We start from the raw sequence: 72,089 nt of genomic DNA, 5'->3' as shown, positions 1-72,089 counted from the left end.
GTTTTTTGTCGATATTTTCTTTAAATATTATCAAAAATAAACATTGTTTTTGATAATATTGAAAAATTATCACATGAATACTGAGCTGTTGGCATATCGGTCATGTCCGGTTATAAATTGTTCGCTATTGTATCCTTGATGCGCAGTTGCTGTATCATCTAGCGCAGAGTTCCCCAAACTTTTTTGTGTCGTAGACCCCATGCCATGTTTTTCCGTGTTGGGTAGACCCCCTACTTACCTGATATTGATTTCCTGTAAATTTCTAACTGTAGTGAAGTTTAGTGTTAAAAACTTAAAGTAAATACACATATTAATTTATACATTTATTGATTGAATTTAAATTAAAACTACTCAAAATAAAATTTTGTGTCTACTATACCAACTAAACCAATTTATTATACCAGCATCCTACAACTTACACAATTTTATAAACATATATAATAATTTTTTTACTTCATAGGTAGATTTATAAATAATGTAAATGTTTTGATATTATAAGATAGTATGATGTAAGTAAATAGGTACTATCAGTGTATGTGCTGAGATCCACTATCGTGGATCCCCATTTTCATTTCATGGATCCCCAAATTTTTATTCGCTGACGTAGACCCCTTGCAGGTTTCATAGACCCCTAAGGGTCGATATAAACCACTTTGGGAATCACTGATCTAGCGAATCTTGTCGACTCCAGCCGTGCGTTCGTGATAACAATGAGTGTATAAAATAGATTTGGCGGAGCGTGAAGTGTGACATTTAAAAAAAATATATTTTAATTGACTCTGACTTTGCATTTACGCTTTTCATTGAAGGTTGGCAACACTTAATGTTATATCAACGAAGATAGAAAATTAATTTAGATTTGGATGAGGGTAAATCTGCCATATATTCGTGTTTTATATGTGTGTATGTGTATATAATAAAGTTCCAAAACATATCTAAGACATTCCTTTTCTTAGTTTTAAAACTAAAATTAATACTATTATTTTATAAATCTTTTTATAAAATTCAAGAGTTTTTACTTAGTCTAAATGCGTGGAATTTGTTTTATTGACTCATTTACATTGTTGATATTTTAATGTATACGTAAAACATTGTTAAATTTAATTTAAAAAGAGCAACTATTGAGTTATTGGCCGGCTTTTCTTAGGAGTTTTACTTTACTACCTTACTATTTATAAGGTTTAAATAATTGACGATTAAAGTGCGTGCATATGCCTACTTGAATATTTTGAATTTGAAGTTGGACGTGACTTTGGAGGTGGACAGGATTATGTGAGATTACCTATCTATGGCTACCTATATATGGCTGCCCTTTGCCCGTTTGAGGGATTCCAGTCTCTCGCGCTGTGTAGTTCAGGGTTCTCCTCCCGTGATATGAGTTGTTACCTATGAAACCGTAGTGGCGCTATCACGATGGTGTGAGACCAAGTCGTTCCATCGTCCGCCTCAAACTTGGAATCAGGTTCATTAGAATAGGTGTCGTTAGAGGTGGTGGACATCGGGTTGCGAACCCGGGAAGGGCGACAACGCGAAGTAGTCTCGTGTTGCTGTAGTACAGTGGTATCGGGCATCTCGACATCCCACTGGGATGTCTCGTGGTACAATACTCAGGGGCACCTGAGAGTTTCGTAGAGGATTCAGCGGCGCCTTCAAAGGTACCAAGAGGGTTTGAGTGGGTTAAAATTCCACCAAGGCCGTGGAGCAATATTTCTCTATATCTATTTCTGCAAAGCAGTGAGGTTGCAAACTTTGATTTCGGTTTTCAAATTATTGAGTTAGTGATTAACGCTTCCATATTTATAACAAAACAAGTTCACGTTCAAAAGTTATCAGAAATTGACGGGCGCCCATTGTTAAAAGCAATCGCTAAGGGCATTTACCTCTAAGTCTTTTGACATCGGTGTTTTTCAATGTAGATCACGACCTCTAGGCGTGTCGCGAAAACTTGAGAGGCGGTTAGCCAAAAGGCAAGGTTCTTAAATTAGTTTAAGTTTAAAAAAATTACAATTTGCGCTATGCAGTCTACGTTTTACACCTGTGAACTACTAATAAAAGTTACTAAAATAATTCATTTTTTTTTCTTCAGAAAACCGATGAGCAGAAAATTATTTACTCTGGTCAACTATTGGACGACAACACCATATTAAAAGATGTACTGCGCACATACGACACAGAAATCACACATACTATGCACTTAGTGTGCAAACCGAGCCGAACTATGCCGACCAAAGAGGAAAAAACTCCAACGGAGACGGCAACAAGCGGTCTCCGGCAGCGAAACGTCACACAGACGGATCCACAGCGTCCTGTGGAGACCGCGAGACCGGAGACCAGGCAAAACGATCAGAATCACACTGTAGAAATGCAGAATTATATGAATTCATTCGTTAATAATTACGGCAGAGTACCCCCGTACCCGAATTACAACTTTGGTGAGGGATATCTTCAAGCGCCTAACGACCCAGCGATGTATGCGAACCACATGATGATGATACAGCAAGCCTATTTACAGTATATGCAGCAATACGCCAACATGTAAGTAGAATAAACATAATATCGATTATCTTGTATTAAAATCGATAACTAAAACAACGACAAACACTTGAGGCACATCCCTTTTTATATTTGACAGATCAATTTTGGCGCGCTTTCTGTCATGTGTCAAATAATTGTAATCAATATTTAATAGGCCAATCTGTAATTAACAAGTTTTAAACAGATAACACTTGTTTGAAATAAAAATTTAATGCTCACGCTCTTACAAGAATGACGTTATATTTACGAAAATAAGTCAAAGTAAGTTCAAAGTAAGTGATAACCGTAGATAAAATATTTGTTTACTTATACTGAATTCTGGCAACGCAAGACCTGTCATTGTGACAGTCTAACCAAGTGTTTATCTTTTTTTGCCAGCCACCTACCTTAAATTTCTTATGCCCCCCTATATAACATGTATAATTTTTACATTAAAGCGAAATGGTTAAACTTGTACCGAGTCCATTTTCGAATTGCCTCCTTACAGGAGTGAGAGTTGAGAAACACTGGTCTAAACCCAAGTTTGATTGGCTAATAAATTATGGAGGCGGCTTCTTTGAATTACTAATAGAAAAATCGAAACCAACTATTTTGAGACCTGTAAAATTGACTAACGGATTACCCAGAAGAGATGGCCGTTGGGGTCTTAAACTTTTCATTGTAAAACACAAACCGACAAGAGTAGTGTAAGATGTTCACCAACAAGTTGGATATGATACCTTGTCAAGATCGTTGTTATATGCTACATGCAGGCAGTTGCTTCCAACCAGTTGTATTTATTTATTTATTCTCAGGTCCTTTCACAACAGAATATTAATATTAATAAAAAACCTACATCAAATAGGAATAACACATTATTATCAATTCAAATTAAATTAAGATATAAGAATTAGGAGTTAAAAAAATAAATGGATTTGACGGAGTCTATTAAAAATCTTAAAGGCCGGTATAAGTCCAGTCGTGAAAGTCCTAGGTCTGAAATGACAGTGTTTATTATTTGCACAAGTAGATATATTTATGTAGATAAACACACACTCACATGATAGCACCTATCAAAAGTGTTTTCCATAATAGCGAACACTTGAACATTAGGTTAATAGTTGAGTTTTTAATAGTAAAATAAATGAATGTACTACAAAGTATGATGCAATTGATGAGTAATATTTGTTTTATATCATGTAGGTAACCAATTCATAGTATGTACAGATTAAAATGAAGACATTTGTCACTTCCATTTGAATAAATACACGAACACATTTTACAATCAATTGTATAGTTTTATTTTGTTCTTTAAACAATAACATGTAATATATTACAATAATTAAATCATCCATGTGTTTTCTTTATTCATATAAGGAAATACAGTTTATACACTATATTAAACAGTTTTAAATTGATATATTATACTTGTCTTTTATGGAAAAGGTTTACATGTTAAATCATACAATGATTTTAGTAATCTCATATAAGCAAAAATTCTGCAACAATAATTTAAACAAGAAAATGTTTTAAACAATAAATACCTTGCATGGTTGTGTATAATAGGAATTATTCCCTTGTTTAGGCAGGATTAACTAGTTATATTCATATTAGAAATAATTTGAGCTTAAACTTTGTCATATGGAAATAAATAAATATATACTACATGAAACCTTTGGTATAGACTACATGGTAATGTAAAGGTATATTTGTTTGAGTACACAAAAGTACCAGTAGTGTAGGCCTTTACATGATTACATAAAGAGATATTTATTCGAATACACAAAAGAACCAGTAGTATTGGCCTTTAAATATTAATTTAAAAGTTTATTTTTTCAAGTACACAAAAGTACCAGTACTGTTGTAGGCCTTTACATGATAATGTAAAGGTATGTTTGTTTGAATACATAAAAGAACCTTGAGTGTAGGCTTTTAAATGATAATGTAAGGGTATATTTATCCGAGTACACAAATATACCTGTGATGAAGGACTTTAGATGATAATGTAAAGGTATATTAGTTCTAGTGCATAAAAATAAGTCAGGAAAAGTTTAACATAAGATTATGAGAACTAAATTATACAATGTGGACAGGCGGCGAGCTGCCCCCGAGCAAACCACTGAGACGGAACAGCGGGAGGCACAAGCGCCGCCCCAACAACCAGCTGAGGCCCGGCCTCCACCTGTCGAGGAACCTGCACCACGGGACTGGTTGGACCAGGTGTATGCAGCCTCACGCCTCGCCATACTGTTATCACTTGTGTGTCTGTACGGTAGTCCAGCTCGTTTACTTCTGGTAGTACTGTTGGCTGCGGCTGCGTATTTGTAAGTACCACATTATACATATTTTATTATTCTAATAAGTAATGTTTGTCTGTTTATAATTGCAACTAGTATAGTCAAAACCAACTCCGTGCTCCCCAGTCTCTATGGAGAGTCTCAAGATTTGACCGACTAATCTTCAATGCATTTTTATAGGGGATTATAATCTGTGAATAATGACCATGTGGAATGTGGTGTAGTGCTCGTTTGCCAATAGGAAAAGGTCAACACTAAAAATAAATAACATTACAAAGGTTATTTAGTGGAATATAATATTCAAACAGCAAAAATTTTTAGAGACCAATATGGCAACTCTTTCTTTGTGCTGTCGGTGCATTATATATATTTATCTATCATCAATATTTACTTTTCAATAAATAATTTATAAAATTACAACAGTCTATGCGTAAAAAGTCCAATTATAGTTAAAATAACTTCTCGCTTGGAAGGCCAAAGCCACAAGCTTAACTGATAAAAGAGCACTATTAATGTATAAAGCAAACTTATCATTGTTAATTCGAAAAGTAATTTCACAGTTGAAGGGCATAGTTTCGAAAGCAAAGGCTAATTACGTAAGATTTGATTGGTCACGGAGTGTTGACAATTAATCACTGCATTCTTAAATCTTAACGAACTATAGCTGATATAGTTCTACCGGAACTGCTGTACCGTGCAGAATAGCGAGATGAGGTGGGAGCCGAATAAAAAAGGCACGACTATCGACACACCATTTCCACACGAGCATATCTAAGGCATGGTACAGCAGTTTCGGTAATACTAAAGGAGATGATAAAATATAGATAGATTCGCTTTCCGCTTATGCCTTGCGAACGAGTCGATACTCGACAAACTCTACACTCTTCCGTAACTGCATTCAAATATGTGAAAGAAAGTATACAGGATGATTAGTTATTTGTGTAAAATTTTTGAAAATTTGTTTCAATTTTCAGCTTTAAACTTTTGCACGTATTTTCATGATGATTATATTTATATTTTTTTTATCGCAATGTGACAGGCAAATAACTTATGGCAGTAAAAAGTGTACAGGGACTGATAGTAAATATAATTATAATATTTAGTGATTATACGTTAATTTTAAAAACTAACTATTGGAGAGTGTACCGTACATTACTTGACTGCAAATGTGAAATGTATTCAACCATTTAAAGCTTTTTCTTAACTTAATCTTTCCCAGGCATCAAATCGGTTTCTTCCGCGTTCTGAACGTTCCACAGAACAACGCACCGCCCCAAACGCAGGCATCGGCGCAGGAAAACGAACCCACACGCCAACAGTCTCTGCTCGCGTCCACGTGGATCATTGTGACGTCATTCTTCGCATCTCTCATACCCGACACCAATTAGTGTTGTACCCACACATCTAACATCGATTTTACCGATTGAACACATCGTAATAAATGTCGATTTTAATAAAAAAATATAAGTATTATTAATCTTTGCTAGATTAATGGTCTAATGTATAAAATTTTCAGTCGAATTATATTTTTGATTAATAGAATAAAAATTCTGTGACATTATCGATTCGTCTCGATGTATCTGTAACAGTTAAAACCGGTTATTTTAGTTTAAACGCCTTTTCCCTAGTTAAAGCTAAATATCTATGTTAAAACTAGACCACCACTGATCAAAATTTTCAGATAAAGCACCGAACTTTAGCTAAAACTAGCAAATGAAAATATTATAAATATCCAGGAAAAGCAGGTGTGTCGAACTCAAAAGCTTACTTGGGACAAATAAATAATACTTGACTTTAGATGACACGCAAAAAAAATTCGTCCTAATATTTTTCTATTATATTTCGAAAGGAATTTCATTGCCCTGGACTACTTTCAAAATTGATCCAATATATTGACTTGACCGCAAAAATGTTCATTTAGGGTTAACATACATCAAGAATTATTAAACAACGTTAATATAAAAAATGTTCAGTATATACTTGTTAGTAAATTCGGTCGAAACAATTTTAGACTCGCTTTAGAAAGATGCCTTTTCAGTATAAACTATTTAACAGATGTTCAATTTTGAGCAAAATAAATTTGCTTTTAACATAGATATTTAGTTCTAATTACGGTAAACGTTCCAACGAAGAACCGATTTTAACTGTAACATGTCGATATTAAGCTTTATTTTTACAAAGTTCCTCATACATCGATACATCAAGAAAAATCGATAATCTAAAATCGATTATTTTTAAACTAACCTTAGGGTGTGAACGCATTAGCGTGTAAAATAATTGTTTTTAAAATGGGACAAAATTAATTTTAAAAAATCCTCTTTTTTTCTTACCGATATTCAATTTATGGTGATATTAAATAATTTTACATAATTCATTTTTTGTCTAACGTTTATTTTTTGTAAATGTCAAATGTCATTTATATGTAATTGCAATAGCTAAGAATATAACGGTATGTACGCGACATTTGATTTGGCAGATCTACAGTATAATAAGACTAACGGTAAATATTGGTTGTTTTCTGTTTTTGTTCTGCTCATGAGGCACGCATCGTATAGTGTGATTGTGATAGAAAATGATGATCTACATATATTACATATATATATAAGGTTTGTCTGTCTGTATTGGATAGATTCAAAAACCATACATCGTGAAAATTTGGTAATATATTAGGTATATATACCCCGGGGAATATTGTTAATTTTTTTTGTATAGGAAGTAATATGTTTGGGATATCAAAACTAACTACCTGTTCAGATTTTTTATTTAAATTGTCGACGTGCCAAATCATTTACCGTGTAATATATCTTTCAGAAAATAATCCCTTTTTTTTCTTTCAAAAAGTTATGTATGCGTTGTATTTTAAGTCCTATCATTATTTACTACAATTTATATGAAGATTTCAGCTTAGTATTTTATCTGTTACTGAAGATACGTGATTTTTTAAAATATAGTGTTTAGACAATTCCGATATTTTCAGTGTTGCAAGATGTTCTTTTTAAAGTTGTATTTGTGACCAGTGCTATAAATTATTTCTAATTCATTTCTTTTAGTTCTTTAAACCTTAGGTCGTTATTTGGTCAATGTTATTAAGATATTTAAAAATATATCTATACGGAGATAAAAACTGAACGTTGTTTTTAAATGTATTTGTTCATCATAAAACATATAAATATTCAGTGTACTGATAGAAAACCAAATATTAAATGTAAATAGCATTGTAATGTATCTATTAGTTTAAGTCATTTGAAAATTGTGAACAATATGAAAATAAAAACTGATTTCATAAACGTAAATAAGATTCAAATGTTACTTGTATTAAGGGGTACAGAACATTTTTTTTGATAAAATTATAATTCAAAATATAGCTATGCACTTATGAAAGAAATATTTCATATCTAAGTTCAGATTGTGATATTAGGGTAGGCATATATAACCTTTTTATTAAAAACCAATCATTTTGAAATGTAAATGGCGTTGGTGAACAACAATTATAAAAAAAATCGAATCCCTGAATGAACGAAGAATTTGGCGGAAATAAATACACAGTTGATACAATGAATCTTGTACCCATTGCCGTTTGAGGTATTTGAAGTTATGCTGCTAGTCGATCTAGGCTTTGTGCAGCTTCATCGAAATTGAGCCCGTGGAAACAGAGGTCCACAAACTAAAAAATTGAATTGAATCTTGTGTTCACTACCACCTCATATTTATACATTTTACATTATATCTAGTTGTAGCATTTTGCCGCTAGAGCTGCTGTCAGTCCCTTGCTCGGAGCAATACCTTAGTGAGAGCCGCCGCGGTGCCAGTAGGTATATGGTCAAAGCAATACCTTAAAGAGAGCCGCGGTGCTATTTATGACCATCGGCCAGGGCGACTTTTGACGTCGCTTTTGCGACTGTAACCTATGCGGACGCGTGACATCGTCTTCACAGTCGTCATGGGCGACAGGCCTTACTCGTCGAAATATAAAAAACACTTGTCGACCTGGATTCTCCGCTGTATTATCGTGCCAGGCTTGTTCTTGGGAATTGTTTATATTACACCAAATTTAACATTTGAATCTTGTTTATATTAAGTTTTGTATAAATCTTTGAAGTGTTCTAGGCTACATCAGGGGACGGAAAATGTTGGCAATCATCAGATTTTAACATGTTTTTGGAGTTCTCAAAAAATTATAAACATACTCTCAAAATTAAATTTATGAAGATTTGATTTCAAACTACCCTCAGTTTTGAAAACTGGTAGTTTCACATCAGGACGTATTTATAACCCGTATTACCTTTTAAAATATTTTTCCGATGTATTATTTTTTAATATGGATTAGGTTTACCGTCCCCTGAGTTACACCATAGTGATATATCAATATTCAATGTGTTATTACCAGGCTTATTAAATTTAAAAGTAATTTTATTAGTTGGTAATATTTGTAGGAATAGAAACTGGTATATTTTTTCTTTACGATGTATGTACGTAAGTACGGGGCTATAGTATTTCTTGAAGTCTTTCTATGACTGTTTTGCCTTTGACATTTTAAAAAACCCCTGCCTTCTTGAATTCTTTTACACAGAGAGATTTATATATCTCTGAATTGTAGTGTATTGTCTTCTGTTTACCGTTAGTTGGATGCCATTTTAAAAACAAAAACTTTCAATGTAAGGAAAGTTAAATCCAAAATGTTTAGTGTCAAGTTTTCATTGTAATATATATAATAAACTGTACATATGTGGTTATTAGAGTCATATTTAAGATAATTTCAACGACCTGATAAAAAATATAAATCTGGTTTCAAATAAATTAAAACTTTAAAATGTCGTTGTCAATGTATTTGCATAAATCGGTGCATATTAATGAATATTTCTTTTCTATATTCGATTGCGCTGAAAATTAAGCTATTTTGCATTTAAAATTTTAAAAAAAATTGTTTAGAAAAATAATTATTTTGTAAAATAAACTTTATGTAATTTTAGAAATCATCTACTTTACTATCTGTGGTATAATGGATAAATAAATACAAAGATCATCTGCATTTCGTAACACATAAGCTATTTAATTGTTAACGTCATCGGAGCATGCTATGAAATTATTTATGTACTGTGATAGGGTCGGTTTTCATTTGCACCCTCATAAATGAACTTTAAAATATTTTCACTGTTTTATTTTGTAACCTGTTTTAACCATTTTAATAGTATACTAGGACCTTTATTAAAATTAAATGATTCTGTACAATTGACAATGAAGTACTCTTTTTTTAAAAATTCTTATTGTTACGTACTGTTGGTTCTGACTCGGAATGAAACATCACTGGTTAATAAGGAGTCTTTTATTCACAAGTTTATTTGCAAGTCATTTGGGGAGCAGTGAGTCCGGTCAGAAAAGTATCGTAGAACTCCGAAAATATTATCTTTGATCTTACATCTGTCGTCGAAATATAATTTCGGCATTGTTTGTCGTCCAAATGTGACTTGGGTTTTATGTTCATCCTTGAATTTCTAATACGACTTTACATCCGTCGTTCAAATGTAAATAAAAACCATGTCCGTAGCCTGCGCCGTGTTTTTCTGTACGAGGTTGTATATTTGAGCATGTCTCCATATTCTGGGATATGAGAATCTTCCAGACGGCGAGATGGGACGGTTTGATTTTCGAGATAGTGTTATTTCATCTCTCGTTCCGAACTTGGGCGATGTGCTCTGAAGCTTCACACTAAATTTGACGCATGTACCAGCGGATCGGTTCAGACAGGAAACGACCGTGAGCGCGCATGGCCGCATACTTGCATTCCAGAAGGAATCTTACATCGTTTGGCAGTCTCCTCCGCCAATTATCTTCCGCTGAGATCCGTTATGAGCAATCCTGGACAACAGATTGTACGTCTTATAAACGAATCGATGGCGGTAATGGCGTGAAGTTTGCACGTAATAGATTCGAAATGGCGTCGGTTGGAATAGACATAGACGCTTCAGGGGATCCGACAGCACATGCGTGCGCTGGCAGGGGGAGTCGGTCGTGGACTTAACATGGGCGACTTCCGTTGCAATGCGTATGCTATCGGGCTGGCGGGTTGCAGAGGAGGTGGTCACTCTTTCTGACCATCGCCACATTGTCCTCGATGTTGCGATCCGCAGACCAGACGCTGACTCCGGCAGCCGTGAAAGCAGCACTACGCGACGCTGGTGTTTGAAGCGACTAGACAAAGACCGGCTAGAGGCCGCCGCCTGCGTCGCCGATTGGCCGAACAGGTTCTGTCCGAACCGGTGAGGGGAGCGAACTGGTTCCGAGAGACACTGACGCAAATTTGCGACGTGTCGATGCCCCGGGCCGGTCGTCCCAAGCGCGGGGCGGTGCACTGGTGGCCGGCGGAAATTGCGGAACTCCGCAAGGTCTGCTTGCTGAGCCGCCGCCAGTACATCCGAACCCGAAGGAGGCGAAGGCGAGCTCCGGAGGACGAGATGGCCAGACTGTACAGGGAGTACCGGGCGGCTACATAGGCGCTGCAGAAGGCGGTAGCGAGCGCCAAGGCTCGGTCCTGGGTCGAGCTCGACAGGGATCCGTGGGGGCGTCCATACCGAATGGTGCTGGGAAAACTCCGGCCGTGGATGCCCCCGACTACGGATACCTTAGAACCGGTCTTTCTGAGGATGGTAGTAGATACTTTCTTTCCGGAAGATCAGTCAAGTCCCTCCGCGCGCCCCCCGGCACAGCCGTGGGAGTGGACGGATGAGACGGAGATAACGGCGCAGGAGCTGGATCGAGCCGTGAGCCGCCTGAGAGCGCGAAACATCGCGCCGGGGCCCGACGGAATACCGGGTCGGGTCTGGGTATTCAGTCTGGCGTCTTTGGGGGGCAAGTTGGCGGAGCTTTTCACGAGCTGTCTCTGCCGAGCCACGTTTCCCACGCCTTGGAAGGAGGCACGATTGGTCCTTTTGAGGAAAGAAGGCAGGGCCGCAGAATCTCCCTCTGCGTACCGTCCCATATGCCTGCTGGACGAGTGCGGCAAGCTGTTCGAAAGGATACTTGCCGCCCGTATCGGCGGGCATCTGTCTCGCGTCGGTCCCGATCTCGCCGATTGCCAGTTTGGCTTCCGTCGGGGGCGTTCGACCGTCGACGCGATCATGAGCTTCCAGTCCTTGTCGGAGCAGGCCGTGTCTCGGAGTGGTGTAGCGTTGGCGATAAGCCTCGACATCGTCAACGCTTTCAACGACGTGAAAGTCGTCACCTAAAGTGTGGATGTATATACATCCACACTTTAGGTGGACGTTGACGGGTGTCACCTGGGAACGCCGGGGAGTCTGTGAATTTCTTGGGGAAAATGGGTCCGGCGATACGCTCGCCCCATATATTGGGGTAACGAGCCGGAAAGTCCAACAACTGCTAGTGCGACATCTTGTGTGATTGTGTGTAGTGAGTAGTGTACTTACTGCGATTGTCTGGCTAGTGCGGAGCTACACTCGCGACCTCCCTGCCAGGTGACATGGAATAAAACGTATGTGCTCAAAATAGCCGATGCAACGCGAACGGTCACTGCCTATCAGCTACCGACTAAAATAACAATGTAATTATGAAAATGTAAAAAGAAAAGAGGAATGAATGAAAGGTGATACAGAGCAAAAGGGAAAGACAGCAGAATTGTGGCATGAAAGAATAGACCGAAAGACAATGTGAAGTATGAAAGAAGAGAAAGTAAATAATAAAAAAATAATGTGAATTAAATTTGCCCGTAAAGTCCCTGTCCCACAAAAGATAGGGGGTACGAAACCCCAATAGCGGGGGCCAATAAAATAAAAAAAATCAGCTACCGACTGCTAAGCCGATATGAGTACTCCTGTGCTGAAAAACGGTGCTCGACAAGGTATTAGCCCCCGTTACCAAGCATCATAATGCCCAACAAATCAAACGTTATGTTAAAAACAGGAATTTGTTGTTAAGGCGTTCCCTATTTAACTACACTAACAGTAGTACACGGGAAGACCCACGCGGGGGCCGGGAGGACGAGCTAAACTGTGTGAGACGCGGTCCCCGCACCGAAGCTAGGAAACGACACGCTACAGTTTGTAAACAAAAAACCTGCTCCACGTGATAAAAATTACGTTTTGAGCACCTAACAGTAAAAAAAGCGTCCACAGCCACGGAACGCAGGCGGTTGCCTAATTGCGGTCAAAATTAAGAGAGGCGGATAAGCCGCAAGATACGTCCGAACGCTCCAAGCGTTCAGTTCACAATGATTCCGACGACGGATGACAGTCGAAGTAATATTTTCACGATGACCATGGGGTCAAAATTACGTTTAGACAATATAAGACCGAAGTTACATTTCTACGATGGGTATAAAACCGAAGGGATGTTGGGAATATTAGTAAATGATTATCCTTGGTCCAATTATATGTCCCTTTAAAAGAGAAAACAGAAACTACATTGGTCCTGGGATAAGAGAAATGTAAACAATCATGAACCTTAAAATACAGAATAAATATTATTAAAAATCCCATATATTAAAAATCATCAGTCAAATCCACATCCATCAAGTCATCTAGATTATCATTTAATGCAGTAGATTTATTTTCATGGTTATTATCATTGACTTGTTCTTTAACCAAAGAATTATTTGCGTCTGCATTAAGTTCTTCTATATTTTCATCTGGCTCTATATTTTTATTTATTTGAATTTCACTTTCAATTACTTCTATTACTTCATCACTATTTATTTTGTTAACCAGTGTTGTTGTTTCTTCAATCTTATTATTATCATCTACAATTTTCAATTCATTTTCAGTTGGTTTCACTGTTTCTTTATAATTATTACTTATATCATCTGACTGTATATCTGTACTATGTTCTATGTCACTATTATTACTGTTATTATCAACAGTTTCATTAATAACTTCCATTTGTTGATATGTGTTAATTTTATTTTGAGATTTCGTAACTTTAATGTCATTGCTTAATTCATTTGTATCACTGAGGTCTTCATCACTTATTTCCTTATGAGTTTCTTTAAGTTTATCACGTTCCTTATTACCGGATGTATGAATGTCTACTGTTATTGATTCAACAGCTGCACTTTCTTCATCAGAGCTGTCTATAATATTTGATCTATTATGCTTCCTCATTGTAGTTACATCATCTTGAACCTCGGAAATTTCTTCAATAATTTTGTCTAATTGACTGCCAGAGCTTGCTTCTTCGTGTAAAACAGTTTTTGTATTATTATAATTTTTCAATCTAGCAAGGCGCCTCTCTTCAGCAAGCTTACGACTTTTTATCATTCGTTCCCGTTGTTCATCACTGATTGATGGTGAAGATGTCGCTTTTGGTGCAGAAAAAGTTAACCTGAAACTACTACATGTTAACCAAAAAAAAAGTAATAAATTATTTTATCACCTGCAAAGTGTCTGTTATGTTCATATGTAACCTATTATACCAATAGGCATTTACATGTACTTTCGAAATGTCAAAAATTTTAACATTATAAGCAATAAGCTTCCACAAGCAAGCTATACAAAAAATCCTTATTGAATTTTTTAGGAATAAAAATGATGTAATTTTTGATAAATTCATCATTATTTCATGAATGGGACTTCCACTGCTGGATATGGGCCTTCCCCACAGATCTCCAATAGGACAGGTTAGAAGCGGCCTACATCCAGCATCTTCCCAATATAATTCCTCAATATTTTCCAAAACATTTTTTAATATTGATAAAAATATAGTAGTTACGGAATAAAACTTTACCTATCAAAAGCTGATTCTTCCGGCATCACTTTTTTAGCAGATGAGGGTTCAATTGTCGATCTTGCCAATTCAATTTGCTGCTGCAAGAGTTTATCAAATTCATCCTCCTCCCTTTCAACTGGGACTTCATCATCGCTGGAGTCTTTCTGAACCACAGTCTCCTCCGAACTGTACTGATCTGATCTTATTTTGTGCAAATGTACCTGTGAAATGTATAATACTGTCATTAATAATTTGTTAAATAAATGATAATAACCAAACACCACACAGGTGGATTTTGCTTAAACCATAAGCCAAAACTTTAGCATAAATGCATTATAAGCATAATGCATAATCATCTAATGAATCTTTTACAATACTCTGGTAATATACAATAAATAAATAATTACCATAACAGGTCGCTTTTTGCCCAATGTCTCAATCTTCTTTAAGCAATCTTCAAATTGGAATTTAGGGTATAATCTATAAGCCCAGTGTTCCAATTTCTTTAGAACTAAATCAAGATCCTCTTTTTCATGTCCCTTACCTAAAATGTTATCATAAAGTTAAATCTATAACATTCACAATAAAAAAAGAAATAAATAAATCAATTGAAAGATGTTAACATTAAAATAAAATCTCTTTGTATTTCCAGCTTTAGGGGAACAGCTCGCAATAGCAATACCGTAAAAGCTCCTTATTCACACTTTAAATTTCTTTTATATGGATCTAATAAGTACATATATAATAATTAAAGGATTCCATTAGGCATACAACCCAATATACTATATAAGCCGGCAAATGGACTAATGAAGAGAGTAAAATAGATCTTATTACACCTATGCCTAAAGTTTGTTATTAAATGATATTGCAGAGAACTTTAACATAAGCCACCTTAGTTGCTATTGGTGTTTTTGAAAATGTAAACAAATAGAATGAAAGCAACTTTATTATTGAACAAATAAATTATATTTTTAGATGTCACTGTTCCATTCTATAGTAAAAGCCACTTTGTCTTAGAGATGGGCAAAATGTATCCATAACAAGAAAAAAGTGATTTATATGTTTTCAATCTTGAGATATACATCACTCATTTATATCTTTAACTCATTTAGGCCGCAAAGAATATATTTACACTGCTGCTATGGTTCTAATGCATCTAGAGATTATGTCATTAAACCACCAATGATATACAGACCATTTAATCCTAAGGGTTTAAAAATCAAAACAAAGACAACCTGCCAGTGTTTTGGTGTTAATAAAAAAGTGTGTGTTACAAGCACTATTTTTTGTAACTGATTCCAGAACTGTTTTATCTGAAGTTGAAACTTATTTAAAGTACAGTACAGAATATAGACTAAAGCTAATAATTTCTAATTTTGGACAGTGCACCAGGTCATTCTCATAAATTTGAAACTATGCATCCAAATATAAGTGACATTTTTAAATCAGAACAAAGGGTATTAAGTTCTATTACATTAAAGGAATCATCAATCATATTGGATAATATATATGTATTGTAATCCTGAGAAATTTGACATAGCAAAGTGCATCGTAAATATACCTAAGAATTATTGGAAGAATTGAAGTAAAAAACACATTAAAGTCATGCTGAAAAAAACTGTGGCCTGCTCTGACTATGGAAAATGATGAAGAATCTGTGCGAGTTCAAACTTTTACTGCAAACATAGTTGAAATCGCCAATGGAATAAGACAAGATGGTTATGAAGAAATAGAATCAAGTGACACTCAGAAATTGCTTGAATCTTAACATAAAGATTTGACTGGAACCGACTTGGAGGTAATGTTGAATTCACAGCCCATTGAGGCAGAGGCTTCAACAAGTACTGGACACGAAAAATTTAATTTGAAAAATCTGAGTAAAAGTTGAAGAATGGCAAATGAGCTTTGCAATTTCTTTATGGAATTTGATCTGTCTATGAAACAGTCTTATTTTTAGAGGATACGAATTGCTAATGTGACTTCTGCATGTCAGTCTGATGAAGCTTTTTTTTTGTTGAAAAACATTGTCTTAATTAAACAAATGTTCAAACACTTCAATCAAATAGAATTTTTTATATATATTTGTTTCTTTTATTTGTATTGTGTGTCTCCTAGGAATATATCCCCTATAAACCTATATCAATTACCATTCACAATTACTGCATTAGCAGCATATTAGTGGACATATACCATGCAAATAACAAGCTTTTACTGTATTAAAATACTGGAGAGATTTTAGGCTAAAACACTATGAGTCCTGAAGTAACTGGAGATCACAAGACAAGAAATTACCAGACAAGAATGCCAGCCATGAATAACACACTTTAATGAACTGACATCTTAGCTGGAGGACACAGGAAGGGACAAACACATGTTTCAGACTAAAATAGCATAGTGTGACTAGACTGGGCATAAAGTGTGATAGCAAATGACATGAATACACATAGATTCTTTCTGATACCTTAAATTTAAAATAGCTTGTGTATTAAAAAAAAAACTTCTTTGTACTGAAACTTCAAACATTATTTTAGTCTGCAAAAAGTGGTGCAGCAAACCATTGCTTGGAACGAGAGCAAAAATTTAAATATCAATGAGAAAAACATTTACAACCACTTTGTAACCTCCCTGCACCAAACAAAGCAGGAGAACAAGTATTATAATAAAAAAATATATTATTATAGTATTTGTTATTCATTTAGGCTAAAAGAATTACTAGTATGTAGGAATAAAGCAATTTTTTCATCTCTTAGGCTAATTTAAAACTTGTAGCTGGCACTTGAACCTTCAATTCAAGATTAGTATTCTCTAGCCAAGCTTTAAGTCTCAACTGATGGCAAAATAATTCTTACTGACAGATGGACTTTGTGCAACAGAACCATAAGTTACTTACAAATACATGTAGCATTCCATCTGGAGCAGCCATTCGGTTTACTTCAGACAACAAACTTTTGCCTCAATTAGAACTTGTTTACTCCTAAATTACTCTACCTCTAAAGTGGTGACCCCAACATACCTCTAAAGTTAAAATCTTTGAAATGTTCGGGTATCACTTGAATGCCCCTTGGACCAGTTAACCTGGCCGGATTTAATAGAACTCTTGGATTTTTTACGGCACGTTTTGTTTTTGTGCTTGTAGGATCAACACGCCTTTTCTCCTCTTCTGCAATAAATGTTTTTTTTATTATAATTTATAAGGTACAATTTATTTGTAGTTTGACTCCCTATTTAGAAAAAAAAACTTACTTTCTTGTTTGACATGATGATGATGATTTCCAACTTCACCGGTCTGAAGTCGCTACTCTTTTTAAATAAAAAATAATACATACCGGCTTCGTCTTCCTTAACACTGTCATTATCACTGTCTGATCGAGGTTTGTCGTCGTATTCGTCGCCTTCGATAATACGTTCCAGTTCCCTCGCCTCGTCGGCTTCATCTCTTAGAAATATATCTTCTAAAAGGGACATATTTTATTTATAATCTCTCTCTCTTTCAAATATCTTTGCCGTGTTTCTTAATAATAAATAAGTAGTAGTCTTTGACATTGACGTTTTGTTGAAATTTGGCGGAAGAAAATTTTAACTGAAAGTAAAAAAGTTGCCAATCCTATTATTAAACTATAAATATTAAATCATAGAGAATTCTTGACATTTTTAAGTTTTTTGTAAAATCAGTTTCAAACAATTTTTGTTAAAAATAATGTTAAGACAAATAGTTTAAATGTAACTTTTGGGAACAATAACATTTTAATGATACAAATTTGTGATTCACGATTAGAGCAAATTAAAAAAATTATAAATACAATTTCACTGTTAAAATTTGTATATTTGAACCAAAAATTAAGTTCACATAACCACGTCGGTGTTATTGAAAGTCTATCGGCAGGCCTTTAAATAGTGTTGTAAGACACTCTAAATTAAAATAAAACTTAGTTTTGTTATAAAAATCTATACTGAATTGCTATTAAATATGCAAAAAATGTCATACTTTACATGGTACTATTTTTTACACATAAAATAGGAGTTGAGGTCACTTTTTAAAAACTTGAAAGGAAAGAAATGTTTTTTTTAATTTTTATACAATGATATTTATACAATACACGATACTTTTTTTCCAAATAATTAAAAAAGTAAGTATTGATTTACTCGATTATTAAAAATTTATTTTTATATTTAGTGGATTTTATATTTTTGGATTTAATACCATAATGAAATATGCGTAGGTTGATACTCTGAGTAATCGGAATTATGCAACCAGAAAAATTGGCAATAAAACTGGCCATTTTTTAAATCGCGACTTCGGTCATGGTACATCACTAGGAAGTCACGTGACCAGCTTGCGTTTGAGAGCGCATTCACAGGTATGGAAATAATAAATTTTATTAGAAATCGCGCTGTATTTCGGATAATACATTAGTATTAAGGTAAAAATCCAAGTTAAGGTTCTAATGTGTGATGATGTGCTGTTAAATGCGATGTGAATTTGTGCCGTTTTCCGTTATTTCATCAACAAAGACTGTCATTTTGATACCAAGAAAGGTGCTTCAAGAATGGCGTCCCCCACATGTGCTGCTCGCCTATTGAATTTCGTCTCCGTAGGACGTTTGAGAAATTGATGACGTGAGCCCCCGTTACTTTGCAGATGTGCATATAAATCGGGTTTTCTGATGTTTTCGTGGAAGATTTCGCATCATAGGCCATCATACTGGTTTAGCCTCGCGGTCCATTCAGTTATGAATCATTGTCCCGAATCCTGCTTAAAGTAACGTAAATCTTCCATAATTATATTTTTCGATTGCGTGTGACTTGATAAGTTAAGTTTTTGGCGCTATAAAATTACGACTAATTTTCGTTCCGTTGGTTTTGTTTTGTTTACTAATTTGCCGCTGCCACAACGCCTAGCGGTGTTCTACACGAAATGTTATCACACATGTATTTTGTTCTCTTTGGTGATTAATATACGTATGTGTTTCTATCAATATTGGACTATTTGTTGCTTCTTATGAGGTTTGTATATCTTTTTTCAAGCCACTAGATCAATATCGTCTACTGTAACACTAAAATTCGTCAAATATCCACGTCGCTAATTATGTTATTCCATAAAATCAATGAACCTTGATGTTGACATATGTTAGTTAGACATTTACTGTCTGTTTTGATGTTTTTAACTTATTCATTATAAGTGTTTTCACCCATATTCGATTATCTATTCACAGAAATTATATAAATTCGAGTGAAACAGTATTATTGTGTTATGGTTAACTAAAACTTTTAAGTGTTTGTGTATATCAAAAACAAAGTAAACCTTGTTTGTTTTTGCAAATGTCCAACAGAGCTAATGATATTATCCATGTAAAGTAACTACTCCTTATTAGTATAGTAAAACATTTATTTGTTTTACTACCTGATAGTATATCTTCTGTCTTTCAAGGACATTTACATCCCTTGAATGCTTCTATGGTAAATTTTAGATAGTTTTATGAAGAATTTAGTTTTGTATTAAGTTTATCTGTCATGAATTTGAAAACATCTTTGCCATATATAGACCTACTCATAAAAATTTAATTGACTAAAATGTAGCCAGACATATATAGTCAACTATTTTTAAAGGTTTATATACTTAATTAAATGTTAACAATATTCAAATGTAATACTTGATATATTCTCAAGAATCTAATTTGCAAGGTATAATAAATTTAAGAAAACCAATGGAGAATGTTATGTGACCAAATTAGATTTAGGCCTCAGTCAGGATTATAAAACATACTTCATCTTACCTCAATACCTGAACTTGATATTAGAGATGGAGTTTCTCTCATGAACAATGTTGCTAAATCTTGAACTAAATAAACATTTTATTACTTCTGAATGTATAAAGTTTGATGTTTCAATCTTGTATACATTTAAGTATTATTACATACAGTATAAAGAATTCATTTGGACAAGTTTATATGTCTATATTTATTATTTTAATTATTGATTATAACTTATGAAGGTGTCATTAACTAGTTTATGTGAAAATTAATAAAACACTGATCATTTTGGGTCTTTGTACTTCACATGCATGCAGATGATATATATTATCTCATTCATACCTTCAGAATAGAATTTTTTCAACACAAAAGTGTCTTCCATAATAACATCACAAGATCTCTTAGGGAGAATGAGCATATGTCTGAAAAAATTAAAATAGTTTTTATTTTAAATTTACTTATATAATTAACAAGAAATACATTTTGTTTACTAACATTTTCACAGTGTGTATGTCTATCACTGCTGGAGTGAACTATACATAATTATAAGAGGGACCAGGAAATAATGTACCTTAAGTTAAATTCACATAACTAAATTTTTAACAAGTTTAAAATTCTAATCAACAATATATTCACCTTTGTTATCAACAATCTTTTGCCATCTAGTATACAAATTTTCAATGCTGGAGTGGTAAAAATAAATTGGTTTTTCTGTGAATTTGTCAACAGAAATGATTTTAATTTCTGGTCACCTTAATATTTTACATCGTTCAATACAATTCTTGTGTACTTTTTAAAATATTTAAATCATTTTTGACTAATAGCTTTTTTCCTATGCTTTTAGCTATAATAAGGAGTTCTTAATTTTTGTTACATAATAGAAAAAATAGTATAAAAAATTATATTCATTATAATTACATTCTGTAATTTTTAATTATAATTTGGTACATGTAAAATGTGGTTGATATTATGAACTTATAAAATCATATATAATAATTAAATAGCCACAAACATACATCCTATATTGTTCAAATAAGTTATGCTTAGAAAATGAACCCAATTCATTATATTATATAAATTTGTATAATGCCAGAATCATTTAATCATTGATGAATCATAAATTTAACACTCAATAAAACCTACTAAATATTCCTTTACACCACTTTATAAGACAGGAATAGTAGAACATTGTAATAGGTAAAATTTAACAAAATAATATAAAGTTTAATTTAAATCATTAACTGTAAGGCGGAATGGCATGTGCCATGTCAGCTTGTTGAAAATTAAAGCAAAGAATCATGTCACTTGCTAACAATTTGCTAAATATTCAAGTCTCATGTAACATTATATTGCAACAATGTTATTCAACCTTATATGGTTCTCTGTATGGTGTGCCTATATAAGTCTTGTTTATATTATTCTTTCTGTTTCGCCTCATATGAAGAAAACTCTGTAGTTTCTCTACTTATCACTACAAATAATAGGCCACACTTCAATGAGAATTCTGTGAAGATTTAGTGTTAAGTACTCTATTTCTTATTTAAGTAACCTAACACTGCCTTTTCAACAAGATTCAAGCAATTCCTTGTCTTGAACTACAAGAGAAGTCTACAATCATCAATCTTATATTACTTTGTTCTTTGCATATATCTGACTTCATTTATTCTTCTTTTCCTGTCTAGTGTTCTTCTTTTGAACAAACTTATTCTGAAAATTAGAGTTTGCAAACAGTTATATGTTTAAAAAGGGGTTTCAAGGGCCATTGTCAGAAAACTATGACTTTTCTTGAATTTAGGATTACATATGAATATATTATATCCTCCTATTTAGGTATGTGTTAATTAGTAATTAGATGTAATGTATAGCTATATAATTTTTCTATAACATTTGCCTTGTTACCTCTACACCACCCTGGGTTGACTGGTAGATATGCCTACAAGGTATTAAGACTGCCATTACATAACGTGCAATAAGAGTAACATTTACATTTGTAAACTATAATTTTCATCTACATAAAATAAACTTTTAACAATTATCTTCATTTTTCACTTAACTATTAGTTGTCGTTTAAAAACTTAATACAGAGGTAGGCTGTTATTTTAAATTATTACATTTATGAGATTTTGCTAAAATATTGTAAGAGGTAATATTTGTCTTAACCTTGAAACAATAAAGAATTGTATGACATAAGGTCACTCGGGTTAGGAGTTGGAATTTGCAATCTCCCTTTGTCTGAAAGATAACTGGCTACAATGGCATGAGTAATCAATAAGGACATTCTATATTTGGAATATCTGCATATAATGTCACCAACATAGTAATAAGATGCTGTTACAAGTCAGACTATTTCCATTGTATTTGATTGTAGTGATGCATTAAGATATTTCATACTATATACCAGTGATGGCCAAACTGCACCTCGTGAGCCACATGACTCTTTGGACAATTATGTTTGGTTCAGATTGATTGTTGAATTATTTCAATATTTAAATTTATATAACCTATGTCAGCTCCTGGAAAATTATATTATTATAATAATTGTTATTATTCCACCATAAAATTAGGGAAATAAAAACACCAATCATAAATAACTAACTAGCATCTTAAGTATTATTGTGTGCCCTTATATCTATCTTCAATATTCTTATTTTGTACTACTGTTTGATTAATTTTAATAAATGTTATATTTATTAAAAAAATCTTTAGGTGTTTTAAATGTGTGTTCAATTGCGGCTCGCAAAAAATTTCAAATTTAGGAAAAAAGGCTAGGACTTTTAAAGAGTTTGGCTTCCCCTGGTATATACTATACAGTTTAGGAAGAGTACCAAGAGGCTACATGACCTCATGACTCTGAGAAAATGTAGATGCAATATAGCAAACTATAGTTAGTTGAAGTACATTTAATTTATACAGGTTGTTCATAAATTGAAGTCGAGCCAAAATCAGGTCATAGGGAAAATTAAAAAAAAAATGATCAAAACTATTATTTAAAGATGATGAATGTAAAAAATTATTAGTTCTTTGCAGTAATTATTTAAATATGTAGTACATAAAAATTTCAAATAGGTTGAGATATTTTCTTTAATTTCCTAAGGGCTACATTAGTAAGTCTTATCAAATATTTTTGGCTTGATGATACATCCTGTATATTGATTTTATCTTGGCTCCTCACCAACAAGACATTTTTCTATTCAGTCTATGAGTAGACTGGGTGAGAAAGCACAGTTATTACACTTTTTGTATAATTTATTGCTGTTTCATGTACATTAAAAGTTTCAAATAATTAAAGCCTGAATATTTTATTCAAATTATTATTTTTTTTTAAATTGTGTCAAGGTTTTAAATGTAGAAGTTATTTTACTGAATATTAGATCCAAAAGTCATGTGTTGCAGCTGATCAAAAGTTTTTGTTTTTAAATTTGATTTAAATTCTGCTACACAGGTGGATGAAAGTTCATTTGGAATACTGGTGAATAACTTCATGCAGTAGAAAGTGTGCAGGGACAGATATTAAACAATAATTGATTTCAGTACTGTCTTAATTTTGACAATGATTTTTCATACTATATTATCAATATACTATTATTTGTAAAACCATAGATAGTTTTTAAAGTAAATAATTTTTTTCTACACTTACAGTAGGATTGTTCACTTATTCTACATTTGAATTGGCTTGTATGAAGTATTTTATAAATACAATCAAATGTATTATTATACAACAATTATACAACTAGTGAACTAAACAAGGTACAGGATGGTGGCAATTTCAAATAAGCAATTTTGAATAGTTCAGCTGATATTTTATAATTTGAGATTTATTTGAACTTTTTAAGGGAATTTATTGGTACATTATATCCATTAGGCTAGCACTCTTGACTCATTTCCTCAATCCAGTCAGATACTTGGCTTTCTGTATCATATAATCACAGTTATAAATTACTGTGTAAAATTTAAAATAACATTGAGATGAATATTTTTTTAACTAAACAAAAAACTTATTAAAATAATTGTTAAGTTTTACAGTTAATATATATATATATATATATATATATATATATATATATATTTATAATATATATATATATATATATATATATATATATATATTTATAATATATATATATATATATATATTAATATTAAAGTTATGTTTGCGAAAATTCACAACAAAATAATTGTCATTATTATTAAATTAATCTTTCTGCTTCTGTTTTGTATACAGAGTTCTTTGAACTGATAAAAATAGCCAGTAATCTGCTGGTTTTGATTACGGGCGCATTAAATGTTTACATTATTATGCGCGTCGTAAATTATTATCTATAACCCGTTTGAAACGTTTAGTGGTCAATGTTATTCTTTTGAATTTAGAATGTGACTTATTCATTATTTAAATTTTGCGATTATAAATTACTTTAGGGTACCTAATATTTTTTTTCTTTTTTGCGCAAACGATTCGTTTTATAAAATACTGTTTTATTAGGTAACTTATGAATATATACAGGGTGTATACAAGCTGTCTGTCGTTTCTGGGATCGTCGAATAGGGTTTAATAACCCCATATTGCGCGGTAACGCCTTGCCTCCATATTGGGAGTTAGGCGACCAGTGGTACTAAACCTTTTTTTTTTTTAAATAAACGATGATTTCTATGAATCGCCACGATGATCGGTCTTGTGTTACACGCATCCAGCGGATACTGCGACCTTGATGTCGTCCAACCTAGTGGTTGGCACATCACTTAAATAGTTATAATCGAAAATAATTTGAATTGTAGATTCTTGCACTATTAGTAAGTTTCAACCATTGTTATTAGTTTGGCTTATCTAAACATCAGATGGGAAATGTGGGTATCATCGTCATCGTTATTAATTCAAGCCTAAAGACGTCCACAGCTGGACATAGGCATCTTCTAGAAATTTCTACTAGGACTGGATGGAAGTAATCTATCTAGAGTTTTCCGACGTTATGAGTGGACGTTCCTGACAGCGTTTGCCGGTCCGTGGTTTCTACTCCAGAACCTCAAAGCTCCAGCGTCCATCTTCTACGCGATATGTGACCTTCTCAATGCAAATTCAACTTGACAATCCGCTAGGCCAGTGTTTCTCAACATTTATGCCATGTCCCACCTAAACTTTTCTATAATTCTTCCGCCCCCTATACAGAATCTATCATTTTTATATAACATAGAAATGGTTACACTTTAGTCGAGTCCATTTTCGGATTGCCTCTCTGTAGGATGCGTAGGCCCCACGTTGGGGAAACACTGGTAGGTTATGTCATATACTTTATTTCTTTGATATCCTCATTTCTGTAGTCTTATATGCATTGACTAGACAACTCATAGTATAATCATTTAGTTTTGAATCCGATGTCCAATGCATAATTTTAAGAAGCGTTTTAGTTGTTCATTTTTTTTTTCAACTGCCTTTTCCAGGTTAAACCAAATAAATAGTATATTGCCATAACATTAATTGACTGGTTCTCTTGAACCTAGTAAGTATAGGTCCCTCGACGACTTTTTAATTCAGTGATCTATGTTAAGTTATTAGTTCGCATCGACGCACCTGTGGTAGCCTATGAAATTAAGTTCTTATATATAGGGTGATTGGAAATAGATGTAAAGGCTTCAATAGGCGAGTATATAGCTCATTTGTTGGTAAAAAGCTTTAGAGCTTTTATACATTTTCCGATTGGTCTGTATAAAGCTATCACTGTAAAATGTTATATTGTTTCTATTGTTATACGACAGACCAATTTCTTCTGGCAGTACTATATCATGGGTATTTTATATACAGTAAATAAGCTGTTTGTTCCACCTTCAACCCTTTTGAGCAGTGGCAGCCCAGGGGTTGGAGGATTGAGACTTGCGATAATAAGGTTAGGGTGTCGATTACTGGAATAGTCTTGTATAATTCATACTTGTGCATTAATTATGTGGGATTACCTGATTAAACAAGTTTCTGCAGGATAGGCAGCAGTGTTCTCTGTGTACAATAATGTAATACTGTTGAGCGTGGCGATTATGGTATATCCCTTCATAGATATACCTTTGGGGGCCTATGCCTTGTGGTAGGCGTCTGAGCTGCAACGACCTTTTTAAAGATTTTAAATCTATAACCGCAAAAAAATTGTAAAAAAAATTATAAAACGCTGTCGTGCCTCGCAGCTGGGAGAAGAAAGATCCGTATCAAATAGCGGCAACCCTCTCCCAACTGTCTGCGTTTAGTTAAAGCGAAAGATAAATATTGTAAAAAAAAAACCACTAGCGATACAAATTAGAATTAATAAAAAAAAAATCTATAACCGAACGGTGTACGAAATGTATTTTTAATAACTGAACATTGTTAGGGCTTCGTTAAAAACAAACAAATAAGACCAATGATTTAAAAAAATAATCGTAATAATTAATTGTTTTTATCTTTCGTTTTAATCACAATTAAAGTTAGTAAATGGTTTAAGAGGCTTAAACCCAGCTGTCTTTAAAATATGGACCCTTATAATAATAAAAAACAACCAGTGTATAAATCCTAGAGGCAAGTTCAGATGCAACTGTCTTTCAAGTCGATACAAACTTCATCTAGTGTCAATGTCAGGCATACCAAGCTGATACAGTAGTAAATTATCTAAACGTTTATTTACATAAACCATTACGCCTCTAACAGTAACGAGTGTTGGCAGGAGTTCAAAGTACGTTCAAAATTAATTATTATAATGTTCATGTTTAATAGTCTCTAATTGCAGACCATTAATCATATTATTTATTTAACACAACAATTCAGTAGATATTTAAAAATATATATAATCAAGTTTGCTGCATGTAGGTACATTGATTTCGGATTCGCTCAGCGACGGTTAACTTAAAATTCAGCCTTTTAAAAAACACTTGCGGGTTATTTGCGAAGCTATTTTGTAATTCAACAGTCCGCAGACAACCTTTTTTACAGTTACAGTCGACGTTTTTCTTAAACGATTCTCCATTTTGTATATTTTCGACTTAATCGTTGTAATATTTTCATTGCTAGGATGAAACACCTCTTGGGTCATTTTTATATATCTTAATACAGCCTAGGGGCAGTGTTTCCCAACGTGGGGCCCTTGTCCCACAATGGGGCTTTTCGAAAATGGAATCTACATGAGTTTTAGCCTTTCGCTTTGGGCCATTTAATGCAACGCTGGATTTCGGTGCCAAATAATGTTAAAAGCAAATTCTTAAAAAATTGCAGTAAATAATTATTAGGTATAATATTGCTTTACCGCATGGCTTATGAGGAAACTGAAATACCTAAATCCGACTAATTGTACAAGACATATTGACATCGTGTTTATTTTCGTTTTTAAGTAAATTTGGATTTAGTGCTGTAAATAATTTATTGATAAATCTGCTAACGAAATAGGAACTTAGTATAAAACCTGTGTAGCAAGCATCAAACGCAAGTATATCACTGCATAAAATAATAAATTAACATGGAAAAAAATTTATTGAAATTATTTGGGAATTGAATTTCGTTTTTTCGTTATTTTTTGAAGAATTATTTAAATAGTTAAAAATTTAGTTTTTTTTTAAAAAAAAATCCAATAATTTAAGTGTTAAAATAACAATATAAATTTTAATTTAAACGTATAAGTATATTACAAAGAGTGGCATAAATATTTTAGAAACGCTAAGGTGGGACATTGCACGAATAGTTTGAGAAACACTGGTCTAGGGTTACTAACGTTCAGCTAATACAGTAATACCCCGCTTTACGCGACCCCGTTATACACGGTTTCACTATAACGCGAATTGCAAATTTCGCGCTCAAATGCCTCGAATTACGCGAAAGAGTCCGTATAAATATAATGTAGTCATCAACTTCTCTATGGTGTCTTGACCATCTGTCAAACAATTAAAAACAGTGTTGGGTGTTATGAACGTATTTTACAAGAACGTAAACAAAACGTTACCCAAAAGAGAATAGATGTATTTTTCCGTAAAAAATAAGAGTATGTGTTGTATAGTGTTCCTAGAATTAGTGATTGATTAAAATGATTTGTATTTTTTTGTAATTATTTTTTACTATGTTTAATCATAAACCTCGTTATACGCGAATTTCAATTAACGCGATTTTTTTTGGAACGTATCCCCCGCGTAAAGCGGGGTATTACTGTACTAAATATTCAGATATGGTTGTCTGTCCTTTTGGGTGGACGTACACGACCATATCATTAAAACCTCAGCGGCAGTATGTTCTGCATAATATGTAACCTATTCACTGCCACTACAACCTGCCAATCAGCTGAGCTGTTTCGGTTACTTTTGTCTACGGATTTCTTCATTCTTGAAATCCTACCATAGACGTCTTCGTGGCTGGTTGAGAGTTTGTTAAACAGTTCTATAGTACGTACGTACCACGTGCGTACTAGTTTGAAATGAAAATGATAAATTATTCGTCAACTTTCGAGAAACAAATAAATATTACTAATGATCGTCGACATAAATGATCTAAGCAGATTTATTTATATTCCTCTGAATATAAACAATAAAAATGACCTTTATTTCTATTAAATATTAGGGGGACCGGGAAGTAATGTCGTTTCTGTCGACATGTTTTACAGAAAAACTGATTTTTACCGCTCTAGCATTGAATATTTGTATACTAGATAGCAAAAGGTTGTTGATAGCGAAGGTGAACGAAATGTGATGTCGTTTCTGTCTGACATGTTTTACAGAAAAACTGATTTTTACCGCTAGGGCATTGAAATTTTTTATACTAGGTGAAAAAAGGTTGTTGATAACGAAGGCGAATGAATATATTGTTGATTAGAAATAAAAACTTGTAAAAAAATTGTGTGAATTTAACTTAAAAACGACATTACTTTTCGGTTTCCCTAATAATAGTAGCCTCTGTGGTAGCCACACCCATCTATAAGGGTTAGGTTAGGTTAGAGGTTTTGTTGCACCTTTTACTTGGTCGTCCTCTTTTCGTCCCTCTTTGACCATAGATATGTAAAAACTCTCCCATGTTCAAATAGGTATATAATGTCATCGAAACGCGCAGAGCATAGGTTATTTCCAACCGGTCCTATTAGGAACCTATGGACGATGCATTTGCCCAGCAGTGAACATCCTTTGGCTTATAAATATTGGAGAAACGACTAGCTATCTTTTACCGTGTCGTAACTTTTCCATAGAGGTCGGTTCAGCCAATTCTATTACTGAAGCTAATCTACAAACAGATCAACAGCGGGCGTTCTAAATCGGATTTTTGGTTCACCGAATTTCCAGAACCTTCTTGTCTTATGACAGTCTTTCGGTGACATGGAATAACAAGTGTAAACGGTTTTTTGTAACTATTTAGCCTGGGCTTATTAGAATAGACTAAATGGGGTATCGAAGGTGGGTACCTTTATCGTTCACCTTCATCGAGGAGGGCTGAAAAGCGAGGATACGGAATGGGTTCAGCATGCGTCCGGGTTGTGCCTTGGTACAGTACTGAGATTCATGCGAGTTCCATAAGAGATCCAACGGCTCTTTTTTAAATGTATTGAGAACGATCATTTACGTGGTTTTAGTGGATGGGAACCCATAATCTTATACTACCTCCATGGGGATGGGTTACTTGTATCTTTCTAGATTGTTCCCTCGAAACGAAAACGGGCAATTTACCAATGGATATATAAAATCGTAAGTTATAATGACTGATTGGTTGTTTTCGTTGTTTCCAGCTGCTTGTAAATAGAGGCTGTAAATATAACTATAGTGAATAAAGATGAGTTTGGGTGCGCGCGCCACCAAGGGTGGTGCGAAGGCGGGCGGCAAGGATGGCAAGCATGCACAGGACAAAGGCAAGCCCACAGACAAGCCGCAGCCGAAAGAGAAGGTCAAGTTACAGGTATGTAAATTATTTTTTGTAGCATCAGATACTCGTACCTCTGGACTAATATTTTCCAACATTTCTACCATAGCTCACCAAAGCCTTTCTAAAATGCTTACGCCCCCCTATGTATCATATGTAATTTTTATATTTAAGCGAAAGGTTAAACTTGTGTCGATTGCCCATCTTAACAATCAAATTGCCCCCCTGTGGGGCGTTGGGAAACACTGCTTTAGAAGCTTGATATTATAATGTATTAACAAAACATTGTTAAATTTCATTCCAAAAGAGCAACTGTTGAGTTTCTAGCCGGCTCTTATCAGCAGATCTGCATTCCGAATCAGTGGTAGATCATTAATGTTGAGTAGAAAATTGATGGAGACCATTTCATCATGTCATGATAGACGGTTACTAAGTCATGGTTGCCCCAAAGGCCGTCAAGATGACTGGATCCAGCCACATAGGACCTTGACTATAGTGGGGGGCCTCCTGACTTGTGGTCGCCAATCGAGATTCTTTCGGCTCCAACGGCCGCTGACTCTTCACACGAGCAATTCTTCGAGCCATATGTCGGTGACCTTGGTTCTTCTGCGCATCTCAATCTCGTATCGAAGCTCCAATCATACTCCTCTTCGTTCTCACAGAGAATTTGAGATTTATAAAGTCTATCGTAAACCATATATAAAATAAAACGAAACTTCTAAAATAAGGCATAAAAATTAAAAAAGGAACAATAATTTCGACTTCGATTAACTTATAAATATTTACAGAGCTATATTTGGCTTGTGAAATAAACAAACAACTATGGCTTCGGTAGAGTGACGTTGATTTTCAAGTACAAACAATTTTGTTTCACTTGCAGGCCACCACAGAACAGCTTCGCATAGCGAATATGATGGACCCTAAAAGTGATGACGCCACCGAGGTTCGCAGAATGGTGAGTTACACTACACCCGTATCACTTACTATCGTGAGAAAGTTATTTACAATAGCTTCATGTCTGTGCTATGTTGGTCAGTGAAATTGAAAATAAATTGACAGAATTACAATAAAAGAATACGCCAATACCTCACTTTGATTAGTGATTACATTCCAATAAAATATAACTCAAATTGAAACGATGCAAAGTGAATAAAAATTTTCCATAGCAAACCATGTAATGATCACAAAGATAGGTTACATAGTTACGAATATTCCAAATTTCAAAAAGAAAATTGAACAAAGTAAACATTCAAAATAATAAATGTCCATAAATAAATTGGAAAATTACTTACCTTTTTGTAACCAGAAACAACACGTAAAAACTTATAAAAATTTATTATAACGTTTTAAAAAAAGTATAACACATTATGTCTTGGAAACTGAACTCTAAAATTAGCCAAATGATATGAAAATAAATCTGTATTAAAATTGCGTTGATTTTTAGTTACAAAGGGAATCCCCGAGTTTCGATGGCATGACGAAATTAGACACAAAAGTGTTGCCATCTTTTATAAAAAAAACGAAGTTAAAACTTGAACCCTAAACAATACAACTTCGAAAATCTAACAATGCACATTAAAATTTAGTATTAAATAAGCAGCGATACATACTGGTGTATTTAAATGAATCAAGAATCTTTAATAATGATCTTGCTTGATTATTTTGATTTCATCCAGGCTGTATCTGATAAAGTGTACATGTATAAATCTGTGTTAAATTTTATTAGATGTGTTGTGGAGTTTCTTCCTTCTCTGCAACCATAACACTGCCAAGCAGAGTCATAAGTACCAAATGTTGAATAAATTAATTTAATCTTAACTTTAGTATGTGGGGTTTTGAGCGAAATGTGTTTATTGTATTTGTAGTTAGATGTCCAATTAAACTGAATATACTAGTAGGTGATGGGTTACATGTCCAAAAGATGTTAAGTGCTGAAAACAATAGCTCATTTGACAGCAAAATTTTTAAAACTTTTACATATATTTCTAATCAATCCATATAAAGTTACCACCCGATATATTACATATAGTTTTTGAATTGGAGTCTGTAGAGAGAGAAAGAAAAAAAATATTTCAATATGTTATAATCCTAATTTTAAAAAGTATTTTTCTTCTTATATTATCATTACGCTATTATTTATTTATTATTATTATTTTATGACTTAAAGGGTGTATTATTAACAGTAAATGAGCTATATATATATATATATATATATTCAATCTTAAAACTTTTACTCCAATAATGAAACATCCTGTCCTGTATATAGTACTAAAAAATTCTCCTGTAATCACGTGATCATCCATGTAGTGGTTTGAATCTGATTTTATATGCAGACACTACTATATGCCTTTCGGTTATACGGTAGCAACATAGATAAATAAGGTTGTGTCATTTAATAGTAATGGAACAGAATATCGCAAATAGACTGAAATATAGAGATATATAATCTGTTATAGTTAGATAAGATATATTAACTTATTAAGGTTATATGTAAGTAATCAAAATTTACATAAACAATTGTGTACATAGTGATAGTTTATTTGATTATAATCAAAAGGTGGATATTTGCCGGAATACAACAGGTTTACAACTTCTGGCAGTATAAATTCTGTACGGTTATATAGTAACAGTAATTTATTTTTAATATGTAGTAATTTGAAGTTTAATGACGGTATTTCTTGCAATGTATTACCTTTTTAAATTATTACTGCAACCATTGATTTTTGAATAGGGTGTACCATAGGCATATGAGTAGGGCTTACAATACCCAACTAAAATTTGAATACCGGTATTTGAAATTTTAAATATCGGTATACCTGTATTAAAACCGATTTTATTGATAAAAAAATTACTAGTTATATTTTGACTTACCTCAGTTGTTATATTGACTTGTTAACAAATTATATTTGAAATCCAATAAATATTGTTCTGAAATGAGTAGATATTATTAATATTATTATATAGAGAGTAGTAGTAGATAGATACAAAAAATGCAAGTAAAAAAGTACATATTAAATTCTTTTTGTTACATTTTACATATAATAGGCTTGTATTGGCATTATATAATTAAAGAAGCAAAAAATATATACAAAATGAAAGTATTTATGAAATAATATTAGTAACTTAAGTTTTGTCTATTAAAGTATGCTCTTAAAAACTTAAAAAATCTCTTGTTTCGGTTCTCGGTATGTGTAATATATAATAAAATATAAATGTGCTTTATATAGATTTAATATAATGTAATTGTTTGTATATCTTAAAAAAATTGTTTTTAAATATTATTTTAAATTAGATTTATAATGTGCAAAATAAAGGTATTTTTACACAAATACTGGTTTTGAATACCGGACAAAAATCGTCCGGGATTCCCGTATTTGGGATCCCGGAATCTCGGTATTGCAAGCCTATATGAACTAAACGTTTACCTCTTTAAAACTTTTACACCTATTACCAACCTCTCTGTATATAACATCTAGTATACATACAATTTATCAAGACACTGATTTGATAAGCAGTCGTTACCCTGCGATAGAGGATTGAGACTTGCGATCATAGTTCGCGGGTTCGATTCCTGAGATAAAATTTTATGTAATTCACACTTTGTGCATTAATTATATAGGATTGCGACAGCTCACAAACTAGTTTCCAGGTGTTGGTCAACAGCGTCTTCTGCGTACCATAATACCAAACTGTCAAGCCTGTATTTTATTTTACCCCAACCTAAAGCCACCACTTCTAGAAAAATTGGTGTATTTTAAACAAAGAATAATAATAAATAGGAGCTGTTAAAACAAATATCATTTGTCTTAACAGCTCCTAATAGATACCGGACTGTTTGTATTTCGTGCGACAGAGATAACGCTCTACGAAGCTGAAATTAGCCGATTATCTCTTTCCAAAGGTCGATGTGCAATATTTATCTCCGGGTACTGTACTTTATGCGCCTATTTCATATTAATTAATTTCCTTATTTATATCATATACAATAGAGTTAAATAAGTGTAGTGTTATTAACATGTACTTTATGATCAAAGGTGACGGAACTGATGGAGATGACGTGCCGTACAGAAGAAGAGGTGTGTTCGGCGCTGCACGACTCTGACAATGACCTGGTGGCCGCTTGCAACCTGCTTCTGGAAGAGAGTCAGTGGATACAGGTATAGGATAAGTGGTTATTTATACTACACATATAGAATATACAGATCGTACAAGTGCAAGCTTTATGATTTTTAATGAATTCTGGTAACATCAATCTTTTTTATGACATGGGGATTGACTCAGTGTTGCAATGTTAATAAATGTAAATAATAACTATTACATATGTTTTTACAATACAAAAATAAATGTGGAAACATAATTTAAAAGTAATTAAATAGGTAATTTGAACCAGAAACGAATTGATCTGCAGAAGAGTGTAGCTGTAAGAATTTATCATCGGTAGTGACAGTGAGTGAGGCATGAATTCACTTTTGCAACTGCAGCTGTTTGGACAAAAGTTTCTCGAAAGGAGACCACAGACCGATGGGTAAGGGTGGCAGACCACCCTGTCCATCTCTGAAGAAGCTGGATGTAGACTACTATCAACCTGTCTTATTGTAAATCTATAAGTGATGTGTATAGCCAGCAGTGGACATAATGTCTGTAATAATGATAATGATTATTTGATTTCACAGGGCGAGTGGCAAACCAATGAGAAGAAAAAGAAAAAACCTCCTGCTTCAGCCGGCAACGGGGAGCTAGATCCGCCTCGAGACGGTCGAGAGAGGGACGCTCGCAGCCGTTCCGGGCCACGTCCACGTAAGTAATAACGATAATGTTGCTTATGGAGGCTGGTAAACTATGGTACAGTTCGCTACAAATTTTTAGACTTATTTTGCGTGTACAGTCAGAGAAACTATGTTTATAATAATTTCAATATCCAATTAAAAATATATGACCTATCATAAAACTTTAAAAGTACAAATACAGATCAGACTGGAGGGATTGGTATATAGCAAATACATGCTTACTTGTAAAATTTTTTAATTTAGGTGTGGAAAGAGCTTCTTTGTGGCATTCTATAAGTGTCTTAATAATGAATAACCTTCTAATGCTAAGGACCCTGATATTCTTTAAAAAAGAAGTGTATAGGAAACTAAAATTTTCTATTTATAATGGCCTCTTTGATATATTCGGTTTAGCACGCGCCAATTTTCATTTCCCGGTCATAGGTTGTTTCGCATGTACAGTCAGTAAGATAATGTTTCAAAATCTAAGCGAAAATGTGTAATATTTGTTGTGAGGAATAAGAAGTGTTTTGATATTTTAATATTACTATTACATCAGGTGGGATATTATAAAGAAAATAATTACCAAGTAATTAACATTATTTCCTTATATATACCTCAGTTTAGGATAGAGGCGAAAAAACTGGATACTAGCATTGAATGTCCACCCAAAAGGTGACAGATGATTTCAAAGATTATCGGAAGAAACTGAATTCAGGTTAATTCGTAACGGTCTTCTTGGGAATCCATAGGATGGCCAGAACTATGTCTACTAGTGGAGATACTACATATGAAATGATAATAATGATTTAAAGTACATTAATTTCTACAAATTGTTTTTTCATTAGAAAATGGCATCATAATAATACTAGAGATTTCAATAAGACTAATGTATTTGGAGATCTATGGTTGAGGGATGTCTACCAGTGTGGACATTCTATGGTTAAATTGATGATGATGAAGAAAGATGACCAGAAAGGTAGTCTTCTACTGTGTCGTAACTTATTGTCTCACTTGGAGCTGGCTCAGTTAAGTCTGTCAATATGACATTCATATCAGAAATTTCATCTTTCCTAATAGCTCATGTCATCAGCTTTTCAGAACCTTATTACCAGTCTTAACGACATAACAAGCGTATCGTGCTGGACGGCAGTGGACATCGTGCAACTGAAGTGGAGTTGATGATCTCTAATATAATTTTAATAGTAGTTTTTGGTCCCAGGTCGCGGCGAAAGCGAAGGCGGCGGCCGTGGACGCGGCTCGGGCCGTGGCCGGGGGGCTGCGCGCGGCGGCAGGGGCGCGGGACGTGGCGGACGACGCGGAGGCACGCGCACACGACCGCCGCGCGACTCTCACTGGCCAGACCCTAGCGACGCAGGTGCTTATATACATTGTTTTTTTTTTTAATTTAGACAAAGACACCTATTATCATTAACAAATACCTACGCGGGGAGTTTGTGCTTGTTGCCAGAGATAGAATGCAATGTATATAGGTTTAGCGGATGTGACTGAGGTAGTGTATATATCAAATATAAAGTGGATTTACCATCTAGCATTATTTAGAATTTTAACCCGTACATGATGGCAAATAGTACATGATAGTGTGTGTCAATTTAAATTTGCGAAGGAATTTGAATTTGCACACGAGAATAATTTAAGACTAAAAAGTATTGTGAAGGTCACCTAGAGCAATGGAAAGAACTGTGTTCGTAGTTTCGCTGCGAGAATCAGAAATAAGAGAGATTCGCAGATCAAAGTCTGAAGTGGCAGTTTGGCGGGGCATATTGCTTGTGTTACCAATGGCCGCTAGATGGACTGACAACACAATGGTCGCGGGAAGTTGCTGGATGCAGGCAGCGTAAAATTGGCCATCATTCAGGAAGGCTTATGCCTTACAGTGCTAGTCTATCTGTTGAAAATAAGAAAAATTATTGTAACCATAGTGGCCAGTAATATGGAGCATTCTCAAATGAACACTACAAATGATATTATATTATTGGTGTATTTAAAGTAGTGAACAAAGTGTACTTGGAGATATTTATATTATATTAGTACTGTCTTATCTATGGATAATCAAATCAAACCTCAAGGTGAAAATATGAAGTTTATAGTAACTGTCAATAAGGAAAGTTTCAATTGACAATTTTTGAAAATATTTATGTTTCAAAATTTCAGTCATAAGATGAATGAAATCTGTAAATTCGTTCTTTAGTTATGGTATAAGTAGAATATATTTTTTAAAATGTCTTCAATGATAGTTAATAAGTTAAATTGTGGGATTCTTACACGGGCCGATAGATCTTAGAGCTAATGACAACACACAGTCCAACATAGAAGTGTGTATATTGATCAAACTTAGCCCATATTCATATAAATCCTTAAAACTATTAAAACAATGCTAAACCAATAAAATAACAGAAATATGTCAGCCAATCACAAGGCGAGAAATATTGTAGAGCGCTGTCTCTCTCGCACAACGTAAATTTAGAGTGCTCTGTCGTTGGACGACGTATTGTAGGTTTAACAAATTCATATAACATGTGTAAAAAAATTATGTTATGTTATTGACGTAAGTTGAAAAAATAGACAATTAAGTTATGATTATTGTTGGAGAATCTAATTATCTTTTATGGAAGGGCATCTTAGTTTCCAAGTTCCATAACGATGCCTTGCGTTCTCGCGCCACATACCTTGAAAACGAATTGCTATTTAATATTTAATAAAATATGACAATAAAAAATCATTACAAACCCAAAAAAAATGCGAAAATTAAAATAATGTACGTTATGTTTTTTTAGGTGGCAACATGGGAGACTCATTTCCTACCACAGAAGACTGGGACAACGAGGAGTGGTCTGGATCTCTTTCAGATACCAAAGTAAGATAAACTTTATATAGTTTTATACATTAGTATAGCGTAAATGTTCTGAACAGAAGTCTGTGAAGAGTTAGATGTGAGGGTATTCTTGAAAGAAATTGTTGTAAATGGGGAGGTAATGGAACTGTGACATGTACAATATAAATTTTGAGTATAAACATATTACATGTTACGAACTACAAGTATTAATATTAATAGGCAATGTCATATACATTATGTTATACAATAGAATCTCAGAAAGCGAAGAAAGCTCATAGTGCTTGATTTAAAAAAAAAAGTCTATGTTTGTACGCCAAGGGCTGTACACAGGCTTTATAGAAAATAGCACATTTTGAAAATAATTCATTCACCACTACCATCAACTCATCCTTGACAATGAAATAGCCTGGACGAACATGTTAGTTGCTTTCGCCTGTACTTCTCAAGTCTGAAGCATTTCATTTGAACAGAATACATCTTATATTAAATGAGTAAAATTTGAATTAGAACCTGATGAGAAGTAGTTAGACATTGTTTTTTAATTAGCCATGAGGTGTGTATTGCTATGTAGAGAAGCAATAATTAAAAGTGACAAATAGTTTATGCACTGTCTTAAAGGTATCATTTCAGTCTGTGGCATATTGATTAGATGTTAATTACGAAATAGATTGTTACAGACTGTCCATATAATAAAAAAAAACTACTTTATATTTAAGAAAGAATAAATTTTGGGCCTGTTATACCTACAATGAATCGCCAATTGAATGCAGATATATTACCAATGAGAAATTTACACTATTAGTTCGTTTTCGTCCAACACATCTACTTAGTCTGTCGACTGGGTTCATAGGGCAGAGGAGAAAAAATAACGTTATACTAGTAGATGTTTTGAGCATAATGACTACTATAAGATTCAGAAACCTTTTTTGACTGCACTTGTTGTGAAAAGTATAAAGGTTGCTGATATTTTCATATTTGTAATACCCGTTGTGCTATAAATCAACATTTGGTATGGGAGACAGAAGCTGATTTTGGGAGACAAATCAGAAAAATATTTGATACATATTTTTTAAACCACAAGTAGGCGTTATATTATGATCAAAAAGTAGGGTGAATTTGTTTATAAAATGTAAATTTTTTATTTATTCTTTGAAATCAATTTCAGCCCCCTCAATATAACACACTTTTTCCAATGCACTTTTCAGTCTTCAACTAGATAGATAGATAGATTAGTACTATAATTTTGACAAATTATGTCGGATTAAATAAAAAAATTATATGCACATTAGACAACGCCCTAAAATTTTGCATCTACACCAATACCTCACTTTGCGTCGTGGTTACGTTCCAAAAAAACACGACGCAAATTGAAACGCCGCAAAGTGAATTAAGATTTTCCATAGCAAACCATGTAATAATCGAAGATAGGATACCCTGGAGGTCACGAAAAAACAACTTTTTAAAAAGAAAATTGAACAAAGTAAACATTTAAAAAACAAAAATAATATAACTCTTATTTTAGTTACCAGAAACAACAAGTTAAAATTTATATAAATTTATTATTCTCTTTTAAATAAAGCACAATACACTACATTACCACACACTACGTAATTGTGACTGAACTCCAAAATTAGCAAAACAAAGTGAAAATAAAACTGTATTAAAATTGCGTTGATTTTTAGTTAGAAAGGGAATTCCCGAGCTTTGATGTCATGGCGCAATTAGAAACAAAAGTTTGCCATCTTCTGGAAAAAAAAATTAAAGACTCGAACCCAAAACAACGCAACCTTGACAATCTAATGAAGCAAAGTGAAAATTAGAACTAATTAAGCGGCGACGCAACGAAAAAAAAGCAAAACGAAACCACGCAAAGCGAGGTATTGGTGTATGTATATCCAATATAAGCTTTGAGATGATACTTTGGTGAAGTTGCATATTTGACTGATTGAATAAAATACAAGAGTAAATAGGTTTCTTCTAGGCAGGTATATACCATCGTAGATCTCGTCATCGCTTATCATCTGGCGAAACAGGGTTTAAATCCTTCGCCTATATATAAAACTGATATTTTTGTGCCATATTGACAGATGTAAAGCCGGTATTAGATTTACAGCTGATTTTTTTATTATTTGTTAATGTTCACATAGTCTGCTTGTGCGCATTGCCATCTCTAATATTGATATATATCTTATAAAATGTAAGTGTATTATATCATATATTGTATATTATAAAATGTTTCTTTACCCCTTTTGTTTTCTTATATATGCTGAGGCGCATTTTAATTATATTTTCTCGATCGATTAACGAGCTCTCTGCTTCAACATTTACAAAGAACTATGACAAACTATAACTATTCTATTCGTCGCATAAAGCAAATGTCGAGGGGTCTTTCAGATCTCCTAACACAATCAATGAGTCCTTATAATAGTTAGACCTTTGTAGGCGACTTTGTAAGCTGTGCTTTTAAATTATTATGCAATCATTTTAAAAAGTTTATATATATACTTATTATTCATGTATTACAAAATTAATCATTTTTAAATGATATATTGGCGTTAGTATATTTAAAAAAGTAATTACAAAATATCAGCGTTTGTTATGAGCTCTTTGCAGTTCTGGTCGTTTGGGGCCACTGATTTCATTTCCAAGATTACCATAAATGATTCAAAAAGATTAAATAGTATATTGATAGTCCGTCTTAAACTCTTCGAAGTACATCTTATATAATTTGAAATAAATCAAGTCGCGAACAAACTGATATATATTATATTTTACAATTAACATTATAAAATATAGTTTGTGTCATTGTTTGAATTTAAAAAAAAACAATCTGTCATTTGCAGGTGTTCACTCCGAGTGTGAACGCTCAGAACGCGGCGCCCGATGTCGACGCTCCCGCGCAGAACGCCACGGTATGACAGTCATTTTCATTTTCATATGATTTAAGTTATTACCACCAACTAAAGTCATATGTTTGTACTATATTTACTATGTAGGCTCCCCACTAGTTAAACTAACGACATTGTAAAGGTCCTGAGTCCCCCTGAGAGAAAAGGGTCATTGTGGCGATCATGGAGGCCTAGGCCTTGCGGGCTTCTATGTCTGTTATTATTCCTTGATAAAATATACAAAGGAGGTTATAATTTTTGTAACGTTTTTCCTAGCCGTATAGATATCATTTAGAAATTTCTTTTTTTTTAGTAAAATACCTGCCCTTATACTTGTCTCGCTATTAAAACATTAATTTTCTAATTACTATACTATCTATGACACTAAATATAATCTGTATTTCCCTTAGTCATATCAAACAATCTACTAAAAATCGAGAATGTTTCTATTCATACATTTTTTTAAGTTTCTTTTCGACATAAATGATTATAAAATTGAATCATAAATAAAAATGTCAAATTAATTGACAGTTCGCTCTGAACCTCGCGCATTTGACAAATTATGCACGTTAATTATATTATTATTGTTAATTATTGATCTTATATTGATTAATATTTACCGAATAATAACAATGTTTTTGTATTTCACATTAAATAAAGTATCCACATTAACATATATTATTATGTTAATTGTAATGAATACGATCGGCGAATAACTTCTGTTGGTATAGTCTTGAAAAAAATAATTAAACTTAACTTTATTTGTTGCTAACAAATAAAAAAGTAGCTTGTTCGCATGTCGCTCAAACAATTGCAACTAAGTAAAGATATACCTTATATTTTTCAAAATGTATCTTACTCGCAAAATTTAATAATTCAATCAATCGAATACGAGTATGTCGTGAGATATGTTAATATTTTGTTTTTTAAATTACACAATAACTTTTTACAATTTTATATGCACATTATTATTATTTGGATTTTCTATGTAACTATTAAGCTATTTTACGACAAGATCACGCCAATATATACGATTAAAAAAAATTGCTCGAAAAATTGGTTATCTGAAGTGACAGATGCGGGGCGTATCGTTCGTGCAATCGATGACTGTTTGGGGTCAAAGTTTCTCAAGTGGCGACCACGTGCTAGTGGTAAGACCACTTAGTGGGGGTGACTCGGCGATGGGGGCAGCGCAAGATCAATCATCTTGGTGATCTTTGGGGGAAGCCTGTTTCTTGCAATGTGCCTCTGTCGGCTGAAAAGAAGAAGTTTAAAATAATTTGTCCCGTGTATATTTAATTTTGCAATTCTCTCTTTTGGTAACAATTTAAAACATTCCAATAACACGTACATATATATGTCTTCATTAACGGTAGGATACAAGTACATATTACACGTTTAAATAAAAACATTTATATACACATAGTATAACATAGCAAGCTTGTGGCCCAGTAAGAATATACAACTTCTCAACTAGTACTGCAATGCAAAAATACAAGATATATTGTTATATCCATGAATTTTAAGTAGCATGTAATGATGCATTGTATAGGAATTTACCTATGAATTTTGAAATTTATTTTAAATATAAATTACTTTTTGTTTGAAATTACAAAGCATTTTCTACATATGAATTTACCCATATGCTGTCTTTTTATTATATTGTAAACAATCACATAGATTTATCCCCTTTTATTAAACTAATTTACTCGCTGCTTGTAATTACTTCAACTAATTTTTTAGTCAAGTAAACATTTTTTTTTAATTATTTGACTAATCTATGAAAACATGTAAAATAAATAGTGGTAAAGCAAGGCTTCTAGTTCCTAAAAGGTACTGACCCTATTTATGAGACATCTGAACCTCGCAAAGACTCTATGAGACAGAATGCGCGTAGTCGAGTCTCTCTTTCGCACAGTTATCTGTCACAGTCGCACGACTATCCGAGTGCTGATTGGCTGACTCGGTGTTGTGTTCCTCTTTTGTGCATATGGTACTTATAGAACGTTAAAAGGGATTCTAATCATAATTGGAGAAGTGATAATCGTAAATTAAATTCTAAAACATGGATATTTGGCAAAAAATTTAAAAGTGATGACATAAAGTGATGAAATAACAGTGGTTTTGGTTTATTGGTTGGTGATTAAAATTCCGCAATATAGTAGTTTAAGAATTTTAATAGTAGATGCCTTTCGTGGACCTTTTTAAATAAATAAATAAATCTATTTGTGAACAGATGTGTTGCAATCAGAATGTCGGGTAAAAAGTTTAACAGATATATTACCATTTGTCCTCTTTCCTCCTTCAGAGTATCTTTCATACTCTTTCTTTCGTCCATCAAAAAATCTTTCACTCTAGAAGAATTGTTGTCATTCAACCATCGCCTTAAAGAAGGATGACTTCTCCATTCCTAAAATATCACATTATTGATTCTTACTTTTGCGTTTTGACTTTTGTATCTTACATTATATTATATTCTATAAGTAACGTATTATTTCATATGTTTTATAATTATTAAACTGTTCTTAAATATTTTTAAATTTTAGTCTTACCCGACCATATATTAATTTTAATAGTTTTGATTTAATTTTTATTTCTCACAATTATCTCTTTTATTGTTTGTTTCCAGTACTTCAGAAATGGGCGACACTCATCGTCGCCCAAAAGGGAAGCAATACTTCCATTGTCTATTTCTTTCCTTCCCTATTTCCTGCTTACATTCAATTCTATATCTTCCGAACACAATACAAGTGTTGTGCATAAAAGGTGTTGTTCAATGTTCTCATGTTGAAATAACGTTTGCAGGAGGAGTGGGATTGTACGGCGGAGAGCAACGGGCCGACGGACGCGCACATCACCAGCTACACGTACCACAACACCACACAGGCGCACCATCACCACTCTTTGCTTGAGGTAATTTATTCTTATATTTAAAATGGTTGAGGCCGGAAAGACCTCAAGTGGTGACCACGAGGCGGTAGATGTGGTGTGGGTACTCCCTTAACCTTCTAACTGCCAAGCTGTTTTGGCCATGACTTCCCCAGGTGCCAAATGGTAATATCAAGTGTAGGCTTTCCTTATGTGAAAATTTGGGATCTTTACATTCTATGAATGAATATAACACATTATGTATATCATTATGTATTGAGACCGCCGGCGACCTTCATGGCACTTAAAGGTGTAAACAGAGTACTCAGTGTGCCATGAGGTCGCCGGCGGGTCACGCTCACGGTCAGCTCACGCACAGAAAACACGATAGGTTTTCAAAGCCAGCTTTGAAATATGAATAAATTGTGAATTCAATACAAAAAAAGGTTTCTATATACATATTCTAATGTAAATTTTATATAAAAAGTGAGGCCGCCCGCGGTCTCATTAGCACCCATGGTAACCGCTTCTAAAACATGCTCCAAATCGTATACCATCCCGTGATTCAGTTGCTAGGTGCCTAATGAAGCTAATAATTACCGGAGGGTCGGAAGAAAATATTATTCCTTAGATGTACAGATGAAAAATTGTGAGGTAGCCGGCGGCCCTCACGGCACCTATTGTTGGGTATCGTGAGGTAGCCGGCGGTCCTCATGGCACTTAAAAGGTTAACTAGGTCGACCGAAATAGTTAAGTTTGTGGTTAATCGCTAGATTTAGGCAGCACAAGACTGGTCATCTTTGAAGAAGGTTTATGGATTGCAGTTGGCATCAATCACCTAGTATGATGATATGGTTTTAATTTAAGTTGGGAATATTGTGGGTGACTCTGGTTGTAGTTAAGTAATAGTTGGGAAGTGACATATCAATATCGTCTCTGCTACAGAGCTACTGAAATTGATCTACCATGCTAGGGGGTATAGACGAGTCTCAACCTTCCGTCAGTACGAAGGCGTTGTGATATTTTTTCCTTTGTCGCCACCTCGCCGCATTGTGTTATACTTATTACTCTGATGTAGATAAAGCTCAAAATTTAATAGCTTTCACTTAATTGTTAGTCTTTGTGAATCTTAGAGTCAACCTATTAAAAAAGCTCCTACAAGGGGGCAATCAGATTTTAAAGATGCAATTTGAAAATGGACGCTACACCCTTTTAACCCTTTCACTTAATTATAAAAATTATGTATTATATAGGGAGGCGTAGGAATTTAAGAAAGGCTTAAATCGGGCATGGCACAAAAAAGGTTGGGAAACACTGGTCTATGTAATGCACCTGATGACCAGATCATATACATTTTCGTGTTATATCTGCAATGAGCATCTATTGTTTTTTATTTAGTGATGTTCTTATTAGAAGAGCTTTAATTGGTTTCATCACTTTGATAGAGGATATTACATTGTTACAGCAGCAGCAGCAACAACAGCAGCAGCAGCAGCAACAACAGCAGCAGCAGCAGCAGCAGATGAGTGTCCCCAAGCCTGAGCCGGCACCTGCGGAGCAACACCTCACGCACCATCACCAAGTGAGTTCCTTCTCTTTACCTTTCCGTGATATATTTCTTTCATTCTGTGTTTCAGTTGCTTAGTTATAAACAATTTTGGGAACATCATATCTCCTTGTTAGACACCACTTTGCAACTATTATAAAAATATTTACAAAATTGGGATAGATGCGAGAAAATTTGGTTCAAATTTAAGTATTGTAGGTACATCAGATAGTTTAAAACCTGTTATGTATGTTAGAATAAGGTTATACTATGGCAATAAATTATGTAGAGATCCACAGAAGAACTAGGCTTAACATGCTTGTCTGAAGTGACGGTGGGTGAGGCACATTGCTCGTGCAACCCGGCTGTTGGGGCTAAACGGTTCTGAAGTGGCGACCACGAAACGATAGATTCTGTACGGGGGACCCATCTAGGTCGTCCAACATAGTCGTTGCATGCAAGTAGCGGTACAAGACCGTACGTCGTGGTAATCTTTGAGACAGGCTTATGCCTTGTACTGATGATGAGAGAGCTATAATATTAATGTTATTTCTTTTGCACGTTTCTCAGCCAATGGGCATGTCGGGGAGCCTAAGCGCGGCCCAATCGCAATACCTATCGCAGCTTACCCAGCAGTCGCAGCGGCACGACTCAAGTATGTACAATGGTAACAATACTTTTTGTGTCTCAAAAGTTTTAGCTTGTCGCTATCCACTTGGAAAAATGTATAAACCAAGCTTACTCTAGACTATTGACCACATTAATCAATGATTGTCTGGTCATTAGTGTTAATAAGAAGTATATATACTTCAGTAATAATGCAAAATTCATTTTAATATTTTTTGTTTGGTTACACCATGACCCATAAATATTTAATATGTAGCGACGGGTGTCTTAATTTGTGCTTTATTTATATATTAAGTTTATTGTCAAGCAATTTTAACGTTTTTCAATGACTAAAAAACATCCATTGATTTAATAACTAGCTGCAGTATCAAAACATAAGTTATAAGGAGGTATGTGCTTTAATAACATGGCTGCATGCTTTGAAAGCGCAAGCAACATCTATTAGCTTTGTTTTACTAAAATAGAATATGACCAATTAAATTTGTTTGTGACAGGTGTGTACACGAGTAATTATGGCGTGTACGGTTCCGCGGACATGGCCACCCAGCGCAAGACCACCCAGAGGGCTAGGGTTCCTCCACCATCGAAGGTATGACACGTCTTTCTTTTTGTTATTTTTTTTCTAGAAAGGCACCAGGAAATTCAATTTATTAAAATAATTGTAGCTATACGCTATATGACGCTTACAGTGGATATATCTAAGATGTACATTTTTGTTGCCAAATATTTAGATCATTGATCCTTGTAAATGCGTTTTATGCATTAAACAAGTTGTCACTTTACACAATCCTGTATAAATAATAATAAGACTAAATTAATTTAATGGATAAGGAGTGAAAGTTCTTTAAATCACTAAGATATAAGTATTATGTGCTTTGATATAAACTTTAAGATGTGCACTTTAAGATATTGAACGTTTGTTGTGTCGGTAGATCCCTTCATCAGCGGTCGAGATGCCGGGCGGCGGAGAGGCGAGCGGAGCAATGTTCCTAGACGTGCAGTTCGGAGCCCTAGAACCGGACACACTGCACGAAACGTCACCCAGCCAACCGCAGCACCAGAGCCAGCACCAAGTTCAGTCGCAGCCTCAGCACCAAGTGCCGCCACAGCACCAAGTCCAGGCGCAACATCAAGTACAAGCGCAGCACCAAGTGCAGTCGCAGCACCAGGTGCAGCAGCATCAAGTGCCGCACCACCAAACGCAGCATCAAGTGCCGTCCCAACACCAAGTGCAGTCTCATCAGGTGCAACCGCAACATCAGACACAACACGTGTCGACGCATTCGCAGCCCCCTAAACAGGTTCAACTGCCTTTATATAGAATCTATTTCTATACAATGAGGACTGAGACTTGCGATCGTAGGTCGCAGGTTCAATTCCCGGGAAGCGAACAAAGCAGTACCCGTGGATACGATAATACCACATTGAGAGCGCTAATCCGCCTGCCAAGCGCGGCGATTTTGGTCTATCCCCTCATAGATACCTTTGGGTAGGCTTTGCAGTGGACTTTTATGAACTGGAACGAAGAGTTAACGGCTGTACGTAAAAACATTGAGCAAAAATGAAACATTAAGGTTCTGGAGTGGAGACGACGGGCCAGAAAGCGCAGCGTAGGGCATTCACCCACGAAGTGGACAGACAACCTTGGTGAAACTGTCCAATAGGAAATCAACCGGCCTTTCTCGCATTGGACGTCCGATGGCTGGAATATTAAACTTAATTTCATTTTTTAAGTTAACCTAATGGTTTATGTATTTTAATTCGGCTATTTTATTTTCAGGTGACTTCTGCAGTAGAAACACAGGCCGTGCCATCTAGTCACGAGACGGCCGTAGAAGTTCCCAGCAGTAATTACCCTACAAGCAACACAATGGTCAGTTGTATATTTGTTTCGTGAAATTTATATGTATAGGTATTGGGATCCTTACATTATGTTATAGATGAAGGCTAAAATAGAAAAGATTTAGAGAAATGCCCATCAGGCTACACTGGAAAGTTATCGGCAAGCGGCATTATAAAAGAGAAAATTAATTATTGTGACATATTTCAAAGTGATTCCTTAATTTATAAATAAAATGTGAAATAAACAAATAAGACTTATGTTCGATAAATACTAACTGATGCAGCTGTAAAACAATATTAAAAATCTGCAGCGCTGGAACTAACAAACGCGCATAGTTCATTGCGACCTGTCAAATCGTTATGTTCATTGCGAATTGTCAAACTCGCATAGTTCACTGCGAATGATCATACGCGCGAAGTTCATTGCGAATTGTCAGACGTGCTAAGCTCACTGCAAACTGTCAAGCACTGTCATATACGCAAAGTTTTAGTAGTCATTATATTTTCTGAAAATTTCAAAGTTTATGAGAACCCTTGTAAGTTTTAGGAAACAAAAAAATATAAATAAATATGAAAACTTTTCAAGTGAAGCGTGACTTTTTGATATATTTTAAAGCAGTCCAGGGGAAAAATAGTTATAGTTTCACAACTTAAAAACAACACTATTTATTTAACCACATCCAAAAAGATAACCTAAAAACCTAACCTAGTGTTAAAATATTCCGTCTAAGGTTCGACTGAGCCGCAAGTAATTTAGAGTTCTACAGGTTAACAGAGAATATATTAAAATGTAATTCGTATTTTTTACAGCTAAGTGAAAGTTTATCGGCCGTTGAAAGCGCTGCAGCGAGCCAGCCTATTGCAGTGGAGCCGGCTGTCACGAACACCACCTGTGAGTTTTGTGCACTTTGACCAGACACTACGCATACTTACCTAAAGATAGATATAATAAAATAAGAGCTACAGCTTTATCTTTATCTGTCTCACTTTTTCGAGCATATTTCGAACTTGAACTCCGCTGATACGGCTCGACCGATTTTTACCAAATTTTATATGCGTATTTAGTAGATCTGAGAATCGGCTACTATCTATTTTTCATTCCCCTAAGTGATAAGGGTTGTTCACATTTTTTTTTATTTTTTTGACGAAATTTTTTGTTTTTATTTTTTTATGACAACATACAAAAATACATACAACCCTAAATTTTCACCCCTCTACGATCAACCCTTATTTTCAAATTGAAAATTAAAAATAATTTTTTGCAAAACAACGTTTGCGGGATCAGCTAGTAATGATATATAATTTTCAAACCTTAGGTTCTTTTTATTATTAATCTTTCATTTTTAAACTTCAACTAACACACTAGCATGTTTTTAGCTCCAAAATTAATCAGGAAAATGACTATTGGAATTAACTCTGCCTTACTATATTTGTGTCAAATAAACTTTTATAATTTATATCTATATAAATAAATAAGATTGGGGTCTGTTCATAGTTACCACTTTTAAATAACCTCATTTTATTATATGCATGTGAAAATAATGTCAGAAGAGATCAATTTGATAATAATCAATGACATCCTAGAACTTGAACACTATGTGGTTCGAAATGCGCCTTATGTTTTGAGAAGAGCTCAGAATAAACTTAGATTTTTTTGTGATTACTTACATCACTAACAACACGGTTGATTACATTTGAAGGCCTAATTGAAGTGAGTTTTACACAGCATTTTAGTTTTTTTTTTTATATTCAAATGCATTTTGTAGAATGTGTGATGTTTTAAACTTTAAGAGATGTTAGGAATATATTGTTTATAGAATTGATGTGGGTGTCACTGGTGGTTTAGGTAAAGCGGCTTTGAACCAGGATGCATTCTGATTTTCACTCAAAGCAGACATTACACAAGTGTGTAATGCATGTCCAAGATGTAGTGTAACTGCATCCGTGTCAGTTTTTTATATTTTGTTTTTATATTTTAGTTTATTGTTTATGTAGTTTTAATCTTTAAAATCAACTGAGTGAGCCAACGATCTCTATTTTTATGTATACTGCACAACGCTAGAGCGACGCGACCAATGTCACGATCGGTGTAAAGTTTGTGCTATATGAGATTGGTTCGCGTCACCGACTCGCTCTGGTGTCAAGCCAGAGGGATTGATTGTGAGCCGCACATTTTATCAATAACTCTTCTCTTATCTTACGTATAAACCTATGAGGAGAGGATACACTCAACACTAAAAATAACAACCAGTCAATATGACAGTCCTCCACTATTGGACATATTCTGCTTATTGGTTTTTATCTTCATTGCTGAACGTCGTACTCTTCTTGGATAACCTTGGTCGAGGTTTCGACGATTGTCTCCACAGATCTAGAACCTGCTTTTATTAGTGCTTCCATTATTATAGGATGCATCACGACTAGCACAGTCTGTCCATCGGGACACGAACATGGGTTTCCTTCCGATATAGAGTTCCGTCTCAATTTTCGTTTGTCTATAGATCTCATTCTTGATTTGATTTCTTAAAAAAAAACCGTAGTAGAGCTCTCTTCTTGGGTCGCTAAGTGAGTGTAAGATTGTTATTAAGGCCAACGTTTTTAATTCCTTAACCCTTTAAGTGCCGGGAGCCGATATATCGGCTCCTGCTACACTGGCGACAAGTGTCGGAGCCTATATATCGGCCCGCGCTTCGCAGCGCTTTACTATTCGCATTGTGGGATAACTTTATTTCAAAATAAATTGGTAATATGTTGATATAAATGATCTAATTTCATTATGAAAGAATTAAAAATATAGGTTTCCATTTTAACTCTGTAAAAGACGACTGAATATGGACCTGCCATCCAAGCTGCTGGCTTATTTGCTGTGGCTCTTATCGAACCTTATCGAGATATACTTCATTATAATTGGTCCATAGAAAATTATGATGAAAAGATGCATTTTTGTATATGCAAATATGTTGTGTAAGAGGCAACTTAACTTTTACTATTTTTATGAAAATTTATATCTTTTTTGTTTATAATTTTTAATGAGTAGGGAAAAACTAGTCATGTTTTGTTTTCTACTTCATCCAAAGTATATATAGCGTTTTGAATCATGTAAATATTGTTTCTCAGGTTTTTATGCTCATTTTCCGAAACCCTAATGAAACTGTGAAATTCGACCGGTTATTCACGTGTAGGCACATCTTTTTCGCCCGGCATTAAAAAGGTTAAATCATCACTGGTCACACACATAATGTAAACGTAAGTATATTTGATTTTATATGTATAGCTAATTTTTATAAATTTTCAACAGCACTAGAAAAGCAACTATCAGCGTCTATGAAGCAGCTGTCAGTGTCGGGCGCTGTGTCGGGCGCCGTGTCGGGTGTAGCTGGTGGCGTGTCGGGAGACTCCAACGCTCAAGTGAGCGCAGCCCCCGCGCCAGCACTGCACGCACCTCCGCATTACGCGCATCATAGGCCAAAGGTAAATATATTAACTACATTGACTGGTAGAAAATGCCTTTAAGCCATTATAAAATATATAATGAGTGTAAATAAATAAATACATTTCTGTGCAGTAGGATTAAGAAATACCTAACCATATATTAATTTACACCTAGCGAAACCAGAAATGCTTCTTTGAAGAAATGTTAACGTGAATAACTTACGCTCCGCGTTCTACGCTATTTCGCTTAACCTCTGCCACTTTAAACTTCCTAATCTGCTAGGTCATATCACTTACTTTTTTCGGTCTACAAATATCATTCCTGATTTTAACTTACAAAAGAAGAATCTCAAGCACAGACCTTTCTAGGGCTCGCTAAGCGAATGTGAGCTTGCCATTGAGGCCAGAATTGACTATGTTTTTGTACCATAGGTCTTCACAGAAAAATTTGGTAATAAAATTAAGATCATCTTAAAAAAGGTATGAAAGTTCTTGACATGCCTTCTGAGAAGAATCCACAGCAACCAATTTTTCTTTCTGATGATCGCTTCCATAAATGTCTTTATAATAATTGAATCTATATTGTTTGTGTATATATATATATCGTGCTTTTTGAAATTGAGTTAAACCTGAAATTGAGATTACATTTTAATTTGCGAAAAAAACTATTGAGTGTTATATATCTATCTATACTTATAAATAAAACTGAAGTGTTTGTTTGTAATATTTAAATGGCCGTTTTTACTATATGCATATAAATATATATGATACATATAATAATATTATGCATTGTTTTTATTATCAGTCTCTGTATTGGCTAATCTCTGAAATTGCTGAACCGATTTTGACGAAACTTATACTGGAAGGTAGCTGATGTAATAAGGAATGACTTAGGCAACTTGTATTTTAGAAAAATCTTATGTGCAAATAAATAATATTTAGAATGTAAACTAAAAAAAAACTGAAGATGAAGAAAGAAAGACGAAGTTGTTGATCAAAAATCATTATCCATAAATTATATTCAGGTGAAGTTTTGGATTTGTTGAGTTTCGACTTGTGTAATGTAATGTAAAAGTAAATAGATATAAACGAAATATATCTCGTCTCTGAAACAAGTCCATAGGCATTTCTGCCGAAACTATAACACAGTGTTGCAATAACGATTGGTTATATTACTGTTTATCATATAAACTTTCCGTTTCTCATCACGGAAACATATAAAGATAGAAAACGTAAAGATGACATTTAAAGAAAATACTTTTTGTCAAAGAAATTTTAATTACTATATACTTGATAGAGAACAAATAAGATAAGCTATAACATTAACCGATATTCTGTTGTTTGCAGACAGTGGGACAACAGAACGTGTATCCACACCACGCAGTATCTCATCACCCACCCGTGTACGGGGCCAATGTGTACGCGCCTCAGGTAATTTTAACATGGTTTATATATATTACAACTTTACATCACCATGATCATAAAGCAAGCTAATTGTGGTATGATACAAAAAATCAGTCGTTTCGGAAATAATAAATAGTGTAATGTTAATATATTACAATTATTTACTGTTTATTCGTCTTTGTATTATCATAAATTACTGGCCAGTTGCTTTGCATTTAAAAAAAATTGTAACTTCAAAGTAATCACTTTATAAAAGATGATTGAAATAGATGCTAAAGTTTTAAAACTTTTGATGACAAATGAGCTATACATTTGCCCTTTAAAAACTTTTACCTACATCTAATAATCCTGTACAGATTTTGGTTTCTTTAATAAAATTTTCAATCTGGTTTTGGCAAAATCAAGATTGCAGTTTCTATTTCCTGGAAAACCATCTTTCACTCCCCAGCTCATTGGTCTTAAAAAGCATTATCTAGATCATAATCAAAGGCTATGTTTTATGTAATTATATGATGATAAAGTTATATGGTTAGTAATTGGATAGGCCAATTGATAAATTATGTTTATCATGCGCGAAATGGTGTATAACTAGTACGATACAATTTTACAGGTGAACTCAACAAACACAGCCTCGCTAACGGGAGCATCTGCCATGACAGCCACCGCCTACCCCTCAAGTGTTACGCTCACGCAGTACCAACCAATCATCAACTCGTACCAAGTAAGGCTTTATTATGGCTATGTTGTAATTACTGTTACGTCACCTGATCACCGGCAGTCCCGTATCTGGCGAGCTAAGAACGGATTACCCCTTATGGACGACGAGAAGAGTCGCGGGATCTTTTTAGAGTACTACAAAAAGAATCATATGTGAGACCATTAAAAGGAACATGTAGGCAAAAAAAAATGTATAAAACTAGTCAAAATGAATACGTAAATCTTTGACGCATGTAAAGAAGATAGGACAGTAATAACTAAATTATAAAGGAATGTGAATGTAAGAATAAAGCGAATAAATAAGAACAAAGCGAAACATATCAAAGTGTTAACCTGTAGTATTCTAATGGGAAACGAACAAGAGTGAGGGGATGAATGAAAGGATATGTGAAGAATAAAAGTTGAATGAACAAATAACATCGAAAAGAACAAAACATAAAGTAATAAAATAATGAAAAAAAAATCTAAAAATAGTTCTTGTGTACCCAAGACAAGAGAAGTACTAGATGCCCCCAAAAATGGGAGCCATATGAAAATACTACCGTTACTCAGATCTTGATCCACTTTTTCAAAAAAAAAGTCGTCCATTTTTTGTGACTGGCCAATTAGGGCGAGGTACATCTTTTAAATCACAATTCCTGGATTGAAAATGCCCAAACCTAATTTGTGCTACTCCTACTGTTACTGCATTAGGTTCATAAATAACACTGATTATTTTGGAGGCCTGTTTTGCATTTTTTTTTTTCAAGTCAAATTTAAATTCGTATCTGAAATCTGCACGAGATATACTCATTTTGACAGAAAAGAAAAAACAAATGAAAATGGTTTGAAATTAAAATTTACTAACTAGTTTATTTTTAAAAAAATAACCTTTTAATGTCATGAAAACCAGATACAAATAGTACAGCCAAAAAGATTTTATAACAGCTGTACGGCAACTATAGCCTGGGAAGACCTGTCGTCGGAAGTCGCTGGATACAGGTCGCTTCCAACCAGTTTTTTTCGAAATCGAAGGTGGAAGCATGTGTTGAACAGTGGACATATTGTTGAAATGATCATGATTACTTAAAGATTAGAGTGTTTATCTAGTATATAAAAAAGGAAAGGGGTTGTGACATTTTTGTTCTTGCAGACGTCATCGTCGGCGGGCGCCTACGGGGGCAGCGCGCTGTACACGGCGGCGCCCTACACCGCGTACCAACCCACGCCGCAGCCCAAACCGCAGCCCAAGGATGCGCAGCAGGTACCGCTCATAAAAATATGCCTTATTTTGGCTAAAAGAACTGTGAAGTTCCATCCATCCTTTGTATGATACAATTTAAGAATTAGAAAGAATCAATAAAATCCACATAGCTGACCTCTAGTTGGTCAAAGAAATATGTGTACCAAGTTTCAAATCTCTAAGCCTTATAGTTGCAGTTATAATGATTAGTCAGTAAATAGAGGGATATCCTACAATGTTGCACATTGTAGTTAAAAAGTAAAATGAATTTGTCTTTAAAATTCTTTATTCATTCTTCAAAATTAAAATTATCCCATCCGATAAAACATATTTTTGTCAACTTTTTCCAGAATAGTCTTTCTCCGAAATAGCTTTCAAGGTCTTCGATTTGGTTTTTATCACCTCAATCGTAACAAACGGCGTCCCCGCATTTGTTATTTTTTTTGCTGAATAGCTAGAAGTCGCACGGAGCTAAATAAGGCGAATGGTCGCGGAATGAAATCAGTCGTGTTTTAACAAAAAAAAAATTGCGAAGAACTAATGCCAAATAGTATTCCAACTTTTGACAAACAAACACGTGGCAAATGTTATAGACTAGTCTAACCAATCTATAAAAAAAAGTTACATGGCTTTCTAATGTCCGGGAGTTTAAATGATCAATTTCACTTTACTTGTTATAAGTTCCATGGTCTCAGTATTGAAGTAACTATTTATTTTTCCAGTACGATAATTCGGTAGCGTCGAGCAACAGCCTGACGAGTACGTCCACCACACAGACTTCCACTGCCAAAGTAACCACCACGACTGGTGAGTGTATGAATAACTAACCATTATCTAATTTCAATAATTTACTACATTCTTACTTTTTTTACTTTAATTAAAATTACATATATCGACCTAGAGTTGTGAAGTTACACTTTTTGCGATCCCCTGGATATGTAACATCACAAAAGTTGGATATCCTTCCCCTTCCTCATACTATTGAAAATAAAAAATATAAAATAATGAGAAATTTTTTTTTATTATAATGATGAAATTGTATTATATTATTCATTTGACTGCATCCAACATCAGAATGTTATGCATGCATTAATTTGATCAAAGTCAAATACTTCGTTCAAATTAAAACAATATTTAATATTTTGTTGCAACAGGAAAATAATTTCATTATGAAAGCCTACCTTGTACTATGCTGACCCATAATGTCACAAATTTGCGACATATTTCTTGAAAAGGCAAAACACAAAAGTCGGTTATGTCAGGAATATTATAAAACCATCATGAGTTATTGAATATAATAAAGGTATGGGAGTGGTTGATCAGCTTAAAAAATTAGCGTACTTCCCTGTAATAAGATGTGTAAAGGAATATAAAATGTTCTTTTATGTAAAATACTAGCACGTCTTAAACAGGCATTGTTTTTATTCACCTGTTTTGAACAATGCCATACTCTTCAAAATCGTTAATAAAATTTCCTTTTTTTATTGTAACGTGAATTTAGTCTCAATTTTTTTTGTAATACAAAATATTGAAGGTTATCTCAAATCATACATATGTTCATATATCATGAAATAAATATGTTTTTATTATTTAGATGGACTTCTTAAATATATTACAATATATATTATTGACATTGAAGTATCTATCTCACAACCAAGCAAAAGTATTTTATCAAAGGCTCTATTTTACATTTAATTTTTTTACAAAATTGTGTAACAGCACACAAAGCTGGCTGCTTATTTGTTTTAGCTGATAAAGAATAAAACAAGTTAACAAATCCTTTGTGGGTCTGAGTGTACTTACGCATAGATAATATAATTCTCTATTTATCTCAGACCTTCCATTTCTTAGTTTTGAATCTAAAATTATATGTATATTAGATGTTATAGCATTCAATAGTTTATAGTTGATCACACATTTACACATGAAAATTGTTAAGTTTCATTTAAAAGATCAACTGTTGAGTTTTGGGTGGCTCTTCTCAATAGATGAGTGTTCTGAGCCGATGGCAGCTTAGTACTTTTAAATAATTTACTTAAATAAAGACAAGTTGATATGAATTGCAGTGACCGGCGCAAACGCGACGTCTACGAACGCGGCGGGCATGGGCGCAGGCGCGGGCGTTGGCGTGGGCGCGGGCGCGGCTGGGTACGCGGGCGGCGCGCTGTACGGGGCGGCCGGAGCGCCCGGCGCCTACACCTACGACGAGCAGCTCATGCGTGGCGCGCTGCCTCACCACATGGTACGTCCAAAAACACCGCCCCCACTAACGCGACCACCACTAATAAAAACACTAGACCACCACCACTACCACCACTATCGATACCATCAACACAAAAACACCACCATGGACAACCCAAAACCACTACCATCACTAAACACAAAACCACCACCAACCGTAACATTCACAAAAACACACACACATTCACAAAAACCGCTTACGTTATCACCATTAGCCCCATAGTCTTGTCCCGTATATATATGTGACACGGCTTTTTTAATATAAAATAAGTGCTGATACAGGTGTTGATATGTACAGGGAAAGAAATTAGTAAACAGATATCAGCTGATAAACGTGCATTTCAAGGTACAGGCCTCCCACAAAGATCGCAACGATAAACGGTATTACGCTACCCGCGCACTTGCCTATATCATCAATCCCGATGGGAGGTCAAATTAATATCGTATGCACGAGTGATGCGCCCCGCCTATCACCAGTTCAGGCGAGCAAATTCTTCAAGCTACGTAGGTGACTTTGGTTCTTCTGCGGATCTCTTCATTTCTGATTCGATATCGGCACATAGCTCTATGCTTTTATCTTAGGCTTTAGTAAATGCAAAGCCTTACACGGTAGAGTAATAGTGGTGAACTCTTTAATATATGGTACACCAACATATACTACAATCAATGCTTTCAAAAATAATAAATAATGTAATACTAATGTAAGTTCCGCCTTTACCAACATTGTAAAATGAATGAATAAATAAATAATATAGTATATATAGTAAAGTAGTAATATGTTTGTTGATCTTGACACTGTCCACACATGTAACATAATTTTTTTATCTATAGCCTTACATGTATATGATGGGGGATTTTGTCCCAAAAACTACTAAATACCGTTTTTTTGTTTCGTGGAGAAATCTTCTTAATGCGGTGAAAGAGAGTGGTTGAGATGTGAGGTTCTTACCTGTTAAAATATGCTATGTAAGACCTCAGTAGATACTGAGATCATCCAAAGATGTAGGAGCATCAAGATATACAAAGCACATCCGGAACGAAGACAAAGTTATGTTTGAGAAGGATTGCTATCATCTAAAATCTCCCACTAAACATCCTGAGTACCTTTGGAATGGCACCTGGATCTTTTGTGAAACGCGCCGGTGCCTCTCAGTATTGAGTCAAGGCACAACCCAGAGGCAGTCAATTTAAATCAATACATAATTATTTTGTGTTGCAGCCTTCTCAGAGTTCGCATGAAGTGGATTATCAAAACCACTCTTAATGCCTGTGAACTTTTTTATCTAATTTTATTTCACATGTTATGATGCTTACCTATCATATATCCCAATACCTATGTTGTTTACATATGTGCATTAAATGAACAAAAATCTTGTGCTGTTATAGTGACTTTTATGTGGCAATGATTTTAAACATTGACATCTAACATCTTATTGTGACTTTATACTTGTGTTGGAATATAGTATATGTATAATATAATAAACAAACAATTTTAAGCGGCCATTGAAGAAAAACGTGTTCTTTTTTGACAAAAACCGTTACAAGTGATTGTTAAAGATTCGTAACTTGTACATTGCAATAGGTTACAGGCTTTTGCTGGTTCCTTCATCTTATCAAGTTCGAAGAGATAATAGCGGTGTTAGATTTGCTTCTGTTGATCTCCGTTTAGTATTTCGTCATGTCGGCCGATAGACGATCGTTATATCGCGTCAAAGTTCGTCACGATTACCAGACGGTCCACATAGCATTATGGGGTCTACTCACTCCGCGTCTACGTGCTCGTGGTCCTTTGCTTTGTCTTGCTGAAGTGTGAAGTCCATTCGGTACAGCGTTCGACCTACTGGGGCTTGCTTGAAATAAAAAGAAAATGTGTTTTCCCCCAGGGCGGTTACTACGAAGCGGGCTACGTGGCGCGGGAGGGTACCTTCGGATTAGGAGGCGGGGAGAGATTCGGACGGACTGATGCCGCGTCACCGCAGCAGGTTGGTTTTCTAATGTATTTAAAGAAAAAACACCAACCAAACACCTAGTCAACAATGGTTTCAAAATTCAAATGTCAATGGGAAATGTGAACCGGTTTTCAATTTGGGACACCACTAATATTGCGGTCGAACGTTTTACCGAAGCGGACTTCGCATATTAAATTTACGGAGGCAATTATTGTATCAAATAACGGTTGACACCATATAAAGCAATGTTTTTAGATATAATAAATAAGCTAATGATAATATAGTAAGAAAAGACATATTCACAATTCGGATTACTACATATCAAAATAAATAATGTTTAATCTGTCTCTGCAGGCTCTACTGTTAAACGTAAAAGGCCTGTCCAATTCCAATAGAAAAAATTAAATAATATTTCATAAAATGCTAAAGTGATCGTTATTTTTTAGATTAAATGCGATAAAAATAAATTAATTTTGTGATTTATATTTTATTAAACTATAATATAATATAAATTTGATCTGTCAAACACGAGAAGTTCAATGTGAACTGTGTAGTATATTTTCGGAAATTATAATAAGTTTCTGCGAAATTTTCTATTATTTTTTTTCATAAGTTCATTCATTTAGAAACTATTTACAATCCAGTTTAACATAAATTTGAACTGTCAAACGCACAAAGTTCGAAGAGCACAGCCAAACTTTGATATCTCAATGCAAACTGTCAGACTAGCGAAGTTCAATGCAAACTGTCAAACGCGCGAAGTTCATTGCGAACTGTCAAATGCGCAAAATTTGAATTTTTTAAATTTCGAGAACATACTAAGAATTAGCAAACTTAAATGGCCTTAAATTTAAAATGTATGCATCCAGTGGAGTCATTACCAATCGACGATGTTATATTATACATATGACTAATATTACTGTAATATTTTCAAGTTTGTGTTGACCTATGACACATTTGTTACATAACACGGAAAAGTACAACATTGATGCAAAAGAAAAGTTTACATTGATGATATTTCATAATAAATGTTATTCTGTCTGTTAGTGTAGATGTAATCTCTGTATTAAATATACCATAAATATTTCCATCCATGTTGTAATTTGTGATGTTTGAACTTGAGTTTGTTATTATAGATACTTTGAGTTGTTTATTATATATGTAAGTTAACGGCATGGAGAATAATTAATGATGTAATAATTGTAGAGTAAGAAAAATTGTTTTCAATATTTGGATAATTACATATTAATAATAATTATCTTTTACTATCTGTCCATCCAGACCGTATACCTGAATACATTTCAATAAAAATATTTTATACAGCTATGGCAGGGTTATTGAAATTAGCTGTAAACACTTCAAAGTATTTTGTTGGCAAATGAGATATAAAATCAACCCTTTAAAGCTTTTAATTAGGTGGCCAAATCTTGTCTTAGTTTGTTATTGAAAAATCAATATTTAAATTGTATTACATTGTTACAGGTACCAGCTGCCCTGCCGCCTGGTTACGCGTACTTCTACCAGCCACCTCCCACGACCTACCAATATGGAGTATATCCGGTAAATAGCAAACTTTATTATTTACATATTACATGAAACGTTTATAAAAGTAATTTAAATTTTGCTTTACACATTTAACTTTTAATAAAAAGACACCCATTAGGGCATAGGCCTCCTCCAAAATAATTGTTTTTATGTAATCTGCATATACCTTTTATATTTTATATTTCTCTATGGGCCCAAGATATACGCTAGACAGTAATGCCAGTAGAATCGAGGATGCTTTCGAGATGTAGTGCTGAAAGAGATTGCTGCAAATCTTCTAGATCGGTGCTTCCCAACGTGATGTCCACGCCTCACAGGGAGACATTTTTATTGTTAAGGAAGCTTTAATATGAATATCTAATAGATTCAGGCGTTACTTTGCGGAGGTCTATCCTAAGTAAGAAAAGGACTAATATATAGCTACTTCCGCTATGTAACAGTAGTGCAACAAAGTGCACCGCCCGCCAGCAACCTGATAAATGAGCATGCGCTAAACAATGCGAATTACACAACTACCACCGTTAATTCACTCAACACGTGTTTCACCCCTCCATAGGGCATCCACAGGAGTAATGTTACACCAATTAGTGCCAAAGTTTCACTCGGTGTTTGGCACTAGTTGGTGTAAGCTATAGCTATATGTCAGTCCTTTTTTATTACATATTGTTACAAAAGGGACCAAAAGAATTTTAGAAAGGCATCATATTAAAAAGCTAAAAAATACTGCCTTTGATACTCAGTTTCCAAAGTGATCCAGGTTTAACCTCATGGATTAACGACAAACACTATAGTTGTCTACACTGACAAGTATTTGTTAGTTTGATTTTTTCCGATGTCTTTTCTGTCCTCAAGTAGTTATAAGCAAACTTAGTTTAAATATTTATTATCAGTCTGAAGAATAAAATTGTAAAATAAGTAATATAAAATAAAAAGGCAACACTTAAATGGAAACTCTCTCTGTGTTCTAGTACGGCGGCAACTCAAGTGTGGGCGGAGTTGGAGGAGTGGGCGTGTCCGGCGGGGCCAAGGTGTCCGCTTACTCGCAGCAGCAGCAACCGCCCTACGATGCGCAGGATTCATACAAACCTGGTGAGATACTACAAATATGCTGTACCGCCCCCGAGACTAGGCTCTTAAAGAACCCTTAACTTTAAAGCTGTTTATCTAACACATTCAAGTTGTCAAAGAGTATTTAAGAATACTGACTTATCATAAGCAAAGCATTATATACACAGAGACCTCAAGGCCTAATGAACTTGAGTTTATAACTTGTGATCACCCGAAGTATTCCATTAAACTTGCCTTAACACATTGTTGACCTGTCATGAGTTAACTTGTAATGGGTTTTTTGGCATCAATGTTGTTATCTCCTGGCAACCATGCAGTGCAATTTTTGGTTAGTATAATACAAGCCGTTTCTCTTGTTACTAAGAGCCGCCAAATGTTTGGTATAAAAGTCCCTTCTAATTAAAAAATAAAAAAAATAATGATGGAACATAACCAATAATCTATCAAAGAATTATACCCAGATACTTTATCTGATTGTCCGAGTGATTATGGATGAAATTGTGGTAATTGTGAAAATGATACTGCATTGGAAGAGCGCGATTCTAAAATAAAATAAAATATCTAGAATAAAATATCAAACAATATATATTATAGCATATACATACATAATAGATTAGATAGTAAAGACTTGAAAGAAGAGTGGAATGTATGTTATATTACACAACTTGGTGACGCTCCGGCTATCAGTACGATAACGGGTTTATTTTTTGATAGTGGTGTTTATTATTTAGTCGTTACGCAGACCAATTTGTACCATTCTCAAATGAAAGAGTTGCATAAAATTTATACTAAGACGGTACTCGGCTGTTGTCATGAGATGAATTTTCAATAAAATTGCTGGTCAACAATGTATTAACCATATCATATCTATTAGCGGTTACTATTTCAAAAATTAATGTTAGAATGTAAGTGTTATGTATGTAGATATGTAAATTTATTGCTGAATATGAACAGGGGGCGCATACTCCGGCAGCGGCAACAAGGCGGCGGGCGGCGGTGCGGATCTCGGCAACGTCATGTACAACAAGACGCACGTCGCGCTCAACAAGGTCAATGTGAGTGACCCTGAATGTTCTTTTTGGAACACAAAACTTTCACAGAGACGGGTGTCATACAACCCTTGGGCTATGTGTAGACCATTCATTCATTCATCACCAATTAAATTATTTGACTTATGAGGACCAACATTGCATTGATTTTTACATTGATTCAACATGCAATTTTGTTCAATTTTAAATTTTTATCTTTATTCCTATTATTATTGTTTCTTATTTTACAAATCTTTTGTTACTCTTTTATTTAAATTTTTAAATTATCTATTTAATTTTATTTTTATCTATTACTTTATTTAAAAACATTTAAAAAAATTTTGGCCGGTTTCTCTATTTTCCCTACTACCTCTAGATCCACTTTGCACTCCCGTTTTCCAGAAGACGCAAGTGGAAGTTCCTCCTCACTAGGCGACCGAAAACAGTGCAAGACCAGTCATCAAAAATATATTTACGGTCATATATCTTGCAGTGAGATATGTGATGATAATATATGATCATGAATAATTATTTGTTCAGAGCTACGAGAAGGCGGCGTTCCACAGCGGCACGCCCCCGCCGTTCGGCGCCGGCTCGCACATGTACATCCACGGGCAGCCGCACCACCACCCGCACCACCACGCGCCGCAGCAGCATCAGGTACTAACCATATACACGCTACCCTTTACATACGCAAGCCCGCAAGGTACTACACAATTCAATATCCACTACACCTCACTCGATTTTGCGGGAGTTTCTCAAACCACTTATGCTTCCACTGGTAACGCTTTCCGAAGTAGCAATGTCAGCCAGGTAATAATCCTAACCTTGTTAAGGTTCAACTCTCACTTAAGAGTGCTCGTGTGTGAAGGGTCAAGCTGAGATCCTCTGGTGGAAGGCCTCGCAAGAGAAATATTCAAATAGTGAGCTAAGGCTCCTCCGGTAGCCGGAGAGCTTAGCTACCTAAACGAGGTCTTAGGATAAGTGCCCTATGGGCCCTGTAAGTTCAAACGCGGGGAACTTGTAAATGCCACTTGGGCAATAGTTTAAAAACACGACGGTTATGTTAGATGACAAGTTCTCCCCCGTCTGCTCCACAAACTGAATGAATGCTTCATCCGTCTACCTCAGGCCTTAATTTCGTTAAACCTTTTCTTAGCTGACTTCCACTCAGCTAAAGGAACTTTCTTATTACGGTTCCTAAGATATTGCAATGAACACACACAAGTACGCATGATTTTGATTATATGTGTGTACATACGCCGCGTTTACACACGTTCTATAAGCAGCGACCTTAGTTAGTGATAGACTAAAGAGACTCAATTTCGAATAGGTTTAGATATTTTAAGATATACTGGTATGAATCATGGTATTTAAGGAAAAATGGGCTAGTGAACACATTGCTTTAATAGCATTAAAGCAGTATGAACTCGTACACATTGACAGAACTTATTGTATATGCACATAACACAGTGTACACTAATACACACACTTGCATGCATGCGCATTATGTACACTATAGCCATTAGTGCACTTTGTGGTATCAGGGAGTGAATCGTGCTTTTACTGTACTGCCCACTATTGGGATGATATGAGTTTTTAGACTTCACACTACGCCTTTCACACACTTCGCCTTTAATTTATCTGGGACAGAAAGATGATAATGATCTTACTTGTCTTAAATACATTGTCGTACCATGATATCTAATTATTAATCTCCTGTTTTTGATTCAATTGATATAAAGATTAAAATAAATTATATGGATAATTAATTATACTTCATAAGTTTACATACTTAATTAATGGTAAAAAGATACAAATGTCAAACTTGATAAATTGCAGGGCTGCTGAACATTTTATTTGGTGATTAAATTATAACACTGTAGATATAGCTGCATTGTTTTATATAGTGAAAGTTGGGTTATGTTTCTAAATCAAGATTTAGTTATTAAGAAATAAGGTGAAGTAAGTAATGTATATTTTTTTGGTGATGGAATAAAAAGCAATGAATTAGCTTGACTCTGGATCACTTTTTTCCTCGTAAAAGTAGTCTGGCTTTATAACTACTTCAAAAAAAGAAAAAAAAAAGGAAATTCTTATTGAAAAGTTATATACACCGACAATTCGTAATCATGTCCTCTGGTTAGTCGATAAAATGTAAAAACAGTTGCTGACTTGAGTTCTGCAAGAATACCATAGTGCTACATAATTTTGTCGTATTACATTCTCCAATAATAATCTTTAATATTTGTATATTAAGTTTTACATTTGTATCTTGTTTACATTTAGTGAAGTATCTAAACGTATGACGTTTTTTGATTTTAATATTTGACATTCATTATGGTATTATTAATTGTTAATCTTTTTGAAAGTCTGTGTTTTTACAAAAAATACACGTACCCACACAAAAACTATTTAACTACATTAGTTTTTATATTTATTATATCTATTTTATTAACACGATCTTCATTGAACGCGTATGTTTTTTCTTCGCATGATTTAAAACTAAGTTTTTTTTTTTAAATTTCTAGTGCATGCATTTCACTTTGTTTTTTTTTTATTGTATTTCTTAGAGTTTGCTTTCATTTGTAGATGGATGTTCGGGTGAACAATAGTCATAATAGGCGGGTAAGTCTATATATATATATATAAAATATATGTTTATTTCTCACATACCTCTGCATGTATTTGTGATGTCATATATATGTACATATATATCTTTATATGTTATACTGATGTACTACCCGCCTCTATATATTATATGTAGTGATTAACTAATGCTTTTATTTGCCTTTTTACAATTGTATTATAAGCATCATATTAATTTGTTATGAAAACACTCAGTTTTGTAGATAGAATTTGTATGTACACAACAACGCATTCAATGTCTTTTTGAAACATGAAAATTCGAGTTCATATTTTATTTAGTCTGTTATATTTGACAGATTGCTCTTTGGTCCTCGAGAATATAATTAATTGTGATTTGTTTATGATAACTATAACAGTGTAATTTTTTTTATTAATAGGAATGTCTATTGCTAAGTAAATTGATGAATTTATTTATCTAGGAAAACGATTCAAAAGCAGATGCATTAAAATGATACAATTAAGGGTTATGACAATTAAACATTCTTATGTTTTTTCTCTTCGTTATTCTTATTCTAAATAAAATAATAGTACATATTTGAAATTCCCGTTAAAATTTTCTTTATAATTTTACCAAAATTAAATTTAAAGGAGGCCATAGAACATGTGGCTATATATATTATCTATAAATTAAATTTGTGTTAATGTTGTTATAATCTGTGGTCATGTTGCAGCAGGAGAGCGGCGCAGGCGGTCGCAGCGCTGCGTCCAAGCCGGCGGCCAGCAAGCCCAACTATTCGCAGTCTTACTGGACACCCAATTAGCCCTTTTCGGTTAGTATTAATAAAATAGGCGTCGTGGGTTTCTCCACCCCCCCCCCCCCTCCCCCCACTGGCGGACCGCGTAAGAGCGGTCTTCATTTACAATATTGAGGAAGGCCCATGCTGTACAGTGGGTATAAATTGGCTGACATGTTGATGATAGGCTGCACATTCAAACTGTACTGTCAACACTTATGGGCAAGTAGTCGCAGTACAACAAAAAATAAAATAAAATTGTAAGTGTTTCAGTGTTATTACTATTTATTAATTTAATTTCTTATTATTAAACAATGATTACTTATAAAAAAAAAATTATGACATAATGATGATGAAAATTAGTTTCACTTTTTTGGTCATCTGTGTACAATATATACAATTGTACCCAGGTGGCTTCAAAATAGTACAATACAATTCTGTATAGTGTATCTTTGACGTGTAATTGATTTTAAATAACATTATAAAACAAAAACCTGTAAAGTCTATAATAGTGCAGTATTTTTAAGTGATAGTAGAGCTTTGAAATGAATATTTAAACTACTGTATTAAGAATATAAAAGTGACGACGAAAAAACAGTTCTGAGTGAGGGATTTTCTCGGATAAAAGATCGTGTTTGGTGTCCTCATAGTTGAAGGACGTCATTATAGAGAAGCTCTGTCTGATTCTAGTTTTATCAAATTGGATTCTTTCGGAATACTTATGATTAAAGTGCTTCTTGTAATTGTTCTTATATGGATAATATTGTGAATGAAATTTATTAGCTAATTAAATTATTTAGGCCAGTAAATAAGTCTGATTTTATTGACGCATAAAAATACAAAAATCAAATATCTGGGCCCTTTACTAATAATCATAGCTGTGCTGCTTTATGTAGCCGAGTAAGAATTCCTATTGTTGGTGTTCCTGTATAATATTTTGTCTGTTTTAATTTTGAGTTAGGACATCAATAAATCTTTTTTCTTCATTTCTCTACATAATCTATTGTGTTAAATTAAATATATTGAAATCTTGTTTGCAGGCGCACTTCCTCCAAGTCGTCCGACACGTGTACATAGAGCAGGGCTCGTCCTCACTCCCGCCGCCTTCTATAGCCCCATCCCTACCAAAGCCTGACCCCGTACCGCACGCACCACCGCTCGCCTCCTCGTCATCGTCGTCCAGGTCTTCACCAGCTTCAGCCTCCGCTGGACCCGTGAGCTTGGACACGCATGCGCCGACTTCGTTGTACTCGCGGATACTGACGCTCCTCAACTCCAGGGGAAAAGGCTTAGACACACAACGAACCGCTTCGAATGTCCCGAGACCAGAATTCAGTGCGCAGAATCAACCTAACGTGCAGACATCAGCACATGATGTTCACAGTGACCAAGAAACAAGCTTTAACGTCCAGAGACCAGCTATCGTCAAAAGACCAGACCTCAGAGTCCAGAGATCCGTGATAGATTTCCAAAGACCGCCTCCACACGAAATAGCCCAGAGATCAAGTAGAAGAATTCCAAAACCGTCGCTCAGTGTTCCTGAACCTATTCTTAACCTCCCAAGACCGGGTTTGAAAGTACAGAAACCGGCCTTAAATGTTCAGAAAACCGATACAAGTTCTGAAATTGTACAAACACCGGTCTCTACTGTGCATGCGATGTCTAGTGTGATTAGAACTACAACTGGAACTAACGAATCTGCTTTAAGTATGGGGCCTCCAACCAGTTCACTGGGACCGGTTTTATCTATCTCTGGACTACCAGGCCCACCAGGACCAATATTCAGGTCACCGGGACCGCAAACAAGGGATTTTCAAAGATTAATATCAGACACACATAGAACGGCTTACAGTTTTCAAGAACAAGCAATTGGACCATACGATCTTCATGGGTCAACTCCTGGATTACAAATGGATCTCAGCTCTCAAGTAACTGGTTTTCAGACAACATCTAGCGTGCAAGGATCAAGGGATATGTATCAAGACCAGGTTTCCGACTTCCAAAGACCGGGTTACTATTAGGACAAGCATCTGACTCGCGTGGACCAACGTCTGACGTCTAACGACGGTTGTTTTATAACAACTGGCTTGGCAGGACCACCTTTTTATTTTCAAAGACCGCAAATTTTGTTCGTGAAGTTAAAGTGGTGTCATGGATAAATAGTCCTTTGAAGCCAGTATCTGGCTCGCAAGGGAACAGGCTCCATTACATGCGTCGTTATCAAGGGCCCCGCAAGTTTTAGGGTAGACAAAATTTTATTCTCGCATCGCCTCCGCAGCGGTGTCGCGGCCGAGCCGTCAGCCCCGCCCAGTGCGCGGACACGCTCCCGTCAATTCATCGAAATGTAATAAAGCTATTATTGTTAAAAAAAAATTACCATGATTTGCGTTTCACATTAATCCGCTATTTATAGTCTCAATGTATTATTAATATGTGCTGATGTTGTAAAATAAAACTTTTAAAATTAATGCGAATCGTGTGGCAATGTTATAAAAACTATGTTAATATATTTCTTTTTAAAATCATTGTAGTGTAGCGGTGCGATGGTGTCGCGTCCGTAGACAAATCGGTAATGGCGAACTGCCCTAGTGTTTAATGTCGATGTTTTTTTTTTTCTCGGCGCGCGAAAGAGACGATTAGATAGTTCCCTCTCTTTCCGGCGCGCTATCCCAAGTCTCGCCGTACTTTCCCACGCGGCGCCATCGCCCTATCTCATTTATTTTCGCCGATAGGTTTACAAATTGTTTTTTTTTTATTAATAATAAATTAACGGTAGTTATGTATATCTTATCTCTATATATAATATGTATATGAATGTAAGTGTTTAGTGCGCTATGCGCGCTGAAAGTTTTTTTTGTATTTAGTTGACAGACTTTTTGTAATTAATATTATTGTGAAAAAAAAAACTATGAAAGTATGTCTTAGATGGATAATCGTAACGTAATGTAACTGGTAACCGTATTATGAAATAATCGAGGTCTTTTTTATGTGAACGAATGCTGTCATGATCTCGCGGGCATTTGGAAGTACGAGGGAAATATAATACATTGAATACGAGACGTATTTTTATTGCGGCGTGTGCGGTGTCGCGTCGGGACCCGAAGGTTCTCGAGCTGGTAGACGCTGTGTGGGTGGGTCATTCTCAAGTTGGACCGACCGTTTGCCAATATTTGGTGGAAACCTATGACGTACAGTTGGTGTCTTTAGGCTGACATCATAATTTTTTATCATCGCCATGGTCACTTACCATTTCAGCTGTAGAACATCCACCGTCTGGGATGTATAGGTATATATATATATCTAATATGTAAAATTCTCGTGTCACGGTGTTCGAACTTGAACTCCTCCGAAACGGCTTGACCGATTTTTACCAAATTTTACATGCGTTTTCAGTATGTCTGAGAATCGGCTACTATCTATTTTCCATACCCCTAAGTGATAAGGGTGGTCCACCCTTAAATTTTATTTTTAATTTTTTAGACAATTTTTTTGGTTTTTATTTTATTATGATACAGCATACAAAAATACATACAAACCTAAATTTTCACCCCTCTACGATCAACCCTTATCTTACATTTGTTAATTAAAAACTATTTTTTTTTTCAAAACAACGTTTGCGGGATCAGCTAGTATATATATATGTCTATACATTCTTATCTTATGCCTATATATTCATATATAGGCATAAGATAAGATTATATACATTATATATATATATATATAAGATATGTATCAGTAGTTTTTTAAAAGAATTGCGTTAGCCTTGCAGACATTGGGTGGCTTTCAATGCAACAGTTTTTGATAATCATTTAACTAACAGCATTAATGTATTGAGAGATCTGAACACTCCGGCGTTTCAATCTACAATTCTCTTGTGGGTAGGTGCGTCGTTAGCTATACGTATCTAAATGACTCACAGATATCGATCTACCCACACTTTTTACTTTACAGATCGCTTTCAAAATTCAGCTGGTTCTGATGGTCCATCTGAAGATTTATAGTATACTAACAAAACTCGTTGAAAATTATAGAGATGTGAGTCGTGATTGAGTTCCAGTCACTGATTAGTTTTCGAAAAAAAAATAGGAATTATTTGATTAATTGTACTGTGAATGGATGTCAAAGTTATTCCATGTAATTTTATTTCTCTGGCATCTATTCATGCTATAAGGAACCGATCAATAATCACTTATTTAGAAAACTATCAAAACTATATTTTTATTGGACTCTCACTGCTACTCAAATGGCACTTGTAAGATTATATGGGGTGGCAGGGAGCAGAGTGCCTAGCCTAAGAACTCTTTAAAATAGCAAACCTCGAAGGCTCCTACCTCGGCTCGGGCCACTGCATGTACTTATCGGATTGGGAAGTCGCTTCGGTGAATAATGTTCAATGGAGTTACTAAGTTCAAGGGCACCCACGAGGAAACCTCTGCTTGGACTGTCACGCTTCGATAACATCCGCGCAGCATTTCGACAAAAGGGGGGTTTCTGTTTACTGTTGCCTAGTCAATGTCACCACTACCACGAAACCATTAGCGCTGGGAGAAGTGGCGGAAGAGACTCTAGCAACGCTTCTGTCTAAAATGATCGGGGGTTGACGTCCCCTGTGATTTACGATACGACGACACCGGTTTGTTATCGTTTGGCGACGATGACGGTGTAAGTGGTTTGTCTTGTCGTCGCGTCGTATAGAAACTAGTACTTGTATTGCTTTTCGGGACGGTGCGAGGTTTAACCCTTAGTAGCCTGATTTATGAAAGTGATTTTTATTTAATATTCATACTACTCATAGATAAAATAAAACAATAATGACATTAGATTTTTTTAATTTGGTTAGAAAGAATATTATACAACAGTAAAATACGTACAGCCAACCTATAAAAAAAACTAATAGTAATGTGAACATTCGGTTTAAATAATTGGTATCAAAATTGAAACTAGGTTATTAAGGGTTAAATTCACCGGACCATTAAAACATGTGTGGGGCACTTATGGAGTCTTATAGAAGGTGTAGCATTACCTACGAAATTTATGCATTACGCTGGAGCAAGGTATTTTAAGTTGAAAGATGGGATTTCAATATGATTCTAGTTTCTATAAAATTGAATTTTTCATTATTTGTCCAGATAAAAGGCCATTGTAAATGATCGAGTAGAAAAATTCAATGTCATTAAGGTAGGTAGTATTAGTTTTAACAAGGTTGCTCTGTGCACGTGCATCTACTCGCCTGCCAAAAGCCTACACAGTGTGGATTGAGACAAAAGAAAGTAATCAAACTTAGGGGGACCGGAAAGTAATGTTGCTTTCTTAAGTTAAATTCACATGACTACATTTTTAACAAGATTTTATTTATAATTAAAAATATATTCACCTTCGTTATATACAACCTTTTGCTATCTAGTACACAAATTTTCAATGTCGGAGCGGTATCAACCGATTTTTCTGCAAAATATCTCTCCCTAATACATACAAAATCACCATGTAAATCCAATAGGCCATATTTAGTACACATCCGAGCTGTTATAAAAAGTATCGAAATATAAACATTCATCGCTCAGAACTTGGTGGACGAAATTGGGTGCCACTTGTAATTATATATCAAAAAACTAACACCCAAGTTCGTTTGCGTCTTGTGACGTCATAGTTGATCAATTCAGACAAATGCATTAAACAAATATATAAGTATAACATTACTAATCAAACTATCAAGAGCAAAAGAAAACACTAAATTTTTTATTACTTTGATTTGTTCTTAATAGTTTTTACTAAGTAATCTTTTAACTATTTGTTTCTGTCTCTTTTGTCAAATGACAGTTTTAACTGCCGGTCTATTTAAGCTATTGCAGCAAAATGATAACTTTTATTCTTTATCTAATAGATTCAGGCGTTACCTTGAGGAAGTCCATCCTAACTTAGAAAGGGACTGATATATAGCTACTTCCGCTATGCAGCAGTAGTCGTGCAACAAAGTGCACCGACCGCCTGCCCGCTGATAAATGCGCGTGCGGCAAACAATGCGAAACAATTACCACCGTTAATTTACTCTACACGTGTTTCATCCATACACGGGCATCCTCAGGAGATGTTACACCGAAATCATATGTTTAAATCGAAATCATATGTTTAAATCGAAATCATATGTCGAAATCATATGCTTCTTCTAGTACACTGGTACTAGGACGCCCTCTTTTAACTGCTTTGGTGGTTCCTTTGTTGCATAGCACAAAGGACAATTCATTTCTGAAGTGGCCCATTGTAAGCAGACTCTTTTTAAGTTCATCACTTTCTTGAGCATTTTTTTTACAAACAATCCAAGAGTTTATAATAGCAAGATCAAATAGATGAACAAAATACGCAAATACCACTTTTTAGACCCCATTTTTATATGATTTCTGCCCAAAAAGCTATCCATGAGATCTACTCCTCCCATATGTTTATTGTATTCTTGGACAATAAACAGACAAGTAATATCAGTATGTATACCAGTATGATTTTGTGTTAGGAAATTTGATTACTGTCATGTATAATAATATACCAAAGAACTTGTACAAATCATATTCTGTAAATGATATAGATGAACTGGGATTACTCTG

General features: G+C 34.5%; 3 protein-coding genes across 15 annotated transcripts in view; 2 read left to right on the top strand and 1 right to left on the bottom strand.

Moving 5' to 3' along the window:
• Positions 1–6,474, top strand: part of Herp (Homocysteine-induced endoplasmic reticulum protein) — a 12,001-nt gene extending 5,527 nt beyond the window's left edge. Inside the window, exons 2-4 of the mRNA XM_068767937.1 lie at positions 2,087–2,535; positions 4,608–4,838; positions 6,031–6,474. Of these exons, the coding sequence (XP_068624038.1) occupies positions 2,087–2,535; positions 4,608–4,838; positions 6,031–6,199 (849 nt within the window). The 3' untranslated portion in view covers positions 6,200–6,474. The remainder of the gene's footprint in view (positions 1–2,086; positions 2,536–4,607; positions 4,839–6,030) is intronic.
• Positions 6,475–13,303: 6,829 nt separating this feature from the next.
• LOC137924531 (TIMELESS-interacting protein) lies at positions 13,304–18,078 on the bottom strand. The gene is made up of 5 exons (XM_068767919.1): positions 17,852–18,078; positions 17,539–17,685; positions 14,933–15,069; positions 14,544–14,746; positions 13,304–14,141 (listed from the first exon to the last, which is right to left on the bottom strand). The coding sequence occupies exons 1-5, from the start codon at positions 17,988–17,990 to the stop codon at positions 13,304–13,306; spliced, it is 1,464 nt and encodes a 487-aa protein (XP_068624020.1). The 5' UTR covers positions 17,991–18,078.
• A 716-nt stretch (positions 18,079–18,794) lies between these two features.
• LOC137924755 (protein lingerer-like) lies at positions 18,795–68,550 on the top strand. Of its 13 annotated transcripts, none has more exons than XM_068768185.1 (29): positions 18,795–18,883; positions 29,980–30,146; positions 30,991–31,065; positions 34,145–34,267; positions 34,784–34,907; positions 36,099–36,254; positions 37,675–37,754; positions 40,577–40,645; positions 43,427–43,534; positions 44,961–45,071; positions 45,606–45,702; positions 46,157–46,251; positions 46,595–46,963; positions 47,443–47,535; positions 48,315–48,396; positions 50,803–50,975; positions 52,284–52,367; positions 52,951–53,061; positions 54,190–54,300; positions 55,002–55,086; positions 56,346–56,521; positions 58,404–58,502; positions 59,952–60,029; positions 60,983–61,103; positions 62,037–62,137; positions 62,651–62,770; positions 64,703–64,738; positions 65,431–65,529; positions 66,534–68,550. In XM_068768185.1, exons 2-28 carry the CDS (start codon positions 30,024–30,026, stop codon positions 65,518–65,520), a joined length of 3,090 nt encoding a protein of 1,029 aa, XP_068624286.1. In that variant the 5' UTR covers positions 18,795–18,883; positions 29,980–30,023; the 3' UTR covers positions 65,521–65,529; positions 66,534–68,550. The 13 variants fall into 13 exon arrangements, with proteins under 13 accessions (XP_068624286.1, XP_068624284.1, XP_068624292.1 ...); XM_068768183.1 differs by having other exon boundaries at positions 44,958–45,071; XM_068768191.1 differs by having other exon boundaries at positions 44,955–45,071; positions 45,606–45,690; positions 65,434–65,529.
• Positions 68,551–72,089: the final 3,539 nt, after the last annotated feature.

The sequence above is a fragment of the Battus philenor genome, unplaced genomic scaffold (genome assembly GCF_028537555.1).
Source record: "Battus philenor isolate CCGP_79_NKW_IND1 unplaced genomic scaffold, ilBatPhil1.0.hap1 SCAF_24, whole genome shotgun sequence".
Classification (NCBI taxonomy): Eukaryota; Metazoa; Arthropoda; class Insecta; order Lepidoptera; family Papilionidae; genus Battus; species Battus philenor.
Note: the sequence above shows the minus strand (reverse complement) of the source record. Positions and strands in the feature narration are given on the sequence as shown.

Coding starts and splice junctions, on each gene's coding strand:
- LOC137924755 (XM_068768178.1), top strand. CDS start 30,024: ATGAGTTTGGGTGCGCGCGCCACCAAGGGTGGTGCGAAGGCGGGCGGC. Junction 34,268..34,783: donor AAGAGAGTCAGTGGATACAG/GTATAGGATAAG, acceptor TTGATTTCACAG/GGCGAGTGGCAAACCAATGA. Junction 61,104..62,036: donor GCAGGATTCATACAAACCTG/GTGAGATACTAC, acceptor GAATATGAACAG/GGGGCGCATACTCCGGCAGC.
- LOC137924531 (XM_068767919.1), bottom strand. CDS start 17,990: ATGTCCCTTTTAGAAGATATATTTCTAAGAGATGAAGCCGACGAGGCG. Junction 17,686..17,851: donor TGTTAAGGAAGACGAAGCCG/GTATGTATTATT, acceptor CATTTATTGCAG/AAGAGGAGAAAAGGCGTGTT. Junction 14,142..14,543: donor GAAGAATCAGCTTTTGATAG/GTAAAGTTTTAT, acceptor TAGTAGTTTCAG/GTTAACTTTTTCTGCACCAA.